The sequence below is a fragment of the Perna viridis genome, chromosome 15 (genome assembly GCF_037379345.1).
Source record: "Perna viridis isolate PV_CMFRI_1.1 ecotype Kerala chromosome 15, ASM3737934v1, whole genome shotgun sequence".
NCBI lineage: Eukaryota > Metazoa > Mollusca > Bivalvia > Mytilida > Mytilidae > Perna > Perna viridis.
The window spans coordinates 21,775,478-21,836,280 of NC_142459.1; the positions used below are offsets into that span (position 1 = coordinate 21,775,478).

The window sequence follows — 60,803 nt, forward strand, 5'->3', positions numbered from 1 at the left end:
GTGTTTATATTTTCCTCATACTCGTCATGGTTTTGCGGTAGGACAGACATCACAAAAATCTGGTAATGCCAACAAACGGATAGCTCTAACAACAGTTTTCAATTGATGGAGAGCACTGAAGCATTCTTGAAAAGCATCAGTACAGTTTTATTTTTTTCTAAATAGCAGTTCTATCACTAAAACTGAACGATGTGGATAGTAAAGCAAACAAAATCATTATTATATACTTCCTCTACACTACTATATAGAAGAGACTAATTAGATCTTTGTAGATATTACATTGTAGCATACCATTTGTTTACGGAAATGTTTACGGAAATGTTTACGGAAATTAATAGGAGTATTAGTGTACAATTGGATCATATTTTGCGAGTCAAATATGGAATGTAAAATTGCCAAACTTCAGCAAGTGATAATTCGAAAACTACAATCGTCTACATTTCGAAAGATTGTTGGAACACTCGCAAATAGACAATATCATTGATACCTCCATGCCCAACTAAACCAAACATAAATGCTTATTATTGACAGTGTCGACAGTGTGCAATACATTACAAAAATACCGGATGCCTTTGGGCTACTTTGGGTTATGAAGTTCCAATGAAATAAATATTGAAAATTCCTTAATTTTTCGAATTTTCTTTAGTTTTGCAGGATAATAGTAAAAAATTCATTGAATACCTATGAAAATATAAGTGGAAAGAAATGTGTTCGTTTAATTGAACAAAGAAGTAACTGGAGAACCGACATCCATCCCCTCACATGCTAAGCGAGCGCTGAACCATGTTAGCTACATGTATATCCACAGCAGAGGCTGATCAAGAGATTTTGGAAAAAAGAGTTCAGACAGGAAGGAGATTCTAGGCTATTATATGCTCATTTTTGCGGAAATTTTAATATCACGAAGTAAAAGTTTACAAAAGGAGGTCCCGGAACCACCTGGATCCATCACTGCACAGACAATATAATAACCATTTAATCTATGGATAAGTGCAAAGTTTAAATGACAATGTCACGTACATAGTATCAATTTTGCTTTTCCATTGTCAATGCGACAGTTTCAGAAAGTACATAGTTGATGAAAATAAGGAAGTAAAACTCGAACGGAAATTATTTGTTCTTAAGTAGCACTCGAGCTAAGAATCATGCAAAATAAGCCTACATAATTTTATTTTGATATTTTGTTTGAATTGCAATAGTTACAGATATTAACATTCAGTTTTTCATATAACCCGTGTTCTTAGGAGTTAAAATTATATAGAATACACTGTAGTTTTCAAAATTAAGGGAAATAACTCTGTAAATGACACTCACATGCAATAGAATCTATTGGATTTTCGATGTTGATTACATCCTAAGAGAGGCAGATTTGAATGAATAGTTACACATTTCTAAGAATAGACCCATAAAACAACTTAATTACAAAAATAAAAATAAATAGCATTTTTTGGCTTGTATCACATTTTTTTCAGATTTTGCATGATTCTTGTATAGACAGCTACTTAAAAGACGTTGTTCTCTCATATGATGTGGAAAACCCACTGTTATCATCAGATTGTGATTAACTAGATCATATACATGTAATGGCGGCTCAAAAGGTACAACATATGATGCTTGTTCGTATTTTGTTTGTGTGTTTGTTACTGGAAAGTCATGTATATTCTATGCAATGCAGATCTAAGACTGGAGATCCTGTAGATTGGTAAGCATGTACATGTATATCGTCAAAATACCAGTCATTATAAAATTTAAGCACACTTGATGGTAGTGATGATGCAATTTGCTGAAACATACACAGAAAGAACAATGTTTTGTGGTCTATATATACACCATAGTTTATGTTACCATATTACTTTTTGGGGGGTAACCATACATTCATCTTCCTATACAAAGTGGGATTTTTATATAGTCTTTTATCTCAAAAATACAATAATCCCGAACCAAAGATTGGTTGTATGTTTTGAACTTTTTTTAAATCATTTTCTTTTTCAGTTTTTTGTATGACATTATGCATCATGAGTTATAACCTATATTGTTGTCTACATAAATTTAGAAGATTGTTGGTGGCCGCTTAAACTAATTCAATCCCGCTATATCTTCTGTGTGCGTATCTTGTCAGCAACTTCCGATTTTTTGTTATATTAGGCGATTTTAAATTTTTGGTTTTTTTTTGGTTTATGAGTGACGCATGATTTTTTTTTAATTTCACAGAAGTCTAATCAATTTCCTTTTGCTGTGTTTTATTTTCTCTCTGCAGTTTGATAGGATCGTTGTTTTTTTGGCATATTTCCTTGGGCACTTGATTATATTAATGGCCGATTAATTACCAGTAAATTTGAGTACTCATATTAGATATTAACCGGCCATTGATAGAAAGGAGTGCCTCCGTCGATTCACTTTTTCTCATTTCGAATAAATGAGGTTATCGGCAGTTTCATGACTGTAACAGTTTATTAACTCATTTATCATGTTTATATTCTTCCTATCAATACATTAACCAAAACCAAAAATGATTACTCAACCGCCATTATTACTTAAATTTTTCAGCCAAGACGGCTAAACTGTAAAATTGCACATAATCGCAAAACGAAAATTGACAGAAAACGTAACTTGAGAAACCAGTAAGCTAAATATTTTTTTTTAGATCTAGTGAAATATATTTTCGATATCTAAACTAGAGGTACATGTACATGTAGAATAATAGATATCAGAATCACCTGGGTAATAGGTTACCATTGGTTACTGGTGATCAAAAGTAAACATGTAGTTAATGCATTTGCGACAACAATACACATTCGCCGGTCACTTGTACATGCTCATAATATGCCATCATTTTTGGTAACGAAGTTGGAGAACCTTAATGTTTTACCCCGTTTATTATTATTACTACAATATTATTTTCCCTTAGTATAAAAAATAAAAATAAAAATGTTTTATTGCGATTTAAGACCCCTGATGGCATAGACCATCAAACACAATTTCACCATCTTTGATCTACTGAAACATCTGGTGTAAGGGAATGAAAAGTACAATACTTGGTAAACGTTAACACTTAAGAAATAATTCATGGAGGGGGTAGATTTGGGAAGGGCATTTATATTCGATTATTTAACACCGGGCGACAGCGAGGTGTAAAATGAGAATATAAATGCCAAACCCATGTTTTATTTCTTTTCTAATATGACAAATACGGTTACCGTAATTTTTGTGACAAAAATTTCCCTAGGCGTAGCCGACATGACAGCTGTTCCGTTTAACCTTCCCTGTATGGAAGTTGGATTAAATTTATATATTTATGTCATCGTATGTGTTAAATGTGTGTGTTTATATAATTGATTTCAATTAGATAACCTCTCAGCCGCTAAATCATCGCGTTAACGTTTTTAAATGAGTGTTTTGTCTCGAAGCGACAGCGAAAGAAAAGAGACAGTGCGCAGGTGCTAAAGGTGGGGTTGTACAGACATAGACTGTTTGAAGATATGAAGTCGCCATATTAGAATATCTATTTTTAAATGACTAAAGGTCGAATATTAGCATAAATATGATAAAAACTGCCTATACAATACAAACAAAAAAGTGCCCCAATACGGGATCTAGCCGTCCAATACGCCTGTTAGATTATATTGACCTCGGACTTTGTCGTCAGTCAACATAATCTGAACAGGTCCATATATAACGTATTGACTTCGTTAAAAGTCCATAACAGGATATATTCTCACAAAACAAGGCAAGAATAATCAAATGGACGATGGAAAGCCCTGCTTCCCGAAAATTACAAATCAAAAACTCGTATACACAATATCAATGACATAATTAGATCATTAAGAAATAACAATATCAGACTAATTAAGCCATCTCAGGGCCAGGAAAAATACAGCAAGTATATCTAGCTTCAGTGGCATTACTAAACTATGCGGTGGTAATACTGAGTTACTTACTTGAATGGAGCGATTTTTCCAGTTTGTATATAAATGGGCTTCTATTCCCTGTTTTTTTCTTTTTTCTATAATATATATATACATATATATGTTATTTTTAAGGTTTGTTATTTATAAGATGCCAAAAATCCCAGAATCAGGTGATGATTATTTAAGAAAAGGAATAGCTTTCTACTATATGGATGATAACAACCCAACACTGTCGTTAGCAGAAACTGCTATAAACGAGTTCGATGGAAACCCATTAGTTTTTACATTGAAACCAATATACGAGTCAAATGCTGTAAGTGATCAATAGTCGTATTTTTAAAAGTTATTCATTAACTGTCATTTGGTCGTAAAAATACGTTGAAGTATATGAGGTATACTGCAACAGAACAAAGAGATGAGCATAGACAGATCTTATTCATAGATATATATGTATGTCACTTACCCTCCTAGTGGACATTGTCCAATATTTTTGCACCTTCCATTAGAACTACTGGGATTTTTTTTTTTACGAGAAAAAACTGAAATGATCCGATTAGTATTTGCTCAGCATGCAGATCACACTTCCTGACTGACTGTATCTAATCATCAGTGGTTCTAAGAATACTAACAGGGCTGCCAAGTTTTCATAATGCAAATGTGTGAGATTTGACAAAAGTTCAAAAGATCAAATTTTAAAGAAAATATAAATGCCGCTTGACTGATACATCAGTGTTATCACCATTGTACAATTTCCCTCCAGTTAATCACTACTGCACTTGAAAAAAGTGAAGAGTTATTCTTTTAGAGAAGGCGCACCTAATCAGGGTTCCAGCTGGCCAACACAACCAGTAACCCCACTATGGAGTCTATAATTATATAGATAGCAGTGATTTACTGACTGTTCCCAGTGTATCCTTTTCAGTTAAATAAATAAATTCGGTAATTTCACTCTCGTGCTTTCTCCCGCCAAAACGTGACAACATGAATATCAATCCGCCGTTCACAAAATTTTAAGTTTATGTTGAAAGTACCAATGAATAATGCAGGAAATCTATACAATAAATAGGATAATCAATTGGTTATCGTGAATAACCAAAATATCATCATTCGTGCCAAGAACGCATTAAGATTTAACTCGTGTGCGGAACAAGTTCCGCACACCCGTTAAATCTAGGCGTTCTTCGGCACTCGTGATCATATTTTGGTTATTCACTCTTTCCAATTAATTATCCTGTTATTATTATTACATTGTTTCTTCTTTGTGTTAGTTGTCTCGCAGTATGTGTTTGTCGCTCAGGTCTCTATAAGACACCTTTCTCTATACAGGTAACAATTTTGGAGTAGAATCGAAGACATTGAATCTTTAGAATATATTTTATATAATTAATGGCCTATAGTAGGCAAAATCTTAACATTTTCCATCTTCGTTTTTTTTTCTTCGTCTTTAGTTTTGTCCTAATTTCACTTAAAACTTAATTACCTTTGACCTTATACAGAGAACGGAATCTATGTACGATTCAACCTACATTATACATTCATGTACTAAATATTGTTGACAGTACATGTTTATTATACACAATGTTATTGACAGCACATGTATATTTCCAATTTCAGACTGGTCCCTTCTCGTACGTCCTGTACAACGATCAGACACCGAATTCAACAAATGCCAATCATGGCCATACAAAAGGTACGATCCACATATATATACATAATTATATGTGTATGGTCGGTTCTATCCCTGTCTTATTAAGATACCGACAATTTTTATACCGAGGAGGGCTGGGATTATATTGAAAAATAATTTATTCCAAATTTGAGCAAAAAGTATTTTTACTCAGCCATGAACAGAAAAAAATATGATTCAATCGTTTCCACAATACTTAAAAATGTAGATTTAAAGAAAAAGATTATAGCTTTTTGCAGCTGAAAAAAAACTTTTTTCCAGGCCCTCAATGGTCTGTGTCTAAGTACCAGTCTTTATAAAATTCAGACAGGGCCTACAGTAGATGTGATTCATTGTGTAGAAAAACATACGGAACAAACTATGCTTTTTCGGTCTACATGCATATGCTACATTTTGGGGCAACGATGTTGTCCTTTCTATATTCTGATCTGTATTTTCTAGAAAGTCATAAATTTATCCCCCTCAAAATTCAACCGAATTAAACCAAATCAAGAACGATAACTCTTGCAAAGTACCATTATCATATTACACAATCTATATCATGTTTATCTAAAAAGTGCAACTACAACCAAATGACAAACGATGAGTTGGAATGTGATCTGTAAGTGCATGTTTCTTAACAAGAAATAAAAGTAATATGATGGGTTTTTTGACATGCATGAATAATCAATTGTCTGAATTTTATATGGACTTGTACTTAAAAATTCATGTAGAAATCTAAGTATGCATGCACAGAATCAATTTATATCGATTGTTTGAATTATTACGCCTCCAATAACCGTCAAATTGCAAAAATAGGGATAGGATAAAAAGAAAGAGCTGGGATCGACTTCAAACATGTCTAAATACAAGCTTGTTATTGTAAATTCTTAGCATTAAACTATTTGATTGAAATTGTGAGTGTCATTTAATTTACATTTACATATCTTCAAAATATTACCCAAAAATCACGTGACATCGTAGCAGTGCGCCAGTTCGTACAATATACAGGTTCGTTGTCGGTTTGCATAGATGAAAGAAGACAAAACTATCCGACATCCTGCATTAATTGAATTACAAACTACAATGTATCGGTTTGCCTTTTCCTTTTTTCAAAACAGAAATTCAGCTTTGATATCGAACTACGAGTCGAAACTATTTGTCAAACTATTCAAACTTGAGCCATGCACAATCGTTGAAATGAATCCAGCTCTTAGATACATGTACATGTACATGGTGTACAGTATCTACCATCTAGCTACAACTAAGCTATTATAGCACAATATCTACAAACTTTCGTAAATACACGTATGTGTCCAGTACAAGCACTTGGGCACATGTCATTCCATTTTCTTCCCGAAGGGTGGAGGCTTCGATCTTATGTTGCGCAAAAATAATTTATTTTTTCTGCAGCAGCTGATTAATCCCATCCCTCTTCTGTATAAACTGGTCGGATGCCTTAGTTTCATGGCACCTAGTTCCACAAACACATACATGTACATTAACATGTCCAATTTCTACAATAACGTCTGACCCATGAACTTTTCAGTCTTTTGAACACGTACAGCTCTATTATCAGATATAATCCTGGATGCATTTACTTTTTAAATAACATGAAGTTTCTTTACACAGTCAAATAGTCAAACCGTCAAATAGAATGATTATGACAAATAGCAGAACACAGATTGACATCATTCCTTGAAAACAAATGCATGATCAAAAAAGTGCTATGCCACCATCAAAGCATACTAGTAGTTATTCTATTTTTATTTGTCATATCCTTCTGATGTCAGGATGCGATGACCGTACCAAAATTTATTGTCAACCTAGCGATCAGTTTTAAGTTCGTTAGATTCGACTTCTTTTTAAATTTTATTTTCGTTCATGAGGAAATGGAATAAGAATGACTTCTGTGGCCGTAGATAATAAAACCATTTCGGCAAGGAAATGCTATATTTTAATATAATAATAGGCTATGCCTATTATGCACGGAGCTCAATATGTGACCTCAAACTATGAGACTAGTCACTTTCTTCAGGAAAAGCTTAATACAATTCTACACAGCAAATAATTTCCAAATTATGAATATGAAAAACACTCTCGTAGAAACATAAATTAATGCCAATTTCGTTTAAGCCCTGTATTATTATTATAATTACCTTCCTATTCCTGCTTTACGTCTGAATTAACCTAATACATGCTCAGTATTATTATGGTCCGAAACATCTTTAGGTCGAATTGACTGTCATATGTAAAACATATGGTACCTATAAACAACAAAACGTCTTTAAAGATTTCTTTTACATGTATTTGATTTTCGTTTCGGTTCATTCCGTTTCGTTGTTTTTCAGATTTTAATTATTTTTTAGTCATTTTGTTTCGAGTTGTTTCGTTTTGCGTCACTTTTTATCGATTCTTTTCGTTTCATTACTTCCGTGTCCATTCGCTTGCAAGAAAATTTTTAGCCATTCATAGTTCTGGTCTAACATTCGACACATATAGGACGTCGTTCACGCTCCATCCATATTAATGCTGTGGTTCTGAAATGCACGAGACAGTGATAGATACATCGAGATGGTTTCGGGAGTTGGGGCACTTTTTTGTTAATATGCGTCTGTAGAAAGCAAACAATAGCCTAGAACCTCTTTCTATATTGGATTCACTGGCACTGCCCCGTTTTGTAAATGCACATTATTTGGATCCGCTCCACATGATTGTAAATACAGTTATTTTATTGTTACTGAGCATATTTTCTTTTCTAGCATTGATGACAATTCATAATCTCATAGTTCGATCTACCCAGCTAAACATCAAGTGGCCTATTTGTAGACAACATGAATATAAAAAAAAATGACCGGTTTGATTGGGCCTGGTGACTGCTACATAAATTCTGATCTCCGACCTAAATTGATGAAAAGTGCCCCTTTAACTAAAAACGCCGGTATTTGTAATCGAGACAGCATTAATATATGATAAAGCAAACCCGAAAGTGATTCTATGATATCACATTAAAAAAGGTGAAAAATAAATGAAGGCATGAGTACTGCAAACCAGCTAACACACAGTTATAGGGCAAATGACAAAACAATTTACATATATCATACTAATATAGTAAGACAAATAAACCAGATCTTTTGGTGAACAACAAAGGAAATCAAACTGTATCTTAAAAAAAAATCAATTGATAACCAAAGTACTCTTGTACTGAATCGATTTGAACTCTGGATTTATTTTTAAATTCATTCTGATTAGGAAGGACATTACAAAACACACACACACACACACCAAATTTATGATAGTACATATAGCAGTACTCCAGTTTGGGTAATATTCCGGTTGAATGCCGGTTTACATAGAACACCAAGATGAATGAATACAAAACTTTCCAAAATACAGCGTAATTGAACAACAAACTACTAGTTGGCTTTTCCCAGTTTTTAAAATTTTTTCAGGTCGAAACTGTCGGTCAAATCATTCTAACTTCAGCCACAATCATTGAAAAGAATCATGTTCTTAGATACATGTGCCTCTCGACTATCTACATTCCTCAGTTGATACGCTTTATAGCTCAAGCGCTACAATTATCTTACAGACACATATGTGTCATTTAAAGTGCTTAGTTTCTTGGGCACCAAGTTCCAGGCACGCGTACATAGTAACATAAACGCCAAAGGCTTAGAAAATAATCCCAACAATTATGTCTGGTGCAGAAAACACAAGCTATATACTTATAAAGCCCCCGCGCACATGTAGTTCTATTATCTTTTCACATTGCCAAAATAGCTAAATAAAATGATAATTACAAAAAAAGCACTATCACAAGGACAGAGATGGCACCACTCATGCGAAATGCATCATCGGAATTCCTATGCCATCGTGTAAGCAAAGTTTCATCCCCGTGCTCCGATGTCACGAGTCGGTACATGTAACCGTAATAAAACTACACAAAACAGTGAGTGATACGTCGGAATGGTTTCGGAAATTATGCTACACTTTTTGTAAAAAAAATTATGCCAAAAATGAGCGCCAAACAATAGCATGGAACACTTAATTTTTTATATAGTTTCTTGATCGGATCTACTGCCGCCTTTTTGTAAATATTTGGATCCGCAAGGACTTGCATGAAATAATCTGTAGAAAGCTCCATAACTTATGGTATTCCTTTTCATATTACTATGGTTTTCATTTCTAGCTTTATTATGCGTCTAAAAATTAGGTCAACTACTTTTAATTGTACCCTTGTTGATACGATTCCAATTAATCAACATATTTAGTTCTCAGGAATAGTTGTTTTTTTGGTTTGTTTATTGGAGTAAATAGCATAGATTTATATTTGTTACATTAGAAATACCTATAAAATGGACTGACTATTTGTATTTGAAACTAGATAGGGAATTAAATGCCAATTAAAGGGCTTTTTTACAACTGAAATGTAAGATAATTACAGATGACATCAGACAAATTTAAAGGCTCTGGGGACTGCTATATAAATTCTTCGATCTAATAAAAATAACAAGTTTTAAGTTTTGCTTGCAAATAAATCGCATATTAAGTCGCCCACCCCTCCGAAGTTCCCAAAATGGTCCCAGATCCCAAAATTTTGAAATTTTCATATACGCTTAAGCTTAAATACCAAGTTTAATAAAATTTTGATTAATTTAACACTTTTTTTTAATTGGGACACTATGGATGGAGACCATTTTGACATGGCAGCCATCTCGAATATTTCAAAATATGCGTCATAACACGATAAGGTTGTTCTACATATATATGATCAGTTTAATAAAGATATCTCAATCAGATATTCCTTAAATTACAAAAAAAAACATACGAAAAATCATTTTTTTGTTTTTTTTTGTTACAATAAAGACACAAAAAGTATCGATTCCCATTTTTTGTTTGCATAATATTTTTAACTCGTTAAATTCTAGCACATAACAAATTTTGAAGTTCCTGGCAACCTAGGGTTCCGAGATATCGCAATGTCCTATATTATGACATATTTTCTTTTCCGCTGAAGCGCACCTCCTTCCATTTGTTTTTTTTTTTTTTTTGTTTTTTTGTTTGTTTTTTGTTTTGTTTTGTTTTGTTTTGTTTTTTGTTTTGTTTTTTTTTTGTTTTTTTTTTTTTTTTGTGGCGTGCATCTGTGGGATGAGGACCAATTCTGAGTAAGTTTCGTTCCAATCCCTCTATTAGTTTCCAGGAAAACGCACAGAAAAGTTCACCCGTAAAAAATAATACAGAAGAAACCGTGCAAAAAAATAATAAGTCCCCGACCCTTCGTGTTTGGGGACTTACATACTTATCTATTTGCAGGAGTTCTTGGTTTTGATAAGAATTCTGGGTTTTGGCTTGTCCACAGTGTTCCGAAATTCCCGCCATATATCAACAAGGGATTGGATTTTAGTGGTTTTAGTTTGACGAATGGACAGACATTTCTTTGTATGTCTATACTACACGGTCACATTGACAACACAGTTGGTAAGTACAGTTAATATGTTCAAACAGCATCAATGTTCTGTCAGCGATGAGACTAAAATTGTCAAACTCCTTTTCGGTAGGGTTCTCGCATGATGTGTTCGATCACCGACCGAATCTTACGATTCATACCCAAGTCTTTAAGCTTTTCAACAAAGCACGTGGCATTTACAATTATATGGAATAGAGAGTAACTATTGGTATGCTCGTAGTTATGTGTCGGAGTTGGGTGACACACTGGCCTGTGGGTGGTTGCTTCTGTGGGTTTACACAATACAGATCCGGCTTACCGTGTCGAACCAGTAAAAAACAAGATCTGTTTCATTGGTATGTAGTTCTCGTTCTGAAATACATGAAATGCCGAGTACGTGGTACGAATCATAATACAAAATAAATATAATCATTTCCTCTGATAGAAGCTGTGTACAACCCATAAAACATAACTAAGTCGATCAATCAACAGGAAGTAGATGAACGACGAACCTGAAAAGGAGAGACACAGTACAAGTCATAATACAAATACAATATACCAGACATCAAGGCATTCCCTGCAATAGAAGCCCCCTAAATAATGGGAAATGATTTGGATGGGGTATGAAATCTTGATATTCCACAAATTAGATCCCAAAAAATATTTACTTGCCTGACTACGCTCGACCTATAATTATATTCAAGCCCCCAAATGAAATCCTGGAATCGCCTCTGAGATACCTACGTTACGGAATTATGAATTTTGTACAAAACCTCGGTAGCTCCAACTCCAGGGGGCCATTGAAATGTGTTCGAGTCATCGGGAGTTCGAGAAATTGAAGTTCGTATATTTCCGGATTTTTTTTCGGTGCCGGTCCGAGTTCGACTTTATCGTTAGAAATTGCCTACTTCCTACGAAGTTGTGTTAGTTCGTGGATCTTTTACGTTCGCTTTTGGAAGATTATGTTGATTTGTGAACATTAAAAATGCTGTGTTCGCTTTTAAAAACGTTCAGAGTTCGAGTTCCATGGTCAATAATTTGTTTTCATCCGATTTTCTTTCATGCTTTTATCATACCGACTTCAGATCATTCTCGAATTTCAATCAGTGTTATAATAAAGATCAAAACTACCTAATTAGTGATGACTTAAATTTTACCTGTAATTAACTAAAATGACAATGATTAATGATAGGGTTTCAGTTTTTCACACCTTTTATTACCCAAGCTGACAAAATTGCTGACGAGTTCCAGTTAGTGAGGGTTATTCTCTAAGATTTATTACCGAGCGGACCGACTAGTCAGTTCGAGTGTTCGAGAAATCCAAGGTTATTTATATTGATTATATGGGAGAAAATTTTGGTACTTTGAATTGTGTTCGAGAAATCCCGGGTGTTCGAGCCATCCGAGTTCGAGCGAGTGAAGTTCGACTGTAATTCTCTTTAATGACATATATAGTTATATGGCCACTTGCTAAGTGGGGATGTTTGTCATAAAAAAGTTTCGGTTTACATAGTTTCACAGTATTGTAGACTTTTACATGAAAGTAAAAAAATGCACCATATACTTGACTATAATCAATAAATACAAGAAAGTCTTGGGAAAATAGGAAAAAAATACATAACTTTCAAAATCACAAAGAAACTGAATTTTAAAGAGATATGTTAGAAAATGACTCGGATATAGGGATCACAATGCTTTGTCGGTAACTTGAGAGAAATTATTTTGTATGAAGTCGGTAGTTTTGTTCGATTGCAGGGAATATATTCAGATACAATTATCCTAATGTCTACGATAAGGAGCTTCCATCAGAGTTTCTACGTGAATATCCGACTCTAAAGAAGCTACTGTATGGCCATAGATTTGGAGATATTCACGTCACAACTCCACCTTGGCAAACAAGAATCAAAGTACAGACGATTGGTGGAGGGACATTTTTCGCATATGCCAAATATAGTAACTTTGGCAGGGACTTGTATGATGGTTTTCTTTCGGGATGCCTGGAAGATGATCTACTTGTCCAGACCTGGAGGACTGCACGCACCGAGGACGAACGTCTTCCGTCAAACTGTACTATACCACATAAGGTATCAAGTGCTTAAGGATTAATTCAAGATAACTCATAGGTTATGCAAATGGAAAAGTTTAACGAGAGGGAAATCAACCTCGCGATCGAAAACACCAAAATTAACACATCAAAAATAGCGTAATAAACACGCACAAAAAAACACCGCACACACAGATACACAAACACCAATAAAACACATAATTTTATGTGAATTTATATGCTCAAAGTGGAAGAGTGGTTACTGCTGCTGGAAAGACACCAGCCGTTTCTGTTCATTAAAAACTAAATAGTACGTGGGCTGAGATAACCCTTCGTGCGTCCCCTACTCATCAACTTTAATATGATTTTCAGGTACCCTATTACCTACCACATACGAATAGTTTTGTCGCAAAAAAAAATAAACTGATATATATATTTTCTTGTATTTCTGGCCATTTTTTATTATAACTTGTTGAGGCAAGCCAATCCAATTTTGTGTTGCCTTTTTAATCTTCAACCTTATACTTCTATTTTCTGCAGAAAGAAGTAACTTTACATGCAAATTTATATACTAGATATGATTAATGTCTCAAAAAAGTTGCTTAACACTTACGGTCACTGAGTTGTATTACATCATACCCGCGGTATTCAAAATAAAAAAATCCCCACAAGTCATCAAAAGAACACCAGAAGTATCAATTGTTATGTCTTTGTAAGAATCATACAAAATCTGAAAAATGTGATGCACCCTAAAAAAGGCTACATATTTTTATTTTTGTAATTAAGTTGTTTTATGGGTCTATACTATGAAATGTGTAATTATTCATTCAAATCTGCCTGCTCTTAGGAGATAATCAACATTGAACAGTAGATTCTATTGTATTTGAGCGTCATTTCAGAGTTATCACCGTTAATTTTGAAATCTACAGTGCATTCTATACAATTTTTATTTCCTAAGAGCACGGGTTATATGAAAAACCAAATGTTAATTTTTGTTTACTATGACATTTCAAACAAAATATCAAAAATAAAAATATGTAGGCTTTTTACCCATGAATCACATTTTGCTTGATCCTTAGCTGGAGTGCTACTTTATACTATAGAGTAAATACCAAATAGTTCGTTTTTTTCTGAAGCATATTAGGAGAATGGATATGGTGAATATGTCAGACGACAACCACGTGAAAAATGTCAGCTCTAAGGGTTTATTACTACTCCACGGGTTTCGACAGTGAACAATATGTCAAGATTAGCGATTTTTAGGTGGGGTAGTGTTTCATAATTTAAATATTTTAACTCAATAACCGTAAATGTAACTGCAGTTTGTGTGATAGTTTGAGAGTTGAGACATTGGGCTATATGATTATGCCTACACATATTTATATATTTAGTTCATTCCTTTTTGGTGTCCCATGATGACTTAGACGCTCGAACAATGAAGTCGGAAAAAATCCTGACTTTTTGACTCAGTTTGGACCTGGTCCATGCTCCCAGTTTTTAGTGGAGTCCGAGTTCCTCATTTACTTTTGTTACTTTGTATGTATAATTTTAGTTACTTTATGTTCTTTGTTGTGAATGTCTGTTTTCCATGTCTGGTCTTTGTCCCTGGATTACATTCTTTTGATTACCGCTATAACCTTGGTTCCTTTGATTACTCTTGGTACAAAGACTTAAACTGTAAAAAATATTCTGGGATTCTTTTTCAGTTTCATGGAATGATCATGATAACCAGTATCTACATGCATATTATTTTACAATACATGTATGTCCGTCTTAAAATGGACTGTCGATTTACAATACTAACTTTATTTTTTGTTTTGTTTATGGACAGCTGAAATTTGATGAACATTTAAAAAAAATGGCTCTATAACGATATTGTTTTAGGGTCAGCTGCAACCTGCCCTGTGGTGTGAGGGTTTCCTCTTCGTTCATTTAACCCATGGGTGGCCTTGAGCTGACATTTTTTATCCGGCGGGGTTCTTGTCTCTTATACACAGTGGCAGCAAAATACACGTAGTTGCCTCTATACACTCCAGTGACATAAAAGTAAATTGAAAGTGAAAACGAAACAAGACATACAGAGGCCAGAAATTCCTGACTTAGGACTGTCGCAAAAAATGCGACCGGGATTAAAGTACTTAAGTGTTCGCATGGTTCTATCGCCTTATTCCATTACAGGTTTACAACATCAAAATGATCAAGTTCATTTACAAAGGGAAACAAATTGAATTTGATTCAACGAAGGACCATTCTAAATGGGCCATATCAAAGAAAAAGACTTGGCTCTGTATCGGCGACATCAACAGAACAGTAAGTATATTTTACAGAGATGTGGCAGATATAAAAATTCCGAAAAGGGGGTGGCCTGCAGACTGGCTTAAGAAGGGCCTCCTACAATGTTATCAAGTAATTTTCTGTATAATCAGCCAACTTTTCTATCATAAGGTAGGAGGGTCACTTCGATCCGTCTATGGGAAACGTCAATTGCAGCTACATGTATACGTAGATGTATGTTACACTCTTACTGTGGGAAAATAAGTTTTTTAACCTGTACTGTTTAAAACTATAGATCTTGACTTCTCACAAAAAGATGCCACTTTGTTCTACATTGTTAATAATATATTTATAAACCATCTATATTTCTACATAGATACAACTGAGTTTTCGCGCATAAGAGGCTTTTGATCCCATGCTGAGTTCTTTGAAATCCAAATGAGTTTACAGTGAAACTACTCATTTCGAGCAATTTGTCATTCGCTAATTTTGCAAACAAGAAAAAAAAATATCGAGAAAATAAATCGCCGTTAAAAAGTTCCGTATTACTTTTCAGGGCCCCTTTTCCCGCCCAAATTCTTGGATGAGTTACTGCTATTTCCTTCTAGAGATATCTGACAAAACTTTATAGTAACAATGGATGGATAGAACTTAATTAATTTTTTGGTCCGCAAATCACTGCCGTGCAGCAAATAGACCCTTATGTGCTGACTGTGGAATGGTCGATGAGCATGAGTGAAACATGCTCAATATACGCTTCCGCGAGGAAAATACTTTTGTTCTTAGATTACGCAAGCCCTACCTCGCATATACTACGTATATTGAGCAACTTAACACAAAAGGGTCTATTTAAAATATATATCCTTTTTTTTTTCATCGAGGTTATTTCTTATTATAGCGGAAATGACTTAGTACTTACTTTTTAGCTTAGCGGAAATGGTCGAGTAGTTCCGATTGTGGAAACGAAGCGTATCTTGTCGTCCATTTCTTCATTACGAACTAATGAAAATTGTATAAATTCGCAATCAGTTCGCATACATTGTTAATTATTTGTACGTAATTTCATCATAAATATTACTTCAGGGAGCAATGGCCCTGAGAATATCTTTGTTTAGTATCATATGGTGCTACTACATATATACATGTAAGTCTCCCTTTTTTATTCATTTTATGATAAAAATCTAAAATATATTTCAACACCAAGCATGTGGATTTTATTTTTTTCAGAAATCCCAATTCAAAAGAGGAGGTGGTCAAGTTTGCTTCGAAAATGAACGATCCCGGGAAAGTTTCAGAAAATTGGTCTACCAACTTGAAAAATGTCCAGACAGCATCTAAACACTTGTATGCCCAGCAGGCACTCAGCGTTCAGTCAACGTTTAACATTTGACACAAATAGTTGCAACGTTGACCCAATGTGCTCAAATATAAAAGTACCATTCAAGATAACATTCGGATACTGCCCATGGTCCACCAAACAAGTGAAGCTTTTTTGTCTAAATGCCCCATTTTATTCTGTAAATATAGAATTCTCACATTGTATTAGACCTATTTAATGTATAAACATGTATATTAATTTTCTCTTCATTCGAATGACAAAATATCGTTTTTTTTTTTATGTTTATGCATAATGTTTGTACATGTATTATGTGTCTATTTTCAGCTAGTCAGCTTTTCTTGCAGGAGTTGAATCTTTCATTTCATTTATCTGATATTTTATACCATGATTACAGGGGTTGAATGTTGCATGTTCAATGACTTGTGGAAAACAGAAAGCAGTCAGTTTTACTTTATACCAGGTGTTAGAATCAATTATGAAATAGAATTGAGGAACTGTTGTATAAAATGAAACATCATATTCAAAAGACACGTATACATGTAAGTGCATATGCAATGAAAGAGATAAAAAAAAAACTCAGTGGTGGATCCATGTGGAGGGTGCAGATGGTTTGCACCTCATTTCAATTGAATTTTTTCATTTTCATGTGTAAAATCGACAAAAAATTGGCAGTTTATTTCCTAGCATGAAACCTCGGGTAACACCCTTCTTTTTAAAAGTGTCTGCATCCGTCCCTGAAACTATCCACTATCATTGAAGATACACCTCAGCATTTGAAAAAAAACTCTCCCAACAATATGGCATACTTACATGCGTTCAAACCTTTGTGGAGAGTTTCAAGAATCGGTGACTTACAAACGGTGGATGAACCATGTATCACCCCCTCATTAGGTGCTGATATAAATACAATATATGTAAATGTATATGTAAAATACATGTAAATGAGATGGTGTCCCTTCCACAGTCATTAAGAAGTATTTTGACAGCAAATATTTTATATATTGTGTGTACTAGTATTTCGTTTATAACAAAAAAAAAAAAAAAACATAAAAATAAAATAGATTTCGTCGCAAGAGATTTTTCAGACTAATGGTGTTATGGTCTACTTACATTAGACTAATGGTGTTATGGTCTACTTACATTAGACTAATGGTGTTATGGCCTACTTACATCTGACTAATGGTGTTATGGCCTACTTACATTAGACTAATGGTGTTATGGTCTACTTACATTAGACTAATGGTGTTATGGCCTACTTACATTAGACTAATGGTGTTATGGCCTACTTACATTAGACTAATGGTGTTATGGTCTACTTACATTAGACTAATGGTGTTATGGCCTACTTACATTAGACTAATGGTGTTATGGTCTACTTACATTAGACTAATGGTGTTATGGCCTACTTACATTAGACTAATGGTGTTATGGTCTACTTACATTAGACTAATGGTGTTATGGCCTACTTACATTAGACTAATGGTGTTATGGTCTACTTACATTATCCCGCGTAGTAGTACTTAATGCTGAAGTTGGATATTTTGAGAAGTTGACATTTCATAGCATGCATGGTCTGTTGCAACTCACGTATTAATAAAAGTGGAGTTCTTTACAACCTATATGAACATTACAGGGACAGAGAGTACATTGTTTTATTCTGATCATGGTCATGGTCAGCTTTTGATCTTGAACATGATAAAAGATGTCAGAACAGTCTATCATGATCACGGTCATTTTTTACATGATCATTTTTGTGATCAGATTTGAACACATTTATTTTCCTTCGATCATGTTTTTCAATGATCATTTTTATGTACAAATTTGATCAAATTTATGTTCAATATTGCAAGTGGCAGACGCAGGTGTCCATGTCTTTTTTCGTTACTCTATTCGCACAAATTCAACAAATTAACCATTTTCTTGATGAAGAAGAAGAAGAAGAAGAAGAAGAAGAAGAATGTATAAATTCAGACACGGTGCAGTTTTGATAGTAAAAAAAACAATTGCGAGTGTTGAAATTGTCTTTAATGAGCTTGATATTTGTATAAATACGCAGGAGAGGGACAGACCCTCCATACCATGAAAATGGTGGTCGCCATCATTGATCATAAAATAATCGTGGTTCATACATTGATAGTTTTTTCACTGATCAATTTTATGATCAATGTAAAAAAATGCAACAAACATTATTGTGATCTATCAGTATAAAAAATGCACCCTATGTGTGAGCGGCGTCCTATATTTTTAACAGGTCTGAAACATAGATGGCTCAAAATCGTTCTGTCGCAGTGATTATTTAAACAGTTCGTAGTTTTAAAAATCAAATGGGCGGATCAATACTATTTTTTTTCAAACGTTAGAGGGGGGAAGAGGATTCAGATCCTGAAAATTCAGAAAAAGGAGTTTTAGGCTATAGTGTGCTCATTTCTTATCCAAGACATACATGTAAACACAATCCCCCCGATTTGCCGCAGAATCGTGTCTGTAATAGACATGTGGAGGTGGTCACATTTTTATAGCCTTACATTCCTATGGATACTCCTATTTACATGCGTGTCGTATAGATTGGGTATGATTATTGCTTCTTTTTTGAAAGTTATATTTTGCGTAATATATTTCCATTTCAATTTCGACGGAGACCAAGCGCGAGGGTAAAAAAAAATATCAGATGTCATGTTACTGAAATCTATTTACCTGAATAAATAACTTTTCTCTACAGAACAAATCCGAAACGTAAATGTACAAAATGTCGTTTACTCGAAATATTCAGACTACTGTAAAGAGATGACAAAGTCATCTCACTACAAAAAGATGTTTAAAGCACAGCAACAAAATAGACTTTTCAAAAATTAAATCACGACGACATACGATATACCGATATATAATTGACTTCGCTTCATTGAATATAATATGGTTTTGATATTACAAATCAATTTAAAATGTTGATAGTGAAATATGCAATCCTCGTCACAAAAGACCTTACAATCGGATTAAAATTAGAGGGTTAAACTTTATTGTGTTTTTGGGTATAGGCCCGTTTATTGTTGGCTCTTAAGGCCAGAAGTACATGATATATTACCGACCTGATTTTGCCGTTATTTTAATCAGCCTTAATCACTTAAAATACCATTATGAGTCGCACTGTAAGTACACTTTATGACACAAGTTTTGACATTTCTATAGTGTGGCAGTTTGTTGCGGTTTGTAATTTAGTCCTTTGCAAGTTTATTTTTTTATGTGACGAAAGAATGGAAGGAAAATCCGACGGGCATTTGTGTTTAACCCAATAGGTGTCATCGTATTTGGAATGATGGTATTTAATATATTTACACTGCGTACCTCTGGAATCAACAGAAAACAGCCGTACATGTATTAATAAGATGAAAATGAAATATGCTAATTCATTTATTATCATCTAATTGATTTTTTGTCTTGAAAAAAGACTCGTCTCACTTCAAATGCGGATATTTCATCTGAGACATTGAAATATGTCAGAAACCACTAAAAAGAAATCGTATGGCATCAGAGTTCCGAGAGTAAACCTGGGATTTATGCTGAATGTAGAAAAAGGTCTGGAAAAACTTAAAAGTCAGCGACGGAAATCTGTTCGGACAGCATACCTATTCGCTATATTTCTTGGGATCTTCGGTGGACACCATTTCTACTTGAACCGTTGGTTTATGGGTATTGTATACTTGCTGACGTTTGGAATATTCGGAATAGGTTGGGTTATAGATCTATTCCGTATTCGGTCTCTTGTTGAAGACCAGAACGATAACGACGAAACGTTCCGAAATCAAAAGGGTTTGTTAGATTCTTATCTGGCATGGTTTCCATTAGGGTTCATAGGTACGTATAGATGTTTAATTTTAGAAACAAAGTCCGAGAGCTAGAAATGTACATACATAAAGACTCCTAATCGCGGTTAGGAAGTTGTCCTTCAATGGGGTCGGTCTCTGTATAAGATTCATACAATGGGGGAAACATGGTATGAAATTAGTCACCAGTTTGACAGTGTAGACTATTTGAATCAAAATCAAGAAATTTGAAAAGAATTTCAGGTGAAAAACAACTGTCAAAATTTTCCTTTTTCCTTTTTCTCAAATTATAATAAAAAAATTCAAAGGATCTCCGGTGATGCAGAGGTCATTGCTAAGTACATTGTAGTGTTCTTTACAAATAGAGAAAAATTCCTTGGAATTCGAAGTTGTCAATAGGTAGGTTTATACATGCATGTATGCATTATAAATTGTACATATTTTGCCTTATTATTACAAAAACTTGTACTTCAAAGCTTTTCTGTTTGTTGTTTAACCCAGGGCGAGAACGCTTGATCAAGAATCTGATCGATTTCATAAAAAAATCGAAGATGTTACTTTATCGACCAGTACCACGTTTGTAGCTCATAGAAACAATAGCCCACAAGTAGTATGTAACTACTGGAACACGGAGCAAGCCAATTTCTAGCCTATAAGCTGGGTTATTGACGTAGAAACCATTGCCAAATAGTGTTCTATAAATAATCACCACTCGGGCGCGAAACGAATGCATTGACTTCTACACTTGAGTGGAACAGGTTACCACGAGAACGTTTTACAACATACATAACAACTGCATAACCTAAAGAAAATCTACGTCTTCTGAATGTACAGATGACATTTACCAAGTAATGCTCTCTTATGCTAGCATCACTTGGAACTCATTCCTACACAAATTGTTAATCGTCTTGATTCTGGAACTATTTTTAAAAAGAATTGAGGATTTTTTAGCAATTTCATCCCTAATGTATACCAAATTCTACCAATAACACGGGTCGAAATAAACTGGAATTCTACAAGATATTAGCTCTTATAATTAAATTTGATTTGTAAGCTTTCTGAAGGTTATTCTGTGCATTTTGACTTGGTACTTGGTATTTGTTTTATCCAATAAGAAACCGTGTTACTTCTGAAATTATATTATTACTCAATAATCCGGTTTGGACATTTTTATTAATCGCTTCGTGGTGTATACATATGTAAGTGTAAACTACTGCAAACCAGGTTATTTGCTAATCCTGTTAAAAAAATTGAAACATTTCTTAAATAGACATGGTATGCAGGAAGTAGAGATGACAACCTAAAGTAACATATATAAATCACGTTATTTATATAATGTTACATATCTATGGTCAAAAAACATAACGGAGATATCCATTGAGTTTGTATAGTCGGAGATAAAAAAAAATATTTAATCATTTCAATTATTATTCATATTGCAGGATTTCATCATTTTTACCACCGTAATTATTCCATGGGACTGTTATATTTAGTCACGTTCGGAGTTTACGGCATTGGCTGGGCTCTAGATGGTTTCTTCATGCCTACACTTACTGATCACGCAAATTCCGGCGGGAAATTCTCGACAGATCTCGAGATTTTACGAACATATTTGATCGCCGCATCACCGTTTGGAGTTATCGGTGGTCATCAGTATTATAGTGGAAGGAAGCTTTGGGGATTGGCATACACGTTTACTCTCGGTGGATGTGGAACATGGTGGCTGTTTGACCTGTTTAGAATTTCAGCTATCGTCCACCGACGTAAACAGTGGATAAAGGGTGTCAACAGATATAAAAGATATGCCGATGACGTTTACCTAATTTGGTTTCTGTTCGGGTTACTCGGTGGTCATCATTTCTATTTGAAGCGATACAAGTCAGGACTTGTGTACTTTTTTACGCTCGGATGTTTTGGGATTGGTTGGTTTGTTGATCTCGTAAGATTACCATGGCTCGTGCGAGATTTCAATTTAGATCACTACCCTGAGGAAGATGTTTATTTCACTGACGCCATTTTAGAAGATTTGTCTGACTTTGATCGAAAAGAGCTGCAAAAGATAATTCGACAAGCGCGATATAATGGCGAAAATATAAGCTTTGAAGATGATGATGAAACTGACGGAAAATATTTCGATTTAGATCGCGTAGTATCTGCAATAAGAGCGTCACATCATTATAAAGAAGAAGCCAACGAGGTGCAATTATTTGAAAATGTTAAACTGAAAAGTACGAACGAACGTGTTCTAGCCAAAGAGAGGGCATCCTCACAAATAACGACGGTTGCAGTTATTTCACATGCAAACGACTCTTGTGCAATTGACAAAAATAGTAGCGAAGATATCGTGCCATCCAGAATGGCGAATAAATCCCGTGGTGTAAAAACAGACCTTGTACCATCGCAAAATGGAAAAGCGGTCATTTTAAATACGGAAGATCTACAATCACAAACAACTCAGTTAAAAATGAACCGATCTAAAAGCATTCCAGCCAATATGACAACGGTTCAATGCGGCGACGGAACAAAGTCAACAGAAAAACAAAAGAGTCGGAAATTATCCTTGTCTTATAGTCGTCAGTATGACGAAAAATTTGAAATAAACCATACAACTCCTAACATGATCAAAACTCGTGAAACAAATATCAAACATGCAGAAGATGATAATTCTGATGAAATAGCTGAATATATAACTGGCGAAAGAAGAGACTTTAATCGAGTGCAATCTGAAGCTGGAATTGTAGATAACCGGAAGCGAAAGATGCTCATTAGATCGAATACGCAAGTTGCTGGTCTTTCGTGGACCGACCCGATGAGCGAGGAATCATGTTCAAACGGACGCACGAAGGGACATGGCGCTAGGAGGGTTAGTCTTGAATCTTCAAATATATCACGGGTAACACAAATTCCAATTCGATCAGCGAAGAGAACTGTTTCTACCTCATCTGCACATAGTCAAACAAGTGACGAAGAGGGTGGAATTCAGATGGCTTTAGATAAAAGAAAAGTTATTTCTGCTAGGTCAAAAAGGTCAAACAGTGTTACTGAAAATTTAGGTAACAAAAGAAGTCTTTCTGAAATTGAGGCTTGTGAGACCACAAAAAGCACCGACGGCAAACAACAGTCGCAAAGTATCTCGGACGAAATTATTAACATTGTTTCATCAGCATCTTTAATGAACGTTTTTGAGGATATAGAAGAAATCCCCACTGATGATGACCTTACCGATACCACTTCTAGGAATGATACGCTGCGTTCAGTGAAAGATACGGGCATCGGAGTACATAATGTTAAATCTGTTGAAAATAAACCTACAAAAAAACGGTCAATGAGTTTCCCCAGTCGTCAAACGTCAATAGAAAATGACAAAATGATCTCAAACGGAAGTGTTATTGTATTAAAGGACGACAAAGCACCATTTATGGAGCCGTCAAAGTCGGCAATCTTGTCCTTGAGAAGGTCATCGACGCAATCTGGGATAGCTAAGGAAAATAAGCCTGAAAAAACAGTAGCAAAACGAAAACGGTCATTGTTGCCGAAACTTGCCAAGTCATCATCAGGTACGGTATTAAATATTAAAACCACTGAAATACTTTCATTTAGTTAAATACAAATTAAGCTAGAGGGTGTTAGGACAGTTTAAGAAGCAATATAACTATTTTTATAACGTGCATTAGAGGACGTAAATCAATACAAATTTTACCTTAGACCTGAGAACCCGATTTCAGTCTGACTGGAAGTTAGCAGGTAACAATTCGGGAAATACTGAGTATGGATCTTTACTAGTTTCGTGTCCGTAACAAAAACAGCATGTTTAGTCAAATTTGGTTATATCATGAAAAAAAAATCCTAATTAATGTAAAACTATAAAAGGCATAATTATCTGGTTTTTTTTTAATGTCAATATTTTCATCTTCGTCCTTACAGTTAGGTTACACCTGCCTCATATTACATATATATGTGACTTATTGAAAAAGGAACTACATTGTGTCAACAGTAGAAACGAATTTCACACACAATTCATTGCATCAGCTGTTCCTATCAGTTTGTTTCTGTTCCATGTTTAGACTTGCTTTGGGTAATTAGGGACAGATCCAGAAGTAGAAGGGCCCTGTGCGGGTCCGGGTGCCAAAAGAATAGGCCTGCACCAGCACTAAGCTTATCGTAAAAGATGACTTAATAGCCAGAATCTTGGCTGGTGCTAGGGCACTCTTCCCACAGAGCAACCGGGTTGTTTGCCCCAGATGGTGGAATGGGGTACCCTTGGCATGTTAAATGCTGGAGTCGTCAGGCCATAATACGGAAAACCAGACCGCAAACCATAGTAGTGCATTGTGTTGGAAAAGATGCCACGTTCCCCGCACACTAAAGATCCTTTCTGTGGTATTCTCTCGGAGTAGGAACCAATTGGGCTCCACATCGAAGGCTTAATTGCCAGACCCTACCTACCTCTCCCAATTTCCAGTGGCAATCAAAATTTGTCGATCCCTTTATCCTTGTGTCCTATCCCATTTTTCATTTCATCATCATTTCATGTTCATTTTATCATCCAATTCATGTTCATCGCCTGAATATAGCTGAAATATTGCTGCTCGGACGTTCAACCTCAACAATCAATCAATTAGAACTAGAAAGGGTGGTGGTGTGTGTGTGTGTGTGTGTGGGGGGGGGGTCCATCCCGGGAATTTTAATATGGGAATATGGGAGCTAGTTTCAGGCTGTTTGCTCAAATTTTCACAAAATGAACAAAATTTTCAGGTAAAACGGATTCTATCCCCACCCCTCCCCAGACCAACCCCAGAATCCACCACTTTAATTCTTGAACATATATTCCTTTCAAATTTTCAAGCCAGTTCGTGTACGTGATACATGTAAGCTGTTCAAGTTCTCTTTTTAAATGGTCAAAAATATTTGACCTAGTAATGTACTACCATTTTCATGTGAAAGAAGAATTAATGCAGTGGATTAAAAAAGAAGTAATCCTAAAACCTTTAAAGAGTTTTTACCGTTCTTAACTCTAAACAATGATACATTTTCGATCCAGCTATACACACCTTATATATACATGTAGTGCAGGATCTTGTTTAAAATATATAGTAGATTAAATCGATTAATTTTAACAAACATATACACTTAAGGAGAGTCGCGGGTCCTAAAATTCGCGCCCACTGCCCAAGGTGATGCGCATGTTTTCCGAATTGCGTCATTGTTGTGGTAAAATCATTATTTATTGTCAGTGAAGGACAAACCGGCCTATTAAGTACCCGAGCTATGGACCCATATTTTCTGACATGTGACAGGAAACCGGGGTATAATTTTATTTGTTATAAATCAATCTTTGTTGGTAACACTCGTTTTGGAACGTTGGAACTAACCTTGGATGTATGAACCGTTCATTTTCTTTTGATAACCAAAGAAAACTTTCCTGTAAATACGTCGCATATTTCGTATATTTAAAATTCCTTTATTCCAGATACCAATATGCAGACGCCAGTTACATTTTTACAGGATCCTATGACGTAGACTATGTAACAGTAAACCGTCAACAAGATTGGACTGTTAATACTATCGTGTGCAGAACCCAGATATACGTTCTCATTGCGTTGAGAAGCTGGACCATGCAGCAATAAAATAGGTAGCAAAAAAAAAAACCATCCAGGAAACCGAACAGTTTATATTCAAACAGACAAAAATGAAAGCATTCGATAGGGTTACACTCAAAATGTAACTCTAACGCAAATACTGTTGAAATCAGTGACTACATGTACCATGTATTTATTTATTTTGTCGGTGAATGGTTCGATTTAAACAATTGATATTTAAAACAAAAACATGGTTTTATCCTATGATATAATGAGTATACATGTATCGTGGAAAACGGTCATGTAACAGAAATGGATGTGTGTTTTACTTTTATACTACTACAAGTACGGTATATAAAATCGGAAATTTAACTGTTCATTGTAAAACGGGAAACGATCTTCGAAATAAAAATCCATATTTTCCGGAAATTTGTAAACGTCAGATTTTACACTGATGATAAAGACTCTTGTCTCAAACTTTTAATTCTATTGCTATTCCACAAGTTGCTGATTTGTCGTTAGTTCTCCAAAGAATATTTCTCTTCCTTTCTGGTGTCTGTTCTTATATAATTGGAATTACAACCCCTAAATATCAACCGTACAATTCATTTTGTGGTTTGTTTGTTTGTTGGTGTTTAACGCCCGAGCAGCAATATTTCAGCTATATTCAGGCGAATTGAGTGACAATTACATTTTTGCTATATGAAAAAGCGTAAAAATGCATGTTTTCTTTCAATTCACGTATAATTTAGTTACATAGATTAATTATATGAAATGCTTGAATTTGATCCTTTCTGATCTCCAGTCCTATAACACTATAGGTCATAACCCAAACAATCAGTACCGACTTTCCTATTGTGGTAAGGAACTTTCTATCAAGATCAACAAAATTAATAATCTTTGAAAACTGTTGTACGAAAACTAAGAATATAGGCATTGTCGAAAAATGTTTGTTCATTCTTTAACTTGCTTCGTCCACGATCAAGCTGTAATACTTTACGTATATTATCGATCTGTTTATGATGAATTCTCTCGCTTAACAGTGTAACTTGGGTGCTATAGGCGACAGCACCATACCATTGGACTCGATCGCAAAAGTGTTGCGGTCGTATTAAAGAGTAATCAAGAAAACCAAGATTCGAGCAGGTATCATAAGAATATAATCCAAGGATGAAGACCAGACAGGAAATCAGACGCACACAACAAACAACATACTGACATTATAACTTTTTTAATAATAGGATTGATTGATTGTAGTTTAACACTATTACCTCACTGAAACAACAACCTGTACGTAGACGTTTTACTAATACCCCACTGAAACACCAGATCGACGTGTCACCCCTTTCAGGCTCATTATTCTGACTCAAGGTAACCATTCCTTACTATTTCCTATACATTGTATGGACGGTGCTTCGCGGAGAACCAGTAACTACCAGTCTTTGGGCAATTAATCGGCAAGGGATTTATCTCGCTAACCCTCAAACGACACTACGAGGGCGGGATTCATATTTGTTTAGATTTATGAAATTCAGAGTTCGTTTCATTCATGTGATAAAACGTTTTAGTTGCGTTGTTCGTGTAGGCAGCAGAGGCAGATGAAGAGTTTTTAAAAAGGAGGAGTTCCAGACTAATATTTTCTCATTCTGTCGAAATCTTACAAGAAGTTTACAAAATGTTCCAACGGGGGGATTCTACTCCGCCGTCAAGATCCGGCATTGGGTAGAGGAGTTACTAACAGAGTCCTAAATTGAGTTAAGTTTTCCCCCCTGATTTTTGCTTTTCATTCTTAAACAAATTATTAATTTTCCCAATATAATTTTTATCCATACTCTGTCATCTTGAAGTGCATTTGAGTGGCGACTCAGAAATAAATTGTAACTACTGGTAGATAATAGGATGTCTTTTTGAGTAAAAGCTTTTCCAATATAAACATTTCTACAAAGATTTCAATGAAATAAATATATAAATTTTTAGTTGTTTTGTTTGTGAATATTCAAAAATGCCAGGAAGACAACAGTTGACAAATTAAACCATTGTCAATCTGATTAAAATACGACCAAACAATTTTTCAATTCAGTCCTATATTACGGAATGGAATATATCTTAACAAGATTGAACCATCGACTGACAAGCATCTGTCACATGAATGGCCGTCCGTTAACGAAATTTGAACCATTTAAACCAGTGATTTTTTTGCTGCTTAAAAAAAAACAAACAAAAAAAACCAAACAAACAATCAAACAAAAAAAAACGTGTTCAACATGTCTAATCTTCGGTAATATTTATTGAATAATATTGCACTATTACAAGAAAAAAAAAACACATTGTTTTAACAAATGTAACAAGTCAAACATTTCATAGACATAACTTAAGAAGCAGTCATTGTAAGAATCATGCAAATTCTGTTATATGTAACACAACACAAAAAAAGAAAAAACTAAACATTTATTTTTGTTAGCAAGTAGCTTTTTGGGACTTTACCATACAATTAATAATTATTCTTTCCAATCTGTCCGGTCGTATAAGATATTAATTCGTCTAAATAATCAAATAGTTTCCATATTTCAGTGTCATCATCCTTAATTTTAAATTCTCCAAAACATTCTACATATTTGTCACTACCTAGTACCAAGACTTATATGAAAACCACAGGTTTTAATTTATGTTTACAATTACATTTTTAACAAAATATCAAAAATAAAAATATGTTGGCTTTCCAACCATGTATCTTGCATGATTCTTTGCTGGAGTGCTACTTAAAAACACAAAATAGATACAAATGATAATATTTGGAGCTATCAATCATAATCACTATCAACATCACTAATCAATAAAAAACCAACCAGTGATTACTTTATAGTTTTATTATTGATTTCAACAACACTATCCCAGGTTAGGGGAGGGTTGAGTACTCACAAACATGCTTAACCCTGCCACATACTTTATGTGACTGTCCAAAGCCAGAAACTTGTAGTTATGTGGTTATCATTGTTTTTTATGTTCATTGTAATTTGTTTTCTGTTTTTTTGTATAAATTTGGTCAATCTTTGTCTTTTGAGAATAGTTTCACATCATTTATTTTGGAACCTTTTACAGCTTTCTTTATGGTATGGGTATTGGCCATAATTGAAGACAATGTGGTGACTTGCAGAATTGAAATTGTTCGTTGCTTGGCATTTTGTGGGTGACTATCTCAATGACAATCATACTACATTCCCGTTTTTATATTATTCACAACAAATCAAATAAAAAAAAACCACATGTATAGCATTTAAACTGTTTACATTTTACTAAGAAAAGAGTGATTTTTTTTAAAACTAATTTGTAGTTGGTTACCATACTTTCTTGTATTTTACTAGTCAGGAATACTGTGAAAGTACTATTGTTCACGGGGTACTAATTTCATAGTTTTCGTGGGTAGGCCAAACCCTACACTAATTTCCGTTGAAGTGTATTCTGAAAACCACAAATTCAAGACTCCAAGAACTGGTGTTTCTTCCATTATCCATGAAAACTGGTATCCACGAATTAAAGTACTTTCATAGTAAATAAAAATGTCTGACAAATATACTTCTGACCAATTTTAATGCAATAAAGTCAACAAAGTTTGTTTATTTCTAAGACCTTTTTAAAACCAATCACCAATCCATCAAATTTCAAACAGGATCTTCAAATCCAAATCATGGAGCAAACCTTTTGAAATTCTATTAATAAGTATTCCATTCAAAGAGCTGATCAATCGATTACCATTTGATTTGTGACTTTTAAGTGATCAGTGATCAGTTTAATTGATTAGTTACATGTACATATAGGTTGGGTTACAACTGACCCGAAGTTCAACATACGAGTATGAGTTGAGGGTGTCCTCCCCCTAGATAAAAACCCCCATTAGAAATTATTTTATTAATTTTGAAAAAAAAATATTGTTAATAATATTAGAATTGTAAAATCTGAGACATCAAGCATAAGAAAGAAAATACAAAAAATACAAATCAATCAAATACTTCTAGAATATACCACCTAAAAAATAATACAAAAAATAAAAAAAAACAAAAAAAAACAAAATGACCCAAAGTATGTTTTTACACATTAAGCAAAAAAAAGTATGAATCATCCAAACACAAAACAAAAAAAGAATTATAATACAAAAATAGATAAGTCATTCAATTGCTTCCAGCATATACCACATAAAGAATAATACCAACAAAAAATAAAATGGCCCCCATGAATAGGTTTTACAAATCAAGCATATAATAAGATAGGGTGGGGGTTTGTCTGTGGAGGTTTCGTCTGGTAGGGGGGCTATGTCCTAGACCCTAATCGTGTAATCAAGCCATACTTGGTCCCCTTTCCAGATTTGGTGCTTTTTGCATTGTATAACAACAAAGTAAGAATGTTTGGATCATACTAAAACATGCCTTTCTAACATCATCCTAATATCATTTGTTCTTTAAGGCAACTGTCCTTTTAAAGTAATTTTTATAAGCAGAAAGCAAAATTATAAACATTACAATACAGTTCACAACCTTTACCCTTTGACCCTAGCTATCAGTTTGATTGGATGTTCGTGTTTTAGCCACCTTAGCTGTCAACATTTCTTCCCTCATTTTCTCTCTCTCTTCTTGCTCTTGTTTCTGTGCTTCCTCTTTCTTCTTCATCTGATGTAACTTTACCCCCCTTTTCTGTAAGTAACAATAAATCAACAGTAAGAGTTCTAAGATGTGGATTGTAAAATTTATGACATAAATTGTGGTGGTATATTTATAGATTCTCTTTCAATCTCGAGGGGATTGCAAGATTTCTCCACTCAAGATAGTTGAATCTTAGATTTCAAACCACAAGCTTCAACGAGAGGGTTAAATTCTACTATCAAGCTTGGAGAAATCTTGTAATCCCATAGAGCATTACAGGAGAGTCTGTTTCTCCCATGAATCAGAAATGTAAAATGGCCGGAAAACTCTTGCAGAAGTTTAATCCTCACATTTTTAATCACTGGCTAAGAAAGGGAGAAAAAAAATTCCTTCATCTGCACGGGTTGTTCAAAAGATGTTGAAGAGATGACTCTTATTTGCTCAATTTTGACCAAATTTGGTATAAAATTTACGATTACTCCAAAGGTTGGTTTTTTGCCCCAGGGACTTCCCCACTCTGAATCCGTCACTAAAATCTGAAGACATGGATATTTCTAGCAATCAGCGGGGTCCTATAAAAAGACCCTCTCCCAAAGGAAATTATTTTAAAATGATATGTAGTATTCCAAAACATTTTAAGATATCCTCCCTTATTTCCAGTGCCAAATGGCAAATTTGAAGATATTTTTTTCCCACAATACCAATTCAAAGCACCCATCCAGTGGGACTGGCTCATACCAGAGACTATAAAACTGATAGTCAAAACTTCTCTGCCAAGCAATCGACATACAGATACAAAAGTGAGTCTTGGTTCTGAGTTAAAGTACTGTGTCTAACTGAGATAACAAGTTTTCTATAATAAGCAGTCACTTCTTAAGTTTGCTCAGCTGTAGGACTTGTAAAAAGTAGGGAATGTTCGATACATCGAACATGTAAAATATACTAATCCAAAAAGCATAAAATATCTGCCATAAGATGTAAACTACCACCAATCAACAGCATGCTGCTGACAGAACTGAAGAGATTTAATAAATATCTAAATACCGTGCAAATGTATAAAAAGACATTTCAAAATTTGTAAACATGGACCACTAATGGTACATCTGAAAATCATACCATGAGTGTATATTGAATATCAGAACATTGTATCATATGCCTGATTAAAGCATGTGTGTACATGGTAATTCAGGAAATTTTATACAGTACCTGAACCAGTCCATGCAACAAAAATTGAGATTGGTTATCAATCACCAATCAGTTTCCGATCATTCATTATTCTGTCAAACCGATCCATTAAACCGGTGATCACATAACATGACCTCAGAGCGGTCAATATATTTTACGGATAATATTGTTTTATTTGTTAATTTTACACTTATTAACATAATGCAGTAGATTAAAACATCCACTGATTCCTTTATTTTACATTTGTTTTATTTTTAACAGATCATCAGTCATTTTACATAACAAAACTGCGATCAGGTCGGCCACCAGTCATCAGTTATCAATCCACTGTTAAGTAGTGAGCGGTCATCACCGGTCAATTCGTTGCACTGACAGTACATGGACTGTAATTAATTTCAACAGATATTTAAAAAAAAAAAAAACAAAAAAAAACTGATGCTTAAAGATTTCAATATTCGGTTTTCAAATTTTGAAAAAAGACAACCATACCTTCAATTTTGAGGATTTTTCTGCCAAGCTGTTCATTTCCTTTTTCAAGTATAACAGTTTTGAGTGGTACAACTTCACTTTAGCCATCTGGAAAAAAAGCACACAAAAATGATGAGTAACATGTGCTTGATGTATACAACAAATGAGTTACATGTGTCTAATGTATATAACTAATGAGTTACATGTGTGTGATGTATACAACCAATGAGTAACATGTGTCTGATGTATATAACCACTGAGTTAGATGTGTCTGATTTATACATGTACAACCAATGAATTGCATGTGCCTGATGTATACAACCAATGAGTTACACGTGTCTGATTTATACATGTACAACCAATGAGTTACATGTGCCTGATGTATACAACCAATGAGTAAAACATGTCTAATGTATAGTACCAATGTGTAACATGTGTTTAATGTGTACAACCAATGAGTTACATGTGTCTGATGTATACAACCAATGAATTACAAGTGTCTAATGAATACAACCAATAAGTTACATGTGTCTGATGAATACTAAAAATGAGTTACATGTGCCTGATGTATACAACTAATGGGTTACATGTGTCTGATGTATTCAACAAATAAGTCACATGTGGTTAATGAATACAACTAATGAGTAAAACATGTCTAATGTATAGTACCAATGAGTAACATGTGTCTAATGTATACAATCAATGAGTTACATGTGCTCAATACGACCAATGTGTTACATGTGTTTAATGTGTACAACCAATGAGTTACATGTGTCTGATGTATACAACCAATGAATTACAAGTGTCTAATGAATACAACCAATAAGTTACATGTGTCTGATGAATACTAACAATGAGTTACATGTGCCTGATGTATACAACCAATGAGTTACATGTGCCTGATGTATACAACCAATGAGTTACATGTGTCTAATGAATTCAACCAATGAGTTACATGTGTGTGATGTATACAACCAATGAGTTACATGTGTCTAATGAATTCAACCAATGAGTTACATGTGTCTAATGAATTCAACCAATGAGTTACATGTGCCTGATGTATACAACCAATGAGTTACATGTGCCTGATGTATACAACCAATGAATTACATGTGCCTGATGTATACAACCAATGAGTTACATGTGTCTAATGAATTCAACCAATGAGTTACATGTTCCTGATGTATACAACCAATGAGTTACATGTGTCTGATGTATACAACCAGAGTTACATGTGCCTGATGTATACAACCAATGAGTTACATGTGTCTGATGTATACAACCAATGAGTTACATGTGTCTAATGAATTCAACCAATGAGTTACATGTGTGTGATGTATACAACCAATGAGTTACATGTGTCTAATGTATACAACCAATGAGTTACATGTGCCTGATGTATACAACCAATGAGTTACATGTGCCTGATGTATACAACCAATGAGTTACATGTGCCTGATGTATACAACCAATGAGTTACATGTGACTGATGTATACAACCAATGAGTTACATGTGTCTAATGAATTCAACCAATGAGTTACATGTGCCTGATGTATACAACCAATGAGTTACATGTGCTCAATACGACCAATGTGTTACATGTGTTTAATGTGTACAACCAATGAGTTACATGTGTCTGATGTATACAACCAATGAGTTACATATGTCTGATGTATACACAATGCAGAAATTATTGCCATTATTGCAATTGTAATTTTTTACAAATTTTTTTAATTTTTTCAACTAACACTGTCATAGTACTAAAATCATTTACTGTGATGCAATTGATTTGACCTTTTCCAAAACTTTAAAAAATTGCAATAATTCCTGAATTAACAGGATTTATTATTTCTGTGATAAAGTTAAGATGGTTATATATTTGAATCTCTTTGAAGAGATATTAAGAATCTAACTTTTATGACAGGGTCTAATCCAGAATTTCAGGTTGGGATGTAAATACAATTAAAGGCCAAGCAGGGCGAGAAGGGTAGAAAGAGAAATCTTAGACATCTAAAAGTAAGATTCTCTTACAAGGTTCAGCCCAGTCAAAAAACAGTCCCGAGACATCCTACTTGTACCTGAGACTAAGAGTGTGTGAGATTTCCTTTTCTAGTATTTTCTACAGGTTTTCTATTCTTTTTCTCTTTTTTATGTTCTGTATTGCCATAGCAACCTACTCAAGCTCTTTGCATTCTAGAGATTGATTGTGACATCATATACATGTATGTTGCATGCTTTATCTTACTAACTGAACCTAAGGACTAATTGACTAATGAATCTTTCAATCAATGGACCTTAAGACTAAAAAGCATTGTGCTAATGAACCTTAAGACCACTGAGGGGTCCCTGTTTCTATGAAAAAAGCCCTGGAACCAAGCCAAGCAATACTGGTATTAAGGGAAAAAAAAATAACCCAGCAAATGCCAAGGTTTATGTCATGTATAGTTGACTTGCACATGCAATACACCTTTTGGGTTTCACAAAATTTCATCATGGAACCACTCAACTATCTTACCACCATAATAAGACTAAATTGGCAAACCAGTCATAAAACAACTCCCTAGTATACCGTAGTTAAACATGTCAATACCAAACACAGAGTACTAATTATCCAAACCCTGTCTAAACCTGTCCTTTTTATCAGTTTAGATGTATTTTTAACTTTAACAAAATGAACACCTTCTAAACCCAACCAATTTTAAAGCCCAAAAGAGGTCAGTTTTGGCAAGTTTCACAGTACTTATGTATACTGTAAACATATTAACTTTCGAGGTGGACTGAAAAGCGCCAAAAATTGTACCCGCAAAGTTGATTTTTAACACTATATAACACAAATCATTTTTTAAACGGCGAAAGTTGATATCCACAAATGTTTTCACTGTACAGAATTTGTGACAATTAGCAACCGCGAAATTAATACATTTACACTATCTACACTTATTGTGGTACTAAAATGACTTACAGTTTTTTCTACATCTTCACTAAGTTTGAGTTTACTATTTTCATTATGTATATTTTCTTGTAAAACTGTTTGACTCTGTCTGAAATTAAATCATATTCTTAAAGATGTGTTTCAGAAGTATGTCAACACCAACACAAATAGGGCATCTAATTGAACAGTAATGTTACATAAAATCTATCCACTTTAAAAATAGAGGCAACCACACACATGAGTAAAAATAATCTTGGATTTTGTGTTAGCCTTATGGAGGTAGACCTAGGGTAAGGAACATAACTCTTGAAATCAGTGATATGTTTGTATCATATTCTATTTTCCCAAAGCCTATCAAGCTTTCATTAGATACAGAATGAAATCAATCCAAGTTATTTTGATGCTTACATGACATTGATGTAAAATGCTGAATACAAAAGTTCCAATGATTTATAAGGGTTATGTCCCTTACCTCAAGTATACCTCCTTAATAAAGAGATCAGGTTTGTACAAAGTTGGATACAAATCTTTGGATTACATGTAATTATGAAGCCTTTTTTCCTAAATTGGTTGAAATCTTACAAAATCTCGGCTAAAGCTCCTTTGGCCTTCTGAAGATCTGGGAGACAGTGAGACAGAAATCCTACTGTTAACTTCTCAAGCATCTCAGGGTCAACTACAAACTCTGAAATGATAGAATATTCACTTCTAACTACACTGTTACATACCACCATACATGTATGGCAAAAAAATACTTGGTAAAACTATCAGATACATGTACATGTAGATTTGAAACTTCTTTCTCCAGATGCATGATATTAAATCTCTGATAGCAAAGCAAACATAAACCTTTGGTTTCAATCTTCATGATGTACAGTGATGAATCTTGGGGGTTCAGGAATTGACCCCCCTCCTTTTATTTGAAAAAATAATTTCATGCAAAATGTTTAAAAAATGGCCAAATACATGTTAAATGTAAAAGCCTGGAACCTCCCTTTTTTCAAAATCTTTGGATCCACAACTGACTACACTTTTGGCAGAAATAGTGGAAAGAAGTACTGGAATTAATCTTGATGAATACCTTGACCCTCTTCGCTCTTATTTGTCTCTCCTGATGAAGCTTCAATTGAATTATCTTCATTATCTTTGGGTTGATTGAGATCTAGACTGTCTTTAGACTGCATTTCAGGCAAGACTTCACTTTCATCTAACATTTCTTTGTCCTCTTCAACTTCAAGATCTTTGTTTTTTGACATTACATAATTTCCTGTTAAAATAAATTTATACTTGTAGTTATGATATATGTGTATGTATTGCATTTATTATAGGGAAGTACATGTAGAGCGTATCAATCCCAGTAACAAACAAGTAATCGGGTGAAACAACTCAATACCCTGATTTTTTTAATTTGCTTGTACGTACATTTTTGTACATATACTGGATACTTTATAGACTGGACAGTGTATGAAAAAATGCACTTCATCATCAATTTGTGAAATATTGCATGAAGTGCAAATACAGTCACTTTTTGGGATATTTTGGTAGTATCCCCTCTCAATTGCTAGAAAGTGAGTACTTATCCTATATTTACAAATTGTGGATCTGTCAGATTTAAATTTGCATACATTGGTGTAAGCAGGTCTACAATTTGATTTGTATAAACTTTTATAAAAGCAGAGTTTATTATTTTCTCTTAAGCAGCTATATTGATTTTGAATAGCTTGATCGAGTATTGAAGTTCTTTGTTTTACATTTGATAAATTTCTTTTATTATCATGGGTATTTAATATGAGGAAGCAAAATCCCAATTCTTTTATCCGTGTTTGTATTGTTGAAACTCATTTGTTATTTTGGGGGATATCGATTAAGAAGTGTCTTGTTTTAAGTTATATATGTGTTTCCAAAACTGAATTACTTGTATTATTACTTTTGTTTTTTAAAGGGCATCTATTAAGTTCCACAAGGCATGCAATATTTGTTGCTTTGCTGTATACTCCTAAAATTTCTTTGAGTAAATGTTCAAATGGGTCTGTGTCTTTAAAGTTACAATTAATTTCATATACTTCACATCCATACATAATTATAGGGTTGATTAAAGTATTAAATAATTTTTCTATGAGGAAACAAGGATAATGCAATCCTATTGATTTCTTTATCTTACACCATGCTTTTCGGCCTTTGTGCATTAATAAGTTGATGGAAGTGTTTAAATTACCAGTATACGTTATTGTAATTCCTAAACAGCAGTACAGTTTACTGTTTCTGGCCTATTTTATCAAATGTAAATTTATTCATGTATAATTTCCCATTTGAATAGAAAACTATAACTTTAGACATTTTGTTTATTGACTTCCAGTTTCCAGATACAAAGTATCTAATGAATTTTGTAAGCCTTTATCAGAGCTAGATAACAATATGTCATCTGCATATAGGAGTGAGTCCATGATCATGACTGGGTCTGTTGACCCTTCTTTAAAGTGGGAAATAAAGTCATTTATGTATAGGTTAAAAAGAATGGGATTCAAACATCCCCTGGTTTTTACCACATTTGGAAATGAAATATCTACTAAGCCCATGATTAAATTTTAATTGACAGCTGGGGTTTTGGTACATAGACTAAATTATATCAAAAATATCAATAGGGAAATTAAATCTAATAAGTTTATAAAACATTACCTCTTTCCATACAGTGTCAAAAGCTGTTTGTAGATAAAAGCTGTGAATACTTTTCCATTCTTAGATTTGTAAGTTTAAATTATATAATTAAGTGTAAAAATATGATCAGTTATCCAAGACTTCTCTTTAAAGCCTATTTGATTTTCGTGCATTAGTTTATTATCACTGACAATATTCATGATATGGAGTAAGATTTTATTAAATTATTTTCCAAAGTTAGAAGTCAATTGAAATTGGATGGGTTGGATTGATCTCCTTTCTCGTGTGTAAGTGAGAAGTATATTTTATTCCAAAGTTTGGAAAATGGCCTTTTATAAAGATCAAATTAAACAGTTTTAAAATTGATTCATGTAGTTGCTAGATGCCATATTTAATCATTGCATTGATTATGAGGTCATTGGATGTAGATTTACCATTTTTTAGGGATTTTACAGCTTTAGTTATCTCATCCCTACTAAAAGGTTTGTAATAAAGGTCATTAGTTATTTTCTGATTATTCATATTATTCATTAGATTAATTAATGGACTTGAGAAAGAGTGGTGAAACTTGCTATTAGTAATATTATCGGAGTGTTTATTGATGTTTTCATTAATTTCAAAAACATCTTTTGTTGAATGGTTATTCAATTTATTAATCATTGACCAGAGTTTTTGGATCGTTTTTTAGATCAGAATAAAGGTAGCAATGAACAGTATTTCATAGGTCATGACAAGGATCAGAAAACCATTCTTTTCTTCTTTTTTTTTTCCTTCAGATGAGGCAATTTTCCTTTAACTTATAAATTTTGCAGACTTTTCAGCTGTTTCAAGCATTATAGAATCAAGTGTTTTTATTAAAGTATTATAGTCATCTTTATTGATATTTGACAAAAAAATCTTGAATTTGAGATTGAACAGAGGGATTTTGTATATTATTTTTACATTCTATTGGCTCATCATTCCAATCAAATTTTCCTGGAAGGGGATTTAAAAATGTCTTTGGTTTTTAGTTGAGGTTTTGGGTTTGGAATATCTTCAAGCTTCCATAAATAGTCCAAACTTTGATTTCACAGCAACTTAAAGGATGCCGTGGTATTGTAGAGTTTAGATTAGTGTATAAAAGTGAAATACCAATTACTTTGTCACCTGATCCACCTCCAAGTTTATTTTTACAGAGTTATCTACCCTTAAAGAGTTAACCTCTAATTCACAAACTTATAGTTGATTAAGAAGAAACACTATTCTATAGTATGAAGGGAAGTTATTTCAAATTATCAGAAACGTATGACTTTGAGTTCATTTTTATTCTTACAATGGTTTTGTATTGTATCGAGATTATTATTGTATGAGAGTATACACTTCCGGTGAAAGATGACTACGGATTTGATTTCAGCAGAGTTTTGGCGAAATGGACCGGCCCCTGGAGCCACGTACAATTTCCCGGGCCAACAGTCTTCTCAGAATTCCTCACAGATCGGGGCCGCAAAACGCACATTGTAAATACGGTTTGATCTTTGCTTTTTTTGATAATTTAAAAACTCGCATTTCTCTCCCCCTCTTTTTTGCCGGGTGTGCTTTTGTGCTTAGCCTTTAGTTAAAAAAAGTTGAGTTTTCTTGATGACTTATAAAATCTACAAGTAATGCCTTTTCACTTGCCCTGAATAATTTTAACAGACTAACTTTAGAGTAGTTGATTTAAGCCTAAAACTTGGGTTAGCTGAACTTAGCATGTTGAGTCTTTTCAGTCAGGTCTGAAAACCGAAGACGAAGTGGCAAACTTAATCCCATTAGTCTTTGGAAAATTACTATGGAGACATTAAATTGTTATGACCAATTCTTGTGAAAAATAATCTTTCGTTTCTGAATGTTAAAATGTATTGCAAGTTGGGCATTTAATAAAATATACAGATGTATATTTTCATTTGTGGAAACCCTTGCGGAAAAAATATATATCCCATTTATTTTTGTACTGAATTCTCTTTCAGCTTAAAGCTAAATGACGTCACAATTTAAAATTACATTGTTTCATTGAAGTTAAAAGTTTATTCAGAGACAAATCTGGGGTTAAGTGTGAATTCATGTAATAGTCAGGCCACTAAGATCACTAATTGATCTGCAGATGATAGTCAATATTTGCTCCCGGTAAAGGCAGACATTTTTGGTTTGAGAAAATTTTTTGATAAAAATACAATTTTATCGCCTATTCCTCATATTTTTGGCATATAATAAGCACCAACAACACCTGCTTATCACACTCACACCAACAGATCAAAATTATTTTTTGAAAATTTAATTTTTCGATCAAACTTTAATTTAATCACCATTAAGTGCCTTTGGGTAAGCACAAAGGACAAAATAACATATCATCATTTACTTATGCCACAGGCCCCGTGCAGGTCCGGCTGTCAAAAGAATAGGCCTGCAGCTGCGCTAAGCTTGTCGTATAAGGCGACTAAATAGTGCTCAGAAACCTAGCCGGGGGCTAGGCGCTCTGCCCACAGAGCAACTGGGATGTGTGCCCCAGATGGTGGAATGGGGTACCCCTGGCGTGTTACATGCTGGGGTTGTCAGGCTATAATACGGAAAACCTGAACGCAAACCATAGTGGTGCACCGTGTTGGGAAAGATGCCACGTTCCTCGCACATTAAAGAACCCTGCTGTGGTATTCGATAGGAGTAGGAACCTTTGCTCTCCGCCACAGGAGGGTAAATTGCCCTACCTTACCCACCCCCCCCTTTTTCCAGTGGCAATCAAAATTTGTCAACCCAATTATCCTTGTGGCCCATCCTTTTTTTTTCATTTCATGTTCTTTTTGTCATCCATTTCATGTTCATTGTCTGAATACAGCTGAAATATTGCTGCTCGGACGTTAAACCCCAACAAACAAACAAACAAACTTACGCCACAGAGTAAGGAAGCACAATATCCATCTCGAGCATGTACCATCCGAGGCAGCAAACAGTATGTATAATATTAAGTTAGTACACCTTATCCTAGTGTTTATACTCTATCAAATGAAAACATCAACCAGTTACAAGAAGTCAGTTGTCAGCAACTACACAAATATTCTGAACAGTACGTTTGGCAACAACATACATGTACATACATACTCCATCACTAGAACATCTGATCTAGTCAAACATGCTGACATAAAGCTAAATCACTATAGTACTATTGAAATACCACAAGGTTTAAAAAAACACCAACAGTCTAAACCTTCTAAATGATACCATCAGACATTCGTTTTCACTATACAAAAACAAACACAGATCAGTCCTTTTATACCTGTGCATGTTGCTACTTAGTACATCATCAGACATTCACCCAAACCCCGGTCCCTCAATGAATAACACATAATATGACTGCGGATACTGTAACTCCAAAGTTACCTGGGACGACAATGGTATAATGTGTGATCACTGTGAAGTATGGTACCACAGTTCATGTCAAGGTATAGGTAATGATACTTATAATATGTTATCTGATAGCAGACATGTTTGGCTATGCCTAAGATGTGCACTACCAAATTACTCAAACGGGTTGTATGAATCACTTGATTCACTAACTGATACCACAATCTTTGAGTCCTTACACTTAGACACGTCAACATGCTCAGATATCATTGATCAACCACAGGCAACATCGTCACCAAACCAAGCGAGAAATAAGAACATAAAAAAGACTAAACTAAGAGACCACCTAAAAATCGCCTCACTATACTTAACATCAATTGCCAATCAATAAAATCTAAAATCCCCGAATTACATCAAGTCATCAATCAAGTTAAACCTGACATTATCGTGGGAACTGAATCATGGCTAAAACCAGATGTTAAAGATGCCGAAATATTCCCCAGAGACACATATAATATTTATAGAAAAGATAGAGAAGAACGAACTGGGGGATGTGTATTTCTTGCCATCACTACAGATATGATTTCATCAAAACAACCTCAGCTAGAAACAAACTGTGAAATAACATGGGCCAAAATGGACATCACAGGTCAAAAATCAATTTATATAGCAGCATACTACAAACCACAAGAAAATGATATTGAAAGTGTAAACCAGATAAGCAAATCACTACAAGCAGTGTCTAAAACTGGACACACTTGGGTAATTGGTGACTTTAACCTCCCAAACTACAACTGGGTAACTGATGAATATAAACCTAACTGTAAATACCGAAATCTACAATGAATTTTTTGACATCATGAATGACAAAAATCTTGAACAAGTTGTAAAAATACCCACACGAAATGAAAACACACTTGATCTGTTCTATACCAACCAGCCGTCACTAGTTCACAACACCAGAACACTTCCACCACTTGGCAACTCAGATCATGACATAGTCTTTCATGAATTATACTTGAATTGAACTTGGTAGAAAATTAAAGACTCCCAGAACAATACACCAATACAAATAGGCAGACTGGGAAAAGATAAAAGCAAGTAGCATCTCATACAAAGAGTTTTATTTTAAAACAACAAAAAAATAGTGCAGTAGAAGAGAAATGGCAAAACATCAAGTCTGAAATAGATAGTCTGATTAAAAAAATTTGTTCCCACAAAGCAAACCAAAACCAAACAAGACATTCCTTGGATAAACCATGAAATCAAAAGAACCATAAGAAAAAGAGACCAAAAATACAGGAAATATAAATCAGCCAAAGCAGAGAAAAAACCAAACCTGCTAAATCAGTACAAGTCACTAAAGAAACAAGTGCAACACCAACTTAGAAATGCTTACTGGTCCTACATAGAATCAATCATAGTCACTGACAGTAAAAATGAAGAAAACAGTGGAAAACCAAGCAAAAAACTATGGTCATTCATAAAACAACAAAAGAGTGAAAATACAGGAGTATCACCACTGAAAGTAAATGGAGTCACCCACACAAAACCATCAGAACAAACAGAAGCATTAAACAAACAGTTTCACTCAGCCTTTACAACTCCAAAACCAATGAAACTGTCACATACCACTGAACTAAACATCCTGAAGTCCAAAAAAACATCCACAACATCATATGGAAGACATTCTAATAACATCGGAAGAGGTAGACAAATTACTAAAAAACCTTAACCCCAACAAAGCCATCAGTCCAGACAAAATCTCACCACACTTCCTTAAAGAAACACACTCTGAACTTGCACCAGTAATAACAGATCTCTTAAGTTCATCATTAGACACAGGAATCGTACCATCAGACTGGAAACAGTCACCAGTGTTTAAAAAAGGTGCTAAAAGCAAACCTGAAAACTATCGGCTAATTTCACTCACTTGTATTCTCAGCAAAGTCATGGAACATATCTTAGTATCAAACATCATCAAACATTTGGACAAACATAACTTTCTCTACGAATTCCAACATGGTTTTTGATCTAAATTATCCTGTGAAACTCAGCTAGTTACATTTATCCAAGAAATTACTGACAACATGTCTCATGGAACACAAACAGACGTAGCCGTAATGGATTTTTCAAAGGCCTTCGACAAAGTCGACCATCAAAGACTTCTCTTAAAACTCAAACGCATGGGCATAAGTAACAAAACAGTCAACTGGATCGAATCTTTCCTTAACAATAGGCAACAGAAGGTAGTCGTTGACGGTCAAGAGTCTGGCAATTGCCCTGTTCTATCCGGAGTCCCTCAGGGTTCGGTACTGGGCCCGTGCCTCTTCTTGATTTACATCAACGACATGCCAAACACCTTATCAAGTATAACACGTCTCTTTGCAGATGACACTATAGTCTGTTTCACCATAACTTCAAAAACTGACTGCAATACACTTCAAACTGACTTAAATAAATTGCAAAAGTGGGAAGAAGAGTGGTTGATGTCCTTCAACCCAGACAAATGTGAAATCATCCAATATCTAGAAAGAAGAACCCTATAAACTTTGAATACACCTTACATAATAAAATTTTACAATCTGCAGACAAAGTTAAATATTTAGGACTTACCATATCAAAAGATCTATCATGGAACAGCCATATAAATAACATCACGAATAAAGCCAACAACACTTTAAGATTTGTCAAGAGAAATATTAAAACCAATAACATCAAGACTAAAGAACTAGCATATAAAACCTATGTAAGACCTCAGTTAGAATATTGTAACATCGTTTGGGATCCTTGGCAGCAAACACACATTCATAAAATAGAAATGGTTCAGAGAAGGGCAGCTAGGTACACACTAAATCTATACAGTTATCAAGATAGTGTCACAAAAATGTTACAACAACTCAGCTGGCCAACACTACAACAGTGCCGGCAATTTTCTTCACTCGTCATGCTATATAAAATAAACAATAACTTAGTCAACATAAATAGTCAAGTGTACCTTATACCATCAAGAGATCATAAATTTGTACTGCCTTATTCACCAACAAATTACCACTCTCCATCCTACTTTCCACGCACCATAAGAATGTGGAATAATTTACCATCAGGAGTGGCTCTCAGTCCAGATCTACCATCATTTAAGTCTGGGCTGCAACAAATCATCTATAACTAACCAATCTCTACGTTTTTATCTTATGGCAAAAAAAAAATGAAAAAATGTAACTTATCACTTGTAAATGTCTTTGCACTAATTATAAATTTTTATTTTATCTGCATGTGCCTCCTAGTATTCTTCAACAGATTGAAGTTAAGGAGTAATCCGTAGATGTAGATGTAGATTTCAACTTAGGGAAAAACTCAATAATTTAGACTTTTCCCCATTTCCGGTAAAGATTATTTGGGGTAGAATAGCAGGTCACACAGTGAAGAACAATGGAGATTTTCACATGGGAAATTGTTTTTTTGGAATTTAAAGTAAAAAGAGATTTCTGAAGTCTAACAATATTCTTTCTACATGTATCTACAAAAGGAAAATTGGCATCTATTATGATCTTTTTGGAAGGCCAGCTTTGTTTCAGACAAAAGTTTAGCTATATAAATATGTTTATTTGGGTACCATTTTTTTCAGTCGGGCTGTATAATTACGAAACAATTCCAGATTTCCCAAATTGAAATAACTTCTGTTCAATAAGGGCCATCCTTTCTTGTATACATGTACATGTATTTACTGCAGATGACATGTTTAAGTAATTTAAAATTTTAAAAAAATCAAAGGAGGCATACCATATTGGTCTATGACTTTTTGTGGAGTCTAAGAAGGCCATGGCCTCATCTATAGATTGATTGTATGTAGATTTGGGACAACTTGTCTGTGGACTGAATCATCAGATATTTAAAAGTCCTGTATTTGCACAGTCTGAACTACTCAGCTCTTGTCTTTGAGTAACAAGACAGGCTTAGTTCCCTAAATACAATGTCTTTGTCAAAGATCATTTTCTGTCAGACAGGAATTTGATATAAAAAACTACATTAAAATTTTGTTTTTGAGGTAAATCAACACGTACTTGTAAGAGGCTGTCCATGAGAAAATTTCTGGCAATTTGAAAATTACTTTCAGACGATTTTTCTAGTTTTGCATGACTTTCTCAGACAGGCTCTTAATGGCTAAACTGATGGCCTTGAACTTGATGACGACACATTATTTAAAATAACATTCCTACCCATTCTGTACGAGTCTGGCATTGCCTCCCTACCATGTCAAACATTCCTACCCATTCTGTACAAGTCTGGCATTGCCTCCCTACCATGTCAAACATTCCTATAAGGGACATAAAAACTTGTACTGTGTTATTTTCATTATAGAGCACCCACAGTGACTGGTACATCTGTTCTTGGTATGAAATTCAACGGAGGGATCATCATAGCGGCTGATATGCTGGGATCTTATGGATCTCTTGCACGATACAGGAACTTGTCTCGTGTAATGAAGGTTAATGACAGTACACTTATTGGTGGAAGTGGAGACTATGCTGACTTACAATATGTACAGGACACCATAGAACAAAGAGTGTTAGTATTAAAATAAATACCTGTCTAAATAAAACCCTTCAAATAATAAACCTCTCTAAATAAAAACCTGTCTAAACCAAACAAATGTTAAATTCCTACAGAGGTTTGGTTTAGACAGGTTTCACTATCATCAGTAACAAACAGCACCATGGAAGTTTATTTAAGTAACAATCTTTGTAAGAATCATGTAATTTCTGTAAAATGTGATACACCTCAAAAAAGCTACATATTTTTTAATTTTGTAATTAAGTTGCTGTATAGCATATGATGAAGTGTATAATTGTTCATTCCAATCTGTCTGCTCTTGGTAGATAATCCACATTGAAAATCCCTCATTTTCTGTTGTATTTAGCTGTCATTTACAGAGTTATCTCCCGTAATTTTGAATTCTATAGTACATTCTAAATAATTTTTATCTCCTAAGAGCATGGTTTATATAAAAAGACATATGTTTATTTCTGTTTACTATTACATTTGATACAAACTATCAAAAATAAATATATGTAGGCTTTCCAACCATGTATCACATTTGCATGATTCTTATCTAGAGTGCCATTTAAGTAGCAGTCTTTGTAAGAATCATGTAAACTTTTTAAAATGTGGTATACCACAAAAAAAGTTACATATTTTTTTTATTAAGTTGCTTCATAGGTCTACATACATGTATGTTTATGATGAAATGTGTAATAATTCATTCCAATCTATTTGCTCTTAGGAGGTAATCTGCGTGGAAAATCCAATAGTTTCTATTGTATTTTAGTGGCATTTACAGAGTTACCTTCCTTAATTTTGAATTGTGTTGTACATTCTTCGTGATTCTTATCTCCTATGAACAAGGGTTCCGTAGGATTGTTATATGGAAAGCCACATGTTACTTTCTGTTTACTATGATATTTTAAACAAATTATCAAAAATAAAAGTATGTAGGCTTTCCAACTATGGATCACAATTTGCATGATTATAATCTGGAGTGCTACATAAAACAACATGTACATGTTTAGCATGTGCATGTATTTGGCAAAGCACACAGTACAATTTAAAAACAGTTATATTTGAATCTCTACCAGCACAAGTCAGTTTTTAGACTCAGACATAGGGCTATTGGTTAAGGAAATTGACTGGATTTATTAGGCCAAACATATGTTACTTTCTTTTCGCCACAGCAAAAAGGACCAGCACTGTAGGTTAGGGTTTTATTTTTATTAAACAAGTAACACACTGAGACTTATTCCAGTTGATAACTATACATACTTTATTATATAACTGTTGTATGCTCATAGAAGTAACTGGACTCACTCCAGTACTATAATCTAATTAAAATTAGACATACACTACTGTCAACACAAATTTCAATTTCTCCACTCTCCACAGTGGAGTCACCATTTCCAAAATTGTCTGTAATTAACTTCTCCTGTCTTTATGCCAAGATATATTTTATGGTTCTAGTAGTTTAATAACATTTCTGTAAAGGGTAGAAAAAAATATTAAAAACTATTGAAATTTGGCAGTTTTATCCTGGTTTCTACTTTGGTGGAGTCACAGTGGAGGACATGAGTGACTCCACCGTGAAGAGTGGAGAAATTAAAATTTTGGTTAACAGTAGTGTATCATGCAGTGATTGAATGGAATAATTGATAAGTTCAGTTTTAATTAGATTGTCCAGTGTTGCTGCTGATTAATAGAAGTCATTTTGTTGATGAAGCTGTCAGAGTTGGATATTATATGAGTTCAAACTTCCTCGAATTTGGAAAAATCTTGAAATGATTTATTTCTGGAATTTTAATTCAGAATACAATATACTGTACATGTAACTCCAGATTGGCAGATTTAGTCCAGGAAAGTTTGGTAACAGGAAACAAACAAATGTTTTTTTTTTGCCTTACTTTAATAATATTAAATTAAATGCATGATTTTTTTTGTATTTCCCAGGATAGATGAAGAGTGTTTGAATGATGGTTTTCAGTTCACTCCAAAGGGGCTGTTTTCCTGGATTACAAGAGTTTTATACTACCGACGTAGTCAATTTAATCCACTATGGAATGTTTTTGTTGTTGGTGGATTACAGGATGGAGAGCCGTAAGTGCAGCAATTTTGCCTACAGTCTTGTAATTTGATTTGGTGATGCCATTAATTTTTAACTTGTCTGCTTGGTGAAATGGTTGAGAATCTTATCACATGTACATCCTAATGAAGATTGTGTCAATGAATGCTTTTTCAAATATTTATAGGCCTAACATCTCCTTCAGAATTAGGGTCGGTAGGTAGTTTTTTTTTAAATTAATAAGTTTGCAGGACATCGAAAGCTACCAGATTTTGAAATTTGAACCTCCACATTAGAGAGCAAGGTAATTCTAGTTATAAATCGATGACGAAAAAGCCAATAATTTACATTTTATATTTTTCTTCTTTTTTAACACCATAGGGTTGGTTGGGTTACCAAATACACAGAATTTTTTTTTTAGGCTTTATAAAACAAACTGCCGATTGATCTCTTGCAATTTGTGGTTACGATGGTGTTATCGTTCAGTTTATTAAATTTCATGATTATCACATGACTTATATGATTTTTATTGAACAAACTCTTGTAAAATGTACTAGCAAAGAAAATATACATTCTGATTAGTGAAGGGTTTCTGTCCATAAAGAAATAACATAAGGCACACTTAATAACCTACAAAGCTTAAAAGATTATGTTCCATGTATCGGTATATGAACTAATAAACAGATTAAAATCAGTTTTGAACATCTTCCTTTAAACATCACATATCTCCCGTACAGGCTCAAAGTTACTTCACAACTAGGCATTTTCTTTTATACAATCATCATTACCGGTACTACATTTTAGGGATGCTCCAGTAAAAGATATGTGGGACGGGGGAAGTTACTTTTATTCTTTGTATATTGATGGGTGTTCAGGTCTCGACAAAGTATAAAGTTTAGTACAAAACATCAATAGAACTTCTATGGATGGCTCCCCTGGTGAAAAAGTGTCTTCCCTTGGTACCTCATATATTTTAATGGAACAGCCTTAAGCACCTATTTGATATATTACAGATTTTTGGGCTATGTTGATAAAATTGGTGTAGCGTATGAAGCCCCAACAGTATGCACTGGTTATGGTGCTTATATTGCTAATGTAAGTATAAGTACTTTAGGATATGGAAAAATAAATACCTGCGGTCCTTTTAACAAAATATCATAGGTGTAAAATTAGTCGTAAGTTATGATGTCATAACAGAGTTAAGTATTGTGGTGTCACAACTTACGAATAATTTTACGATTTATTGTGAAAAGGGCTGCAGCATTTCTTTTTTATCATTGTGTTGTTGTGGAAATGTGACTATTCAAAGCAAAAAAAACCAGCAGTATGCTTATTCACCCTGCAAACAAAGTTTAAAGGGTATATAGGTTTCACCTTGTCCCATTATTGTGTTGTCAACAAAAAAAAAAATGTACTGGTTCCTGTTAGGATTTGGATGTTTTAGAATGGCAGCAAAATTGTGTCGAAAGTCTTTAGTTCTGTACACATAAAAATTGTGTCCAAAATGAAACCTTGGTCTACACTGATCCCCAATTGTACAGGGTTCAACAGGACGTGGGGTATTTGTTCGGTTAGGGGCAATGTCTAGTTTCAACAAACCCCAAACCCCCAAATTCTAAGTTGTCTTAAAACAAGATTTATGTTTTTTTTAGCCATTACTGAGGGAAGCATATGAAGCCAATCCTAACATGACATTAGAGGAAGCACAACAACAGATCGTTAGATGTATGAAGATATTGTACTATAGGGATGCCAGGTCTTTGAACAAGGTATGGTATACTTTCTATATTTGTAGCATTAGTGATTCAAGGAAGGGAGTGCCCTGGACATCTCACTTAAAGTAATAGTGTACATATAATTGATTACAACTGAAATGATAAGTATTCATAAATAATGTAATTGATTACAACTGAAATGATGAGTATTCATAAATAACGTAATTGATTACAACTGAAATTATGAGTTTTTCATATATAATGTAATTGATAACATTTTTGGCGGAATTTCACATAGGGAAAATTTTGTAACAATTTTCTTAGCAACTATTAATTGTAGCCTATTTTTTTTCCCGCAGGTCCAATATTGTGGTTTCTGATTTTAGATCTGTCAGACATCTACTTCCTGTTTATCGAAATTCAGCCATTTCTGCTTCAGCCAATTTTTATATATTATGTAATCATAATGTGATGCATTACATTTGAAAGAAATTGACTCCATTCTTGAATAATTCTATATGACCATTTTTACTGTTAGAAAAGATGCCGTCAGTTTTATTCTATCTTGGATACAAAACTTTCCTATGACCTGTTCAATAGAAAAGTCATGAACTTTAAACCACAACCCTTTTAACCTGACTACTTTTGCTAATGAAATAATCCTGTCTGATAAGGTGTGTGTATTAAAAAAAATTATCATAACTTTTTGCCAAAATATCAAATTATAAAGAATGTAACTAATATCAGAATATATTATCTTGTATAAAGAACTTTTGGTCAATTTACACAAAATAAATCGCATAAAGAACTTTGGTTCATATTTACACATAATACAGTCCGCGATGTGGTTAATGTTAGGCGTAAATTGAACCAAAGATCAAGATTGTATATTAAAATATTAGTTACATTCCTTAATTAAGAGTAGCGTAAAAGTGTCTGTTATGTGTTTTAGTTTGAGATTGCTGTAGTAACTAAAGATGGCACTGTAATCAAACCTCCAGTAGAACCAGAAACCAACTGGGAAATTGCACATTTAATTAAGTAAGTAGAACTATACACTGCATCAGTCACTGGTATGATTGATTGTTTAATTTTGATAGTCAAACTAGGCCAAAATAGATAAATAACGATAGTCAAACTAGGCCAAAATAGATAAATAACGATAGTCAAACTAGGCCAAAATAGATCAATAACTTGGTTTGACTATTCTATCCTGATAACAAACAAACTGTGAGTAGATAGTTAGGGTTGTAGTTTTATTTCTTTATAAAAGTGAAAGCAATTTTAATTGACCTGGCTAGGTTGAAAGAGTAATCAAGGGAACCAAGGTTATAGCTGTAATAAAAAAAAATGTAATCCAGGGACAAAGACCAGACATGGAAAACAGACATACACAACAAAGAACATTAAGTAACTAAAATCATACATACAAAGTAACAAAAGCGAATGAGCATGGACCAGGTGCACCGGTAGGGTAAGTGTCCTCTTTTAAAACACTTGTTTTGGTTGAAAGAAACAAACAGTATTTAGTTTATGCTCCATCAATGCTGGGAACTTAACAAACAGGACAACTTTAATACCTAACATATATAGAACTCTACAAAAATGCCAAGTGGACCCACCTTGTTTTCAAAATCTCTAGATCCACTTCTACTCTATACTTACATAAATATTTTTTTGCTTGTTTCAGGGGTTATGAATGAAGGACTACATATAGGCATCAGAAATCTCAACCATCATCTTCATCAGACTTTATTTTTATGGACATTTCAATAAGACATAAAACCTGAAAGTGTTTATGTCAGAAACATTGAAGTGCTACTCTTTAGTTCTATCTGTTAATAAATTATTCATAAAAGTTCTAGGGTTACAAATTACATGTATATTCAAGAAAGAAAGGTCCTGGACTTATTGGCATCCTAAATGAAAGGTCTGCCAGAAAAAATGGAAAGTTTCCACAATCAGTGATTTTATTACCCTGTATTGTAGCCGAATATCAGCTGTTTCCCCTAGAGACTTTTTCCAAAATGTTGAAAAATATTTTTCCCAAAGGGAGGAAAATTCCATAATTTTTTGAAAACCAGGTAAAGAAGCCAGTGAAATGTTCCTCAAGATGTGGTTTCTTGGCCTGGTATTTTGTTCCATTCTGGGAAATGTTTTTTTTCGACAAGTTGTAAGCTAATGATTATTAGGAGTACATATTTGTCAGTTTGGTATTGGTTTTCAGTTCCAAAATCGGCATATGAAGCGTTACTGCCCCCGTATCATATTTTGATTTCCCAATGTGTTAAAAATAAGGCAAAAATTTCCCAAAAATAAAAGGATTGGGGCTGCTTTTAAAACAATGAACAAAATCTGTGTCAATAAGATTAAATATAATTGTAGTAGGTTCAGGACCTGTAGCTTACACAAATGGGTTGTTTCAGAGGAAGTTATCTAAAGTGTAAATTATTTATTTGTAATCTAGTTCTATAAGACTGTAGTGGATCTGTACTTTCAGATGGTGACGCCATTCCATAGGGTTTGAAACTCCACATATTAGAAAATTTTAATTGTATGTCTAATTTGGCAAACAATAGCAAGAAATAGCTTGACACACCCTTTTCCAAAATTTCTGGATTAACCCTTTGTTTAGGACACATATTGTACAAATAATTTATAGCTGTGATTTGAAGGATATGGTGTTATGGTAAACCATACATGTACAGCCATAATACCTGTATGGCCTGGAACATGTACACGTAAGGTCCAAACCATACATGTACAACCATGATACCTGTATGGCCTGGAACACATACAGTAAGGTCCAAACCATACATGCACAGCCATAATACCTGTATGGCCTTGGGCACGTACATGGTTCGGTAAACATTGTCAATGTATAGCCATAATACCTGTATGGCTTGGGACACGTACATGGTTAAGTCCATACTATACATGTAAAACCATAATACCTGTATGGCTTGGGACATGTACACGGTTAGGTCCATATGGTGAATGTACAGTCATAATACATGTATGACCTGGAACATGTACATGGTTAGGTCCATACCATACATCTACAGCCATAACACCTGTATTGCTTGGGACACGTACACGGTTATGTACACACCGTGAATGTACTGTCATAATACCTGTATGGCCTGGGACACGTACATTTACTTTTTAAGTTTCGTGGTAGGACTTGTAAGGCTTGGGACATGCGCATGACATTAAGATTCTCTACATTAAATAGCAATTCCCAGTTTTTACCCTTTTGTCTTTGACCTCAACCATATTCTCTAAGTAACTGCTAAGTATATCACACCATTTTAGCGTCTTCGAAAGACCTTTAATATTGACATTTTAGCGTTCAAGTTTTTAATACCAACTGTTTAACAGCACTTAGCACTTAATACAGTACCAATGATTTCATACTGCAAAAGCATAAATCATGAACTGTAGCGGTTTACTTTGCAATTTTGTTTTTCTATCTTTTTTCATATAATTGTATTATATTCCATTGTAAATATTTTATATGCAGATCGTCTCTGTTTTCTGTGCTTACGTTTTTTTTTATTTACAAATTTTAATTTCTCCATTTTCCACATTTTAACAATGGAGATATTATGAGTGGAGTCATAGTGTCTCCCAATTCCACAGTGGTATCACTCCAAAAATTGCCCGTTGTTTACTACTACTGTCTTTATACCAAGGTTTATTTCTCCTTTCCAGCAGTGTAACAACATTCCGCAGTTATGGACAGAAGAAAAATATTGAGAAGTAACGAAATTGAGCAATTTTTATCCCGGTTTTTACTTTCGTGGATCACATTAAAGGTCATGAGTGACTCCACTGTGAAGAGTGGAAAAATTATAATTTTCGTTGACGGTAGTGTACATGCCCTTGGATTTTGATGTCTCTGAATTGTCTTTCTATGTTGTCGCTCCGGTATTCTTTTTGCCAAAATTTTGTATATAGTAATAATTAAGGGATTCATAATATGATGGCGCATCGGTCTATTTTAGAATAACGGTTACCCCTTCATCCAGGAAATTATAGAAAACAACGCTTAGACAGTATTAAATCTCACGTCTACATGTATCTTATTTCATAATATTGTTAAACTTCAGACTCAGGGATGATATTTTTTCCGCTTTAAGGCACGAGACCGCAATTAATTTTCAAGTGCATTTCAATATACACATTTGAGCAGATTAAAAAAATTCCACCGGCGCAAACTGAATGAAACATCTCTGGCCTAAAGATATGTACAAACAGGATTTTATATTTAAATTGTAGAAAATTTTACCATCATTTTCTGAAATTAATACATATAACTCGGAGATGGGGTAAACATGACAAATGAACTGAGTTAAAAGTCCTAAATTTTAACCTTCCACTGAACCAAATCACAACTTTTAGACAGAATTGATTAATAAAAAAAATCCAATGTAATTTTAACCTATTTTCTACCAATTAGAGGCAAAACTTCAGCAAATAAGTTTCCAGTTAAAATATGGAAAAATATGGAAGGTACCTACTACCGAAGTTGGAACTATATTCGTACAACGAAGACCAAGGGAAATTCATTGTGTTCTCGTACCTTAAGCGGAATCCCGCTACTTCAAATCCGGATTTAACCGTCACGATTTTTTTTCTTTACACAAGAGTTTTGTTTGTTTTTTGTTGTTGATTGCGAGACTTATGTAATGTTAATTGCATCTTTTCCCCTTTTTTTTTTTTTTTTGGATAGTCATATAAATACGTGCTTTCTGTATTAATATATTCATACTATAACAAACTCCTTAAAAACTTCAATAAGATCAAACTCATTGAAACTTGACACTGTCAACTGTATTCTTGACAAGGCTAGTAGAATCATTAACTACCATTATTAGATGTGTATTCATGTTTATTTCAATAATTTTGTTAGCTAGTGTCAATTACAAGGTAAATGTTTGAACACTTTCATTCTGTGTCACAAACATCTAATCTCTATTCCAGTTCCGAGCTAGCTGAATGTTGTGTCAGTATCTACCCCGTCTGTTCTGGAAGTGTCTTATGTAGTTCTTTGAACACTTTGAACGCTTTTCTTCTGTGTCACAAACATTTAATCCCCATTCCAGTATCGAGCTGGTTGTGTCAATACTTGTCCCAATTATGTAGTAATGTAAAGCTGCGCCACGCGAAGCATTTCATTTTTTTTAATCAATTTGCCTGCAAGTGAGATTGAGAAAAATGGTGCAAATATACTGCACATTTTGTTACTATGTACTACCATGTAAATAAGGAAGTATTCGTTCATGTTGCACAATAGCCCTTTTTCATATACACGCCAACCCAACATACCGGTTCACTGTGTGATTGAAGCAATGAACATAAGTATACTTCAAATTCAAATATACGATTTATTAGAGCTGTTGTAAGTACTTGGATACTTTTTAAGTACCAGTCACATGAAATTCAGACACTACCAATGGTAAAGTGATTCATGGTGTAGACAAACCCACCAAACAAACGATGCTTTTTCAGTCTACATATGCTATACATTCACATAATGATAATCATTTCTGCATTCGGATCCGCACTTTTTAGAAAATCATATTTATCTCCCACAAAATTCAACCAAATAAAACCAAATCAAGAACGATAACTCTTGCAAACTGCCAATTTCATGTACAATATATATATATTTTATATATATATATCTTTTTTCTCAAAAGCGCAACAAACAAATGAAAAATTAAGCCTGGTCATATGATCATTAACTGTTTTTATCACCTAATTATAAGGTTTCATCTTGTTTATTAAATATACACATATTTTTCTCTATTTTCAAAATTTATTCAGGACAGGGCGATCTATTGCACTGTCGATGTACTATTGCACGGTGCAATAGTCTCCTTGAGGAGTCTATTGCGCTGACCCCATAATAACCTTTATATAAGCCTTTTGATTGGTTGAACCTTGGCCTCGTGCAATAGAACACTTGATAATTCTCAGTACCTCAGGACAAATATTCTGGTCTATTGCATCCAACCCATTTAATAACTATACTATTTCAAACCATTTAGCTACTTACCGAAACAAAAATAGTTTGAGTTTCTAATAAAAATATTTATACTGTTCTTCCTTTTCCAAATGAGACCGCCAACAAGGTTGTTGTGTATTGGTGGAATACGTCTCTTTGGAAAACTTGCCAAAAATGGTATACATTCCGTTAATATGAAAATGGACTATTGAGGTACGCGACAGCTGTAATGCATCCGTCGGTATTGTATGTTCATTGTACTCGTCGCTAAAGGAATACATCTTAGACCCGGGTCTCTGAACAGCACTCCTCACACACACACACACACACACACACAAAGTTAAGGAACTCGGATTCTAGCTGTAATAAAAAAGAACATAATCCAGAAATATAAACTAGATAACGAAAATAGACATGAACACGCAACAAAGATTATGAAATATCCAAAACGAAAAAAAAGTACATGACCAACCCGAATTCCACTAAAACCTTGGAGCATGGACCAAGTGTACTTGGAAAGCGCCTTCTGCTTTTCTAGAAACACCTACCGAGTTCCTCGTAACATATCACGCCCTGGATAGACGGAAAAGGAAAGACAAATATTTTCATTATATTCTGGGTCTGTGACACGCCCTATTTTTCACCATGCCAAATAACGATTCTTCCCATATAAAACACAGTTCCTGTTCTCATACATGTACAAGAGTATTTTAATCTCTATACTGCAACTGGTTCAACTGGGGAATTGCATGAATAGCCGGCGGAAGGTTGTGGGTGATTATTTTCAAGTCTAAAGAGCTATTAAGGCTTTGGGAAAATAAATTACCAATTAAATTCCCTGGGGAACCAGTTCCTATTACTTCTACATGTTGTTTTTCTCATTTCATAAATACAACATATCTTCAAGACATTATTGCTTCTTGTTGACATAGTCCAGATGGTCCTTGTTTCACAGATTGGATTCCAGATGAAAAAATATGTAAACTTATTAATTTCCCGTTAAATCGTGCAATTAGTATCATATATCATATTTAATAATCGAATGATTATGTCTGATACCTTATGTTTGCATTCTTCTTAATACTGTCAGGTGAGAACTCACCTGTATATAGGACGTAGATACAGGTAAAAATCGATATTGATATGAAGCTGTGAGACAAAAGTACCTGGAATATCAGGATTTTACCAGTGTTTTTGCCGCACCAATCCAAGGCAAAATTATGGCCAGCATGCTTTAGACAGGGCCCTGTGGACATTTTAACTGGTACTCGGATGTAGCAATGATGAGCCGGGACTGTCAGGTATGCTTGTGTAAACATTCGATGATTTTTCAAAATTAATATCATTCAGTGCTAGTCATTATTGAGCCCAAATTCATAAGAAAAAATCATACAAGATCGCCTTTAAGTTAACGCAGTTTTTTTTTCCCGATCTACATTCATTCTCTGTTTGGAAAATTTCTTGTTCTTCGCGTCTGCCATCTGACGAATGTTTGACCAACTCCTCTAAATCTAAGCCAAGTTTCGAAAAAAAAAAAAATATATATATATATAATTATTGTTTCCCTAAAATCTGTCTCAGTTTGCTTGGACATTGAAAATTTAAGTGCAAATCTCATTACATTTGTTGAGGTAAGATATTTGTTATTTAATCCTGATTCTATCAGGAATAATTAATGAATGTCAAACACCTACCCCTTAAATGCCAGAAGTTGTCTAGCAAACTACTATCTAACTTGGTTGGAGTATGGAGGAGCGGAGTTCGAGCAGTTTGCGTTGCAGGAGTCACATAGCACCATGAAAATAAACGATTAACCGATTATTAATTGCCGACTTTTTGTTCTAGTTCGTTTATGTTTTTATGGTGACCATCATATAATCATGGTATTGTACTGTATTATTTCACATGATTGTCACGCGAATTGAGCAAATAAACTCATGTGAAATTCGGGTGATTCGAGTCTTCACATGACATTTGTTAAGTGAATTTCACGTGAAAACCATGTTAATTTCATGTGAAGCTCGATTAACATGATTTTCACATAAAATATATTTGCTTGTGTACAGTATATATCATAGGAATCTCTCATTACAGAGAAACATTTCTAAACCGAACTGTTGAACTTTCAACTTGCCCGGTTAGGACAGATGTTCTCATGGTTTACCAAGCTTCAAATTGACACTGATGTTAAATGGGCTCGAAAAAATGTCTGTCTGTGACAGGTTTTTGGATTATTCAGAGTTCGGTTTAGATAAAGTTCACTTTACTTTCCTTGTTACATGTACATTATCAAGACGATATATTTATCAACTGGAGTTTGCTCTTTGCCATAGTTTTATAAATGCAGTATAGGATCCAGGGGGTTTGGCATCCCTCCGTTTTATTTTGAAAATTTGTAAAATTGACAAAAAGTGTTAAATGATGAGGAACCCTGGCTGGTATCCCTTCTTTTCAAAGAATCCGCCCTGAAATGACACCAGTCATAAGATATACACTTTTTGCCCGCGTCAAATATGTTTAGTAGCCGCTCGATTCTGTCTGTTTGTTCATCTGTTCGTCACTTTTTAGGGGTATTTTTCAAACTTTGCAAAGTAATTAAATACTGTTATATGTTTTTGTATACATATGTATATCTAGGACCTATTTTCCCTAATGGGAACACCCTTTATGGAGTCTGTTCGTCCTGATTGGTCTTGTTTGTTTTTGAAATCTATAATATAGGCCGATTGGTTGGTCCCTTGGTCCTAGTCCTATAGCTGTTTTCAGACTTTTAGATCAAACTAACATTTTGAAGAAAATTTATCTTATATTTCAAAAACGTCTGAAGTCTTGAATAAAACAATTTAGAAAAATGAAAATATAGTAAAACCCCGTATAGAAACACGCAAACACTGAAAAACAAAACAAATATAGTGAAACCATCGTATAACCTAAATCCAAAAAATCAATACTTACATAGATTACCTCCCCGTGCGGGTCCGGGTTTTAAAAGAATAGGCCCGCAGCAGCACTAAGCTTGTCGTAAAAAACCTGACCGCAAACCATAGTGGTGCACCGTGTTAGGAAAAATGCCACGTTCCTCACACGTTTAAGAACCCTTCTGTGGTATTCTACAGGAGTAGGAACCATAGGGCTCCCCCACAGGAGGCAAAATTGCCCGACCCTACCCACCTCTCCCTATTTCCAGTGGCAATCAAAATTTGTCGACTCCATTATCCTTGTGTCCCATCCCATTTTTCATTTCATCATCATTTCATGTTCATTTTATCATTTTAACACATAATAGCATGTTTTTTCATTGTTTCATTTCCCGCCTATCATTGAAGAATTTATATTTGGTTACGAAAGGACCAAAATAATAATGCTTGTATAAAATAAATGCTTATATTCTTAGGTACAAAAAGATTTTTGACACGGTTATTATGGCAACACCAAGGAAAGGAAGAGCGACAATAAAGTTTGTAAAGAAAGGTAGGTTATCTTCCCAATGTCTCCATATCCATGGTTACATACCTGCATGTATTGTTACGTTTTTGACATTTATTTTTCTCAGTATCAGTCTCATGACCAATTTCGTTTGCAATCATTTTTACGGTTCTGAAAAAAGAAGAGTGTATCATATAATCAGAGACTGAGGTCTCCAAAGTCGCTAATCGTCAAATATTCATTGTCACTGATTTTGGCATACTTTAAACATCCAAAATGGTACAAATGCGATATGCTCTAAAATCGGGTACTTCCGCTAAAATCTTGGTTCCTTGATATTATTGCCGTAACCGTTATGACCCGAATGGCTAAAAGCTACAAACCACTAATTCAGATTCCCATTACTCTCTATGTTAATTTGCTCATTTTCAGGGAATCCTCAGTAGTTTACCTTAAGTTTAACCTAACCAAAACCATATATCACCTGAAACATACACATGTACTGCTATGTCACTTAAAATTTCACAAGGGGTTTACCACCTTGCACTGCAGCACTGACACTCGGAACTCGTCTACCCTAAAATAGCCAGGGGAATCCTAAAAATTCTTTATTCAGACCATCTTTATTTTTAGTTCCACCAAATTAGTTTATTTAAGTTTGAGGTAGCATACTTTGGGCTCAAAATTATAAGAATAAAATTCTCTTTTGGAAAAAAGTTCATCCATTTAAAATTATTGTCAACTTTTTTTTTTATAATGGCAATGCTAAAGGGATTACTTTGCACCTTTGCGTAGGACTTTTCCAAATTGATAATGCCATTGGTGGTCTGTAACCATTATATAGATATTGGTGTCCTGATAATATATATATGACCTTCATATAATCGATTGTAACGAACGCCTGTGTTTGAATCGGAAACTTGGTAATATTTTACAAATTCAATGCTAACCGATCATTTTATATTTTGATGTAAACTTTCCGTTCTAATACATGCAAAAATCACGCATGGACATGTGTATGCTATGTTTTAAAAATGATACGTTATAGCGATCTTTTGTTCGCTTATGATATTGACAGGGAACCAGTTTATCTTTGTTTGTTGGGGTTTAACGCCCGAGCAGTAATATCTCAGCTATATTCAGGCGATGAACATGAAATGGATGATAAAATGAACATGAAATGATGAAAAGAAATATAGGATGGGACACAAGGATAATGGATGATAAAATGAACATGAAATGATGATGAAATGAAAAATGGGATGGGACACAAGGATAATGGAGTCGACAAATTTTGATTGCCACTGGAAATAGGGAGAGGTGGGTAGGGTCGGGCAATTTTGCCTCCTATGGCGGAGCCCTATGGTTCCTACTCCGGAAGAATACCACAGAAGAGTTTTTTAACGTGCGAGGAACGTGGCATCTTTCCCAACACGTTGCATCACTATGGTTTGCGGTCAGGATTTCAGTATTATGGCCTGACGACCCCTGCATGTAACATGCCAGGGGTACCCCATTCCACCACATGGGACACACAACCCAGTTGCTCTGTGGGCAGATCGGCCTAGCCCCGGTCAGGGTTTTAAGCACTATTTAGTCGCATTGGGCCCATTCTTTTAACATCCGGACCCGCACAGGGCCGTACTTTGTATGAGATAATTTAATATTTATTGGCATTTCTCAAGTCCAGTATATATTGAATGTATATAAATACCAATTAAGAAAATCAAAAA

At 34.3% G+C, this 60,803-nt stretch overlaps 4 protein-coding genes across 5 annotated transcripts; 3 read left to right on the top strand and 1 right to left on the bottom strand.

Moving 5' to 3' along the window:
• The first annotated feature begins 372 nt into the window (after window positions 1-372).
• LOC148597464 (plancitoxin-1-like) lies at window positions 373-17,753 on the top strand. Its single transcript, XM_088562915.1, has 7 exons — window positions 373-1,702; window positions 4,041-4,221; window positions 5,523-5,598; window positions 10,891-11,055; window positions 12,779-13,107; window positions 15,246-15,377; window positions 16,569-17,753. Exons 1-7 carry the CDS (start codon window positions 1,584-1,586, stop codon window positions 16,677-16,679), a joined length of 1,113 nt encoding a protein of 370 aa, XP_088419041.1. The 5' UTR covers window positions 373-1,583; the 3' UTR covers window positions 16,680-17,753.
• A 150-nt stretch (window positions 17,754-17,903) lies between these two features.
• On the top strand, window positions 17,904-27,953 carry LOC148597465 (uncharacterized). Its single transcript, XM_088562914.1, has 3 exons — window positions 17,904-20,529; window positions 21,941-24,055; window positions 25,969-27,953. Exons 1-3 carry the CDS (start codon window positions 20,169-20,171, stop codon window positions 26,016-26,018), a joined length of 2,526 nt encoding a protein of 841 aa, XP_088419040.1. The 5' UTR covers window positions 17,904-20,168; the 3' UTR covers window positions 26,019-27,953.
• Window positions 27,954-28,346: 393 nt separating this feature from the next.
• Window positions 28,347-39,135, bottom strand: LOC148597466 (biogenesis of lysosome-related organelles complex 1 subunit 6-like). 2 transcript variants are annotated; one of them, XM_088562936.1, is made up of 6 exons: window positions 39,091-39,135; window positions 36,379-36,564; window positions 35,880-35,982; window positions 35,328-35,406; window positions 32,386-32,472; window positions 28,347-30,762 (listed from the first exon to the last, which is right to left on the bottom strand). In XM_088562936.1, the coding sequence occupies exons 2-6, from the start codon at window positions 36,551-36,553 to the stop codon at window positions 30,622-30,624; spliced, it is 585 nt and encodes a 194-aa protein (XP_088419062.1). In that variant the 5' UTR covers window positions 36,554-36,564; window positions 39,091-39,135; the 3' UTR covers window positions 28,347-30,621. The 2 variants fall into 2 exon arrangements, with proteins under 2 accessions (XP_088419062.1, XP_088419063.1); XM_088562937.1 differs by having other exon boundaries at window positions 39,084-39,135.
• Window positions 39,136-39,286: 151 nt separating this feature from the next.
• LOC148597467 (proteasome subunit beta type-4-like) lies at window positions 39,287-51,489 on the top strand. Its single transcript, XM_088562935.1, has 7 exons — window positions 39,287-39,448; window positions 45,669-45,875; window positions 47,805-47,951; window positions 48,930-49,011; window positions 49,569-49,685; window positions 50,584-50,672; window positions 51,322-51,489. Exons 1-7 carry the CDS (start codon window positions 39,324-39,326, stop codon window positions 51,332-51,334), a joined length of 780 nt encoding a protein of 259 aa, XP_088419061.1. The 5' UTR covers window positions 39,287-39,323; the 3' UTR covers window positions 51,335-51,489.
• The last annotated feature ends 9,314 nt before the right edge of the window (window positions 51,490-60,803 follow it).

What these genes read in the sequence shown, in the direction of transcription:
- LOC148597465 (XM_088562914.1), top strand. Translation starts at nt 20,169, where the DNA reads ATGTCAGAAACCACTAAAAAGAAATCGTATGGCATCAGAGTTCCGAGA. An exon ending in GTTTCCATTAGGGTTCATAG is followed by an intron (nt 20,530 to 21,940) that starts GTACGTATAGAT and finishes TTCATATTGCAG; the next exon opens with GATTTCATCATTTTTACCAC. An exon ending in ACTTGCCAAGTCATCATCAG is followed by an intron (nt 24,056 to 25,968) that starts GTACGGTATTAA and finishes CCTTTATTCCAG; the next exon opens with ATACCAATATGCAGACGCCA.
- LOC148597467 (XM_088562935.1), top strand. Translation starts at nt 39,324, where the DNA reads ATGACTACGGATTTGATTTCAGCAGAGTTTTGGCGAAATGGACCGGCC. An exon ending in GGATTACAGGATGGAGAGCC is followed by an intron (nt 47,952 to 48,929) that starts GTAAGTGCAGCA and finishes GATATATTACAG; the next exon opens with ATTTTTGGGCTATGTTGATA. An exon ending in ATGGTGCTTATATTGCTAAT is followed by an intron (nt 49,012 to 49,568) that starts GTAAGTATAAGT and finishes TGTTTTTTTTAG; the next exon opens with CCATTACTGAGGGAAGCATA.
- LOC148597464 (XM_088562915.1), top strand. Translation starts at nt 1,584, where the DNA reads ATGGCGGCTCAAAAGGTACAACATATGATGCTTGTTCGTATTTTGTTT. An exon ending in ACTGGAGATCCTGTAGATTG is followed by an intron (nt 1,703 to 4,040) that starts GTAAGCATGTAC and finishes GTTATTTTTAAG; the next exon opens with GTTTGTTATTTATAAGATGC. An exon ending in ACTGTACTATACCACATAAG is followed by an intron (nt 13,108 to 15,245) that starts GTATCAAGTGCT and finishes ATTCCATTACAG; the next exon opens with GTTTACAACATCAAAATGAT.
- LOC148597466 (XM_088562936.1), bottom strand. Translation starts at nt 36,553, where the DNA reads ATGTCAAAAAACAAAGATCTTGAAGTTGAAGAGGACAAAGAAATGTTA. An exon ending in TAAGAGCGAAGAGGGTCAAG is followed by an intron (nt 35,983 to 36,378) that starts GTATTCATCAAG and finishes CTATCATTTCAG; the next exon opens with AGTTTGTAGTTGACCCTGAG. An exon ending in GGAGCTTTAGCCGAGATTTT is followed by an intron (nt 35,407 to 35,879) that starts GTAAGATTTCAA and finishes ATTTAATTTCAG; the next exon opens with ACAGAGTCAAACAGTTTTAC.